We start from the raw sequence: 72,089 nt of genomic DNA on the forward strand, positions 1-72,089 counted from the left end.
TGGGACATATTGAAATGAATTAAAAATATAGGGGTAAATGGTGATTTTACATTATTATTGATTATGATGTTCCAAGCATCGCACACATGTTTTTGCATGGCGTTTCAAATGAGAACAAGCATTTTGTGATATTATAACTTATATGTATCTACATACGAACATGCATAATTCATGATGTGTTGGACATTTGGATGCAATGTGTGATGATGAGTTTTATCCATCTGATTAGAGACCACTTTTTATAATACCCATCCCCCTCTAGACATTAGCTAGCATTTTATAGTATCCTCATGCGCTCACTGAGATAGTTTGTCCTATCGAACGATTGTGATATCCTACTAGGATAGGACGGATGCTTGACAAGCTCCAAGTGGGTATTGGTCGATGTAGGATTTTGACGCCCCAAGGGTAGACCGTGAGCGAGATTATATTTAATACCATATCATGATGCCCCGAGGGTAGACTGTGAGTCGAGTATGGTTATCTAGTGATGATTATACCATCTCGAGAGTAGACTGTTGGTGGTGTAGCTACTTGTCTGTATTTGGGACTGACATGTGAGAGGTATGACTTAGGTCCCTGGGTATTGGTATTGTGGTGGTGATTGTTTTGGGTTTATATGACCTTGGTATGTGGTTCCATAGCATCTGAAAATATCCTATGGTATTTTTGCTTATCTTGTGAATGGTTATGGTCTTGTATGACATGCAATCGGATTTTTACATACATGTTTTCAAAGTGAAATTATTTTCGTATAAAATGTATTATCCACTTACTAGGTTCCCATCTCACTCTTTTATATTTTTCTTCCTCCCAGGATTGTAGACCGGTTTCATATGGAGCACACTCTACGCTCTGGGTTGGCCATTGACGCATGATCATTAGCATATTTTGTACAATCGTAGTACACTTTGATACTATATTTTTTGTATTTGTATTTTGTAACTCTTGTTTTCAAAACATTTATTTTATCTTACTTCAATTAATTAACTTTTTGGACAAAATTATGCTTGAATTTAAAACAAATTGCAGCACACCCAAGCCACCACCCCCACCCCCTCTGTCGTTGCCAACCGCCAACCAAACCATCGTCAGTCGTCGCTGAAAGTCGCCTGGAGTAGCCTACCGTCACCGAGAGGCTCTGATATGGCCGTTTCTAGCCATATTGATGGCCGAAAACACCCATATCGGAGTAGATCTGGCCGTTAATGGCGGGATCTATTCCGGCCATAATAGATCCTGTCGTTAACGGCCAAATCCATGACCGTTAACGGCCATATCTCATCCAAATATGGCCAATAAAAGTCATGGATCTGCCCGTTAACGGTCAGATCCATCGATCTAGCTAAAAATAGCCAGAATAGATCTGTCCATTTCGATAGGAGTGTTTTCGGCCATCAATATGGCCAAAAACAGCCATATCGGAGCCTCCTAGTGATGGTGGGCTACTCACGGCGACTCCAGGTGACTTTTGACAACTTTTGGTGGCAGATGGCAGATGGCGATGGCAGGCAGTGGCTTGGGGTGGTGGGGGTGATTTTGTTATAAATTAAAATTTTATATAAGCGGGGGTGTTTTAGCTAAATCTAAAATGTTGGGGGTTAAAAAATAATTCAAAAATTAATAATAAAAATAATATTATATTAATATTTAAAAGGAGAGTAATTTAGTAATTTAAATAACATACCCACCAATTTATTCCTTCTAATCAAATATATTAATATAACATACCCACTAATTTATTCAAACTAACCAAACATATTTTCCTAAAAAATTTCAGTAATCTTCAAGGTAATCTAATTTTTTAGTGATTAAATATTCTCAATAATTCAATATTTCTTTAACTAAACGCACCCTTAAAGCAATTTGTTCTATTAATATAACATTTCTTATAATTCAACATTTAATGAACAAAAACACACTGATAGATAATGCAAACATTTTCATGCCGTGGATGACGCACTGGAACATATTATTATAAGAGTATCTCAATCATGTATTTGTTTTTCAATTTAGTTTTGTTTTCATATGGGCTTTTTCTTTGGGTTGGTAGTAAAATATATTCTTTTAAATAATTTTTCTTCTTATTTTAGTGTAATTTGTCTTATATGGATCATAATTTGATAGTTAATCATCAAGTGTGCCTGCAACATATTGATATTCGAGCTACCTACTCCGAAAGACACCAGAGATACAGGCGACTTAGCCAGAACCTAATGCTACCAGTTTCATTAATTACTAACCTAATTAATTGTCACTAATCTCTGGTTTATCCACCGGATTCCGTTATTCCTGTGCTCTTCCTTGCGTATTTTTGTGGTTAGTTCTTATGATCTTCAAATAACAACCCAGCAATGTTTTAAAATCCGGGCCAATCTAGTCGGTTTAACTGGTTCAATCGGGACTCAAAAGTTTTAACAGACTAAATTTATATTTTTTCTATTCACTTAAAACCCTGAAATTTAAGAGGATGATCGACGAAAAATTGATAGCTAGAATATTAGGGTTTTTGAAGAGAAAGTGCCGATGAATGCAATAGTGGTGACATAATTGATTTCCGATGAGTAAATCAACCGAAAATCGAACAAAACTGACAGCAACAACAACCGGCTCTTATCGACGATTGATGAGGCTAACAGGGGTAAGGTGAGGTGGGTTTTGGTCGGGAGGAAGATAATAGTAATTTCTGAGTGATGGGGAGGGTTGTCAAAGCCAACGTCGATGAGATCTGGCCTAGAATGTCGACATCGGTATCGGTGAGATCTGATCGAAATTGAACATATTTCGACCAGATTTTGAGTATATTTTAGGGGGAATTAACTCAAGGAACAATTGGGGTTACATCTGGGGTGTTGCTGCCACCAACCAGTCACCGACTGATTTATATTTGAGGTGTGTTTGCTAAATTTTAAACTTTTAGGGACTTAAAAATTTTTAAGAGTGTATTTATTGAATTTTAAAAAATTTTGTCAACCGATTTGACCATCGGTCAAACCGGTTAAACTAGTTAATATGGGACTTGGCAACTTTGTCGAGTTTTACCCTGGTTGCGTTTTAAAACATTGCAATCCAGTTTAAGTTGGAGTTCATTGTTTGTTAGTTGTTATCAAACCAATCACTCAAAGACTAGTTTTTTTCTTTTTTAAAGTAAGAAATACTGTCTTTCTTAAAGTCTCTTTTTTCTACTTTTTTTTTATTAAAAAAGAAAAAGCTAACCCACTATGTCTGCAATCCAACATTGCTTTAGTCAGTTGTAACAGTTTAGTAAAAGATTAAATTATAATATTTCTCAAATGACTCAATGGATTGACTACTTAAAACACAGAAACGTGTTCACATTTTTAGCAAGAACTTTAGTGATGGGCTTGGTCGTTTTGGCTGTCTCTTCTCACAGTTATGATTCCATATACAGTATATTTATAGATTAATTTTTAAAAAGTTTAAAACATGCTAATTTGTCAACCATGGACCATATCAAATGGGCTAGGTACAGGCAGATTCTGTTGTTAATTATTATCTTAAATGCGCAGACTTGAACTCCAATTGGTTTCTGTAATGGTGCTTCACCAAACTCTAGCAGGATTGCAGGGAAAATTGAATATATGATAACCCACAATTGACCACCACCAGTACACACTATAAGAATATCAAGATTTGAAAGAGTATTGTGTAAAATCGTTTTTGGCCATTTTCCACAACTGATTTCAAACACACCCACTTAAGAAAAATAGTGCTCCATTAATTTTTTTTGACAGTGATTTTATTTTGGTTTAGTTCTAAACTGATTCTAAGTCTTGTACATTAGATTTATGAATTAATTAATGGGCATTAATCAAAATCTTCTAATTATTGAGTAATGTTACAGTTATCAAATTTACACACCGAATGACGTGGTTCAATTCTGACCGTCGATTAATTATGAAATTCATAATTATAATTAATCGACGGTTATGATTGAGTCACGTCATTCGGTACATGAATTCGGTGTATTCTTTTTCCTAAATATTTTACTGTACCATTTTACATGTACTTTCTTTTGTGAATCAGGACAGAAAAAGAGAGAGATCTGTTAAAACTGTTAATTTTATCCTTCAACAAATCTTTAAATATAATATTCTTATTCAAATCTTATGAGAAATGCTGAGCTCCAAAAAGAGAAAATGACTTTTTTTTTTTTTTTTTNATTTGTGTGAACTCTTATTATTTAATTAAATTAACATGAGCATCTACAAATATAAGAACTTATGATAGCTAACTACCATTTGATTATCTGACAGTGAAAATCAAATTGACGTTCAATAAATTTTAAAGTTCCAATCCCCCAAACACTAATAGGGCGATTATTGGGGTTCTTATCTGACCAACAGTTCTAAAACCCCGAGAGATTAGTTGATGAGGTAACCACTGAGACTCTTACCAAGTCGACAGTTCTAGAACCTTGGAAGATTAGTTAAAATGCATGCAAGTTGACTCAAATACTCTCGGTGATCAAAAAAAGAAAAAAATTGTAGTAACTTATCTTAAACTAACTATATAAAATATATCTATTTACAATACTGCTTGTAAATTTAAGTGGCTCATGTTATAGAATAAAGATAGGTTGACAAATACTTCTCACAACTTTCTCTCATAAATGTTGATGTGATTACTCGTAATTAATCGGTTTGCATTCAATCAAACGGGACCTATTACAAACTGACTAATTACGAGCTGACACGTCGCGTACTTGTAAAAGAAAATTAATAGGAAGAGTTTGTAAGTGTAGTATTATTGTTATAGAACTTAATCCCTTGCTTAAGAGTTTAATTTTGTTATTGGGACGTAGTGGACATTTCATCTGAAAATGTGTTGTTAATAATCAAAGACTCATTGGAGATACTAATCAGTAATTGAGTTGAGGATAACATTAAATTCATACTATAGCATTACCTTATTTACAATTTTTATTTACTAACCCTCATTTGAACGAATCTGCCATGGCATTTGACTGCGTGAGAAATTTCGATTATCAAAAGTGAAATCTATCATTCAAGAACGTATATAGTTAAATTCTTAATTAAATATATAGAGAAAAGCTAAAGCAACGGATAATTTCTAAATCAAGAAACTACAATGAATAATTTCTAAGTGCAAATCAAATTTGCATTCTCACCTCTGGTATAAGTAACATTACTATCTGTGCCAGTGACATATCAGGTGTTCAAATTAATGCAGGAATGTTACTGCATTTGTTCTTTGTTTGTTTTTTTTCTCTCTCTCCTAGAGATGATAAGAGAAACCGTTTCACAGAGAAAGTTCAATCTGGCATGCTCTCAGAAAGGCAAGTATTATTGATTAGTCGATGTGTTTCTTCAAATTTAAAATTTATTGAAAAGAATTTGTCGGAAGATGAGAAAATAACAGTGAATATGATTGTATCTGGAAGTACGTGGCAATAAATAAAGAAAATTGAGAATAAGAAGCTGAAGCAAATTATATTTTTATATTTCTATGTTATAATTAATGGATTAAAAGTTAAAATGATGAGGACAATAAATTCTTAGGAGACCGCACATTAAAAAAATATATTTTCGACATTAATAGTATACGGATAAAATCACACAGAGATATTATATTTATATGTTTTGATATAATCCTTTTATATTTACGAATAAGGGAAATTTATTATAAATTTATAACAACAATATATAAAATTTCACAATATTATCAAATTTGTTATATAATTAAAACAATAATAGTTTTCAACTAGGCTCAACCTAGTACACTAAAACAAAAACAACCCCAATTTTTAAGATACTCTACCATGGTTTGAAGCATATATGCATGAGACATTCACATTCTATTCCCATTAGAATTTATATTTCAATTTCTAATTGAAATACCATAATTTTATTCATATTTAGAATTGTATTATTTATTAAATAGTTTTCATATAAGAATAAATAAAAATGCGAGTCACAATATCCCAACAATCTCCAACTTGACAAGTTTTCCATTACCGACATTCAAATTGTAGAGTAACCATATCGAATTTTGCCAACCAATATCACTCCACCTACAACTTGAACCTGTTGTAACCAGTCTCTTTTGTGTATTTATCATCTTAAAAGAACTTATTTTCTAAGTTGTAACTTATAACTCCAATACCACTTGGTAGAAGCGAAAAACATACTTTTAAGATTAACAACATATTAATAAAATCATAACATAAAAAAAAAAAAAACATAATATTCAGGTGGTTCGACATAATTCACTTATATCTACGGATGAGATAAATCTATTTTAGTTTTATAAACATGATATATAAAAATATACAATACTATCAACTTAATAGATAATTAACGGAGTAAAAATAATATAAATTTTTAACTATACTCAACTCAACACCTTAAAGAAATCATATTTTTTAACAACTACTACATCAAATATCTTATATCATGATATTCCCTCATAAGTGATAACTCATAAGTCGTGACCTTATTGATAACATACGAGATATTATATTTCTAATAGAATTTATAACTCTATTCTCATTTGTAATTCTATTCTTTATTAAATAATTTTTGCAAAACCTATATGCCAATATATGAATAAAAGTCCCGGAGAAGACGGGGAGAGCAAGGCTGATCTCAAACTCTGTGTCAGTCATTCTCTCTCTCTTATCAGCCGCCAAGGCTGGCTTTGCTTTGTCCTTTAATGGATTGTGCATTTAATGTAAAGATTGTTTTAGTAATCCCCAATTCTAGTTTTCATCATTATTCTGATTTTATTTCCAGAAAAGTAAAAACTTCTCATCAAATCTGTTGCTTATCTCAAAGTGAATCTCCATCCAGCCCTCATTGCCGATTCATATTTCAAGGGTGATTAATAAAATATTATATTAAATTTAACACAAATACAACTATACAAGAATGAAGTAGAAAGTAAATATCTATTTAATTATATAATTCCTATGTATTACTAACACTTACAATGTTAATTTCACAAACTGAACGCATTTGTTTTAGTTGATTAATATCCTTAGCAACACCCCAACTTTCATAGTTCTTCGTTTTCAGCATACTTACTTCCTAAGTGTATGTTAATTTGTTCTCTCTCTAATACTATTATACGCACTGTATCTCATACACACAAAACGTCCGTGTTTTAGCCCAGGCTTTCTTCTGTCCTTCTGCTTCTGTGCAAGTACTGCATATATACAGGTGTTTTCTTTATCTTACAGGTAGTTTTCACAGATTTTTTTCACTCCCTCAGACTCAGAGTAGGACATCGTCTATTTAAACTTCTTCTCTATTTCCACTCAAACATGTGCCAAATACCAGCAATGGCTACTCCCCCACAATCGACAAACCCTAAACCACTGAACCCACTTGCACCTCCCTTCGAACCGCCAAAAATACCTGAAACTCAACCCAACTTGCTTCCAAATTTCTTCGTCTTACCCAATGAGACCTTTCAACAGCCCCTGCAGACTCCGGTAGAACAAGCGATGACGCGTCGGCTTCTACACCTCCCTGTGGTGACTTATCATCCTACACCAGTTTGGTCATCTTATCATTATAAAGTTGAGAGTTATGATGCATACTCGTTTCTGCAACGCGACTTTACACCATATCTCATGACTGGTGTAGACGAAAATGTTAGGTGTAAAACGGGGCCGCCGGAGGTGAATGTTTCTGCAAACGAATATGGTTTTCTGGAGTGTAACGAGAACAGAAACACTGCTCAAATAAAAAAAAGGTTCGTCTCCCGGTGGTGGAGGGGACCAAAAAAGGGTACTTCGACGAAGTGGGCACCTAAGCTTGGTTTGAAGAGTGATGATTGTGATCTACATAGCGTTCGATCTCCACCCAGTGACCACGATTTGCGGCTTGGTGGGAAAACGTCTTTGATGATAAAAAACATTCCTAACCAGTTTCAGTGGGTTCTCTTTTTTCCTTATTATCATGTTTTATTTGTTGAGCTTATATATTTTTTGTTTCTGTTCCCAGTGTGTTTACCTTTAGCTTTTGATGTGGACATTCCTCTGCTTCCATACGGGCCGAAAATTTTCTTCTTTATATTTTATCTTTTATGGTTTTAGATTCAGCAATTCCTTTGTGTGATTGTTTGGTCTGAACCTTTGCATTACACTACTAGCCACGGTGAGGACTTTGTTGGCGCTCAGATTTAGGTTCGAACTTCGAACCTGCTTAGTGTTTTGCAAAGCCTGGCTGTGATGATCACTGTTCTCCTTTTTGGGAAATGACTCATCCTCCGTACAATAGCTTTAACCAGTGGCATGAATTAGGTCTTGAAGACATGAACACGCTTATTATTTTATTTCTGGGTTTTTCATCTGCATAAACTCGTTACATTTTGTGTAGTATGTGTTGATATTCTCATGGTCTTATTTGATTACCTTGTTGTGGTCGATGTGAGTAGGAGGCATGACTTGCTGCGGATATTGGACCTGCATTGCCGGGAAGAAAATTCGCAGGCTAAGTTGCGTTCAGACCCATGTAGGTCCGAGTACGATTTCGTTTATTTACCAATGGATTTCGGGTAAAACCTTCTCAACTTCTCTTTTATAATTTTTTCTTAAATATTGAGGTTAATCAATATCTTCGTTTCGAATGCTTTGTTTCTTGTAATTTTACTTGGATCTTTTTGTATCTCTGAATTGTGAAATAATTTCAATGTTGTTTTCACTCGGGTTCAGGTTTCGCGCCAATCTCGGATATGCTTTCGTCAATTTTACGACTCCTGTTGCTGCAGTAAGGTTCTCTACAGCCTTCCACCAACATGAATGGCTGGGTCAGGTTCCTGGTGTTTCAAGGAAGAAAATATGTGAAATAACCTGTGCTTTCATCCAGGTGGCCATATATCTCTTATCATTACTTTGAAGATTTTGGCATACCTTTGAACCTTTTAGATTATTATTTAACTGATGGTTATTTCAAAATGGATTCTTCGTGATGCAGGGGAAAGGAGCTTTGAAGAATCATTTCGAGCGCTCCAAGTTCCCGTGTCACACCAATGGTTACTTGCCTGTTGTCCTGTCACCTCCACGTGACGGTTCAAATCGTAGCAGGCCAACCCTTGTTGGCAGGCGTACAGGTGTTGCAGCACCGCCGCCTGTCAATCGTAGAAATTTTTTGTTGAGGATGGCGAAAAAAGAACGTTCTGATTAACTAAATGTTTATCTTGGCTTTTTGTTTCCTCTTGCCTTTACTAGCAAACTCAAACTACATAGTTGTGTTGTCTTGGATGTTGGAGCTGGTTGTGTTTTATCCATTGTCAGATAGATTTGCTATGTTTAGGTTTAGGTCGGAATAGTTGTGCTTAGTGTGTTGGGTTTGTATTTTTAACTTAATGGCTCATGTTTTCATTGTCTCCCCGGATAAGTTTTGGTGATTAGCGGAAATGGAATCTGGGGTGAAGTGGAAACATTGGTTTATGTTTACCACTGTAATTAATTGAAGTGCTGTGTTTTATTGAACAGGTTATAATCTCGTTTCTATTGTCTCCCAGGAGTTCACTGATGCTCATGAGCCATGACCCAAAAAGTCCTGAGTTTTTCTCGTCTCTACTATAAGTGTTTAAGGATTGATGGGAATTTTTAGTAATAGTTTTAATGTGTCGTAACTTTCCGTATGGTTTTAATTGCTATGATCACATGAATGAACTTTGATGGAGTGAATTTTCAAGCTTTTCCATGAAGTGTTTTGTGAGTATACAAATATTGAACCGAAAATGAAAAAAAGATAGTTAACTGTACATCTATACTCTATAAATAAACAGTAGTTATGTAATATGTATGCTAGTTTAATAGTTTAAGATTATATCAAATAGAAATGATTGCCTTTACAGGGAACAATTTCTTAACCACCGCAAGGTGTTATATTCTTTACCAGCAGTTATAAATCAGCTTGAAGATTTAAGCTTTTGATTTTCTTGGTTTAAGATTATTTAGGCATTTCAGCTGTGTGGAGATTTAATTCTTGTATAGCTGTTTGCTGATTCCTGTCTATNTAATATGAGAGTATTAGGAGATAAAATTTAAAAATTTAGAAAAAAAATTCTCTAAGTTTGCTAATTTAATAAATACCCTTAATATATAAAATGATAAAAATACCCCTACCACCTGCAGTGCCAGATTCCAGCCACCATCGTTGAAATCTGATCAGAAAATCGCGTTACGACACAGACTGGTCGGATCTGTGTTGTAACGCATCGTTATGGCCTTTTTTGGCCAGATCCATCATGGATCTTGCCAGAAAAGGCAAGATCTACGGCCTGCTGTGGCCATCGACGGTCAGAAAAGGCCAAAATGACAACCATCTTTGGCCTTCAGCGACGGCCAAAGATATGGCCGTTGTTTTCGGTCAACACTGGCCAAGATTTGGCCATCGTTGACCATCAACGACGACCAGATCTAGCCTTTTTCAGCCAGATCCACTGTGGATCTGGCTGTAAAAGGCCAGATTGGTGAATTACTGGCCAATTCTGGTCGGTAATTCACTGTTGTGGTAGATTTCGACTACCACTGACGGTGGTTGCCGGAATCTGGCAAGTATGGGTCACGGGAGTGTTTTTGTTAATTTTTAAACTTTTTTTCAGGGGATATTTAATGAAATTGATAACCGTATGGGGTCTAAAAGTAATTAAAAAAATAGGGTAATATTTCTAGAATAATGTGCCAAACATTATTTGGAGAATAGGATTGAGAATATGGGCAAAAATAATAAGCCAAACATGCCACATAATTTTCAACTGGTTTTTTTTTTTTTTTTTTTTTCTTTTTTCAGATTTCTCCTTGAGAAACCTTGGCTCAATGGTGTCTGAAGTACTTTCAATCACTAGTCTATTGAATCTCAATAACACTACGGACACCGAAATATTTGCACCGGCCGACGTGGAACCCGTTTCTCTATTTCTTTATAATTTTTTTCTAGTGAACGGCCGTCCATCAAATTTGGACGGCCGTTCACTCACATGGACGCCCGTCCATGTTATATGGACGGGTGTCCATATGCAAGGGACGGCCGTCCATATAATATGGACGACCGTCCCTATTAAAATAAAAAAAAGATTTGTAAAAGCTTAGGGATGGCCGTCCATTAATTTTGGACGGTTGTCCATGTTATATGGATGGGCGTCCATATGCTAGGGACGGCCGTCCATATAATATGGATGCCCATCCCTGTTAAAATAAAAAAAAAAAAATTTGACATTTCTGCCTCTTTGGAAGTATGAAGATCGCGTGGAAACTATTCAGGTTGAAGAACCAGAGCCACTGGTAGATCTTAATTTAGGTGCTTCTGGCCCTGATTTTATCAGAGAGAGCTTCATGGTACCTGTTACAGTGGCCTCCAGAGGCCATGACGTTTACTCCCCCTTCAAGCCCTACAGCTTCTGGAAGAGAAAGCGTGACGCAGTCCACAAGCTCATCATGGTTTCAGTGGATAAAAGCTCCTTACCGCCCTAGCTCATCAACAAATCATCAGCTTAAAACGAAAGCTAAGTACCTATTTCACCTTTTTTTCTTCTTTGCGCTTCCTCTCCTCTTCTCTCTGCTTATTCTTCAGCTCCTTCTTGCGAGCACTGAACATGCACACAACCCCACATGAAAAAATCAATAAGCTAAAATNGATTTTGCTTATTAGGCTTAGGTTATAACAATTTTCTTATGAAATATTAACCTTACAGCAATTACGTACAGAAATAGAGATTCTTCCTGGAAAATCCTTTATGTTTGGACTTCAGCTCCAGCATCTTGTACTGTATGATAATCTGTCCTTTTGTCAGTGAATCTCCTAGATGGCTTTTCTTGCATGGATATGAAGCTGAGGCTCTGGCAGTAGTAAGAAAACTTTAATCATCATGTTAATTTTGATAACTTGAATTTGTCCAACACGGCATGGACCGGTCCTCCACCGTACCAGGCCCAAGGGCCGGTCCTTCCTCTAGGGCCCGGCCCTGGGACGGGTCCTAGGGTCGGCAGGCTCGGGCCTACTAATTTTTAAAATCCTCTACCCAATTACATAAACCTCTAACAAATGTTCAAAACGCCCCTTTGATATATTAAATACATAATAAATTTAAGGATTAACATCTAATTTTACATTAAAAAAAAATTTCCCCAAGAAAACTCATGGGCCTAGGACTGGTCCTTGAGGAATTGGGCCCGGTCCCTCAAGGATCAGTCCCAAGGGTCCAGGCGGTCCCGGGCCTTGCCCAGCTCGCCTCCAAAGGAAGAAATGCACAAGTTAAATTTTTACTCGTTTATGAAGGAAATGTCCAAGAGAACATGGGCTTTACGAAGGTTATTATTGTTGGTTATGGGTGTTGCTTTTTGCATAGGCTTAATTTACTATGGCATGTTGTTGTTGGACGTTGGAAATTTAGATTTAAACATATGTTTGTCGCTTACGTTTAATGCTTTATTAGAGATATTTGCATATGTTCTATCATATTTCAAAATAGAAAGATGGAATAGGACAACTTCAATGCTTGCATTTCGTATAGTAAGTGGGATTTGCAATATAATTTGTGGCATAATAAGTGATGGACACTTACAATTTGGTGTGAGCTTGCATCATTTTTCAGTGCATGTGTATCACTCAACGTGGTGCTGATTTATGCAACTGAGTTATTTTCCTATAAAAAGGAGTTAAATCCTAGAAATAGATACAAAATAAAGCAAGATCACAATTAGAGAGTGAGAGCCACCAAAGAGGGGTTTAGTGAGAAAACCAATTTGCGAGGCTTGTGAAAAACTCTTGTAATTTTTCTTCTTCTTTTTCATAGTAAAATTCTGCAACAGCAAAGTGGATATAACTCTTATACGGAGAGTGAACTATTATAAATCTTGTGTTTGTATGTGTGATTAATTATTTGTCATTTGTTCATTTTATTTTCACTTTCATAGGAATTTAAGTTTCGCTAGCATTCATTTAAGTCCCACAACAACTAGTATCAGAGCTCGAACTTGAGAAAGAAAGCTATAGCTAGAGAAAAAAAGATGATTTGTGCTAGAGATCAACAAGTTTGATTAAACAGATTACGCATTCTGGAAGATGCGGATTGAAGATCATTTGCGTGGTTCACCCGAAAAGATGTCAGATGCAGATTGAGTACTCTTTGACAAATAAGTATTATGAGTCATTGGATTGACATTAACCAAGAACATGGCAAGTAACGTGGCAAATAAGACAACCACAAAAAAGTTGATGCATATATTGTCTGATATGTATGAGAAACCTTCTGCAAATAACAAAGTATATCTTATGAAAAAATTATTTAATCAAAAGATGAGAGAAGACGCTTCCGTGATAGAGCATATGAATGATTTTAATACGATCATTAATCAACCATCGTTTGTTAAAATTAATTTAGAAAAAAAGTTCGTGTAATACCCTATATTTATTTGAATCTTATTAAAGTTTATTTTGTTGATTTTGGGGGGTAAAATGTATGTTTTTAAAATTTTTAATGGTGGTAAAAACGAAAGAAATGAGAGATGCCGGGTTGGGATTTCTAAGTCTAATTTGTCTATGTTGGCTCAATAGGAGGAGAAGAGGAAAATTTAGCAAAATGGGAGGTGAGTGGAATAGTATTGCATAAATTGCATGTTTTTCAAGGACTTCATATTCTATTTGAACGAATTTGGATGTTGATGCATATTGCCTTCTTTTAATAATACAATGTGTTTGATTTATGAGGATTTTAAGTTATGTATAGACATGCAAGTGTTCTTGGAGTTAAGGTATGTCAGGAGTATTTTCTTTACCTTTTTCCTTGGTTGTCATGTGAATTACAAGTTGTAGGTTTAATTGCAGCCTGGGTTGTATATTCGGCTTACTTATGGCACTATTTTAAAACCTGGACCGGATCGACCGATCGGACCAGTTCGACAAGGACCCAACAACTTATCCGGTCTGATTCAGGTTTTAGGCAGGTTTTGTAATATTTCAAATTTATGTGGACTAATTTGTGATTTTTAGGGGTGTTTTGGAGATATGTCAAAAGTTTAGGAATTAATTGAATTTTTAGGGCATTTTTGAAATAAATACAGATTTTAAGGACTAATTTAAAAATTTTAAGGGTATTTTTGTAATATATTAAAATTTAATGGATTAATTTGCTATTTTTTAAAAATAAAATTACTGCAGACATCACCGATCCAACTGTTTGGTCCAACCGGTTGAACTAGTCGACTCATGACCCGATCATCTTACCGGGTCTCACAACGGATTGGGTTTTAAAACAATGACATATGGCAGTACATCATAGAAGTTTTTGAAAATCGAGTGGCGTGATTTGTGTTATTAATATGTATTTGGTGAATAAAGATATTAACGGTTTTGCGTAATGAGTTTGATTGATATAATGGATTGGTTAATTTGATTGGTCTACTGGGCTGGTTTACTTGTTTACAATTGGGAGTGTTTGATTTTGTTTGAACTAAATTGGAAGGTTGTGGTTTAGTTAATAAGTCGACTTGATTAGAAGCATAAAAATGGGTTACATTTGGCTAAATGCTGAATGAAATTTGAACGTTTTGTTAAGCCTTGTGAGGTGTTTCCGGCTGAAAAATCTAGGCAATAATGGGCATGGGTTTGCTGGCCGATCATTATGTAAATAGTGAGTGTTTACTGGGCTGAAAATGTTAGAGGTTGGCTGGGATTTTTGGAGAAAATTTGGTATGAAAATGTGAACTGGAAGCTTACTTTTAGTATGTATTAGTGTTGTTAGTGTAATGAGATTGAAGTGTGGATGATTTATAAAAAAAAGATGGGCTCGGCCCAAACACAAGAAATTGTGAGTAATTGGTATATTGGGTTAACCCTTTATTTTGAGAAAATGATATATTATATTGGTTGGGTTTTAATTATTGGGTTGGGCCGGTCTATTTTGACTAGTAAGGCTTAACAAATTGCTTGGGGCTAATTTAAGTTGGTGGATTTAATTGTTTAAGTGGGTTAGCCCATAGAAAATAAGGCCAAATTATTTTGTTTGGGTAGTTAAATTATTAAAGGAGTAATGGGCTAAATGGTGTTAATGAGTTTAATTGAATTAATGGGTTTGATGGTGTTGATGAGTTTAAATTGGTTAAGTGGGCCGGTCTATTGTTAATGAGTCCCAAATTGTGTCAATTAAATTAGTGGGTTAATTGTATTGGAGGGCTTACTTAGCTGGGTGGGCCGGTGTAATATTACTTATGACCTTGTTAATTCTTGAGCTATTGGTTTATTTAAATCAATAAAGCTAGGGACACCGAAAAATCTGCACCGAAATTTTATACCGGCCTACGTGTAACACGCCTCTGATTTTTTTAACAATTTTTTTCTAGTAAATGGCCGTCCATCAAATTTGAACGGCCGTTCACTCACATGGACGCCCGTCCATATTATATGGACGGACGTCCATATACAAGGGACGGGCGTCCCCATTTAAAGGACACCCGTTCATAAATAAAATACAATAAAAATTTTTTATAAATATTTGGGACAGCCATCCATCTGTGATGGACGGCCATCCATTACGTTTGGACGGGCGTCCATTATGAATGGACGCCCGTCCCTTATGTTTGGACGGGCGTCCATACTTTAAAAAAAAAAAAATATTGCTCAACTTCTACACTTTCGCTTCTCTTCTTCTTCTTCTTCTTCTCTGATCATCTAATAACTGCCCACGACTTTTAACTAATCAGACTTTTAAGTAAATGCATGTAGATATGCATATGGACCTGTACATCTCCATACTCAATACTGATTAAGACAAGAATACATTATTATTATCATCATCATTAGCTCGACTTTGCGTTAATCAGCATCCCATCCATTATAGATAGCTCGACTTTGCCGCAGTTGCTGGATCTTTTCTGCATCCTTGGACATGAAAGCATAAGTTTTTTGTGGAGTGGGAGTTCTTGTATCAATGGAAGGTGGCTCGTCCTCATATGAGATCACAAAGTTGTCTTGTACAGGCTAATCAGTTGAGTACTTTTGCTGTTGAGGGTGCTGGTATAGGCTTTGATATTGATGGTTCAGTGGCTTCTTCCTAAAACCTGGAAATATTCCTCTCAAAATTTCCATAGCAGATGATTCAGTGTTGACAAAAAGCTTTGCAAAGGATCCAAATAAGCCTTCTTCTTGCTTCTTCTGTTCATCCTCCGTAGGAATTAAAGGCGGCCTGACTGATTTCAGAGCCACTTATTCCTTCAACTCAGCAGAGTAGACGTCATGGCCTNTGGCTGGGATTTTTGGAGAAAATTTGGTATGAAAATGTGAACTGGAAGCTTACTTTTAGTATGTATTAGTGTTGTTAGTGTAATGAGATTGAAGTGTGGATGATTTATAAAAAAAAGATGGGCTCGGCCCAAACACAAGAAATTGTGAGTAATTGGTATATTGGGTTAACCCTTTATTTTGAGAAAATGATATATTATATTGGTTGGGTTTTAATTATTGGGTTGGGCCGGTCTATTTTGACTAGTAAGGCTTAACAAATTGCTTGGGGCTAATTTAAGTTGGTGGATTTAATTGTTTAAATGGGTTAGCCCATAGATAATAAGGCCAAATTATAATGTTTGGGTAGTTAAATTATTAAAGGAGTATTGGGCTAAATGGTGTTAATGAGTTTAATTGAATTAATGAGTTAAATTGGTTAAGTGGGCCGGTCTATTGTTAATGAGTCCCAAATTGTGTCAATTAAATTAGTGGGTTAATTGTGTTGGAGGGCTTACTTAGCTTGGTGGGCCGGTCTAATGTTACTCACGACCTTGTTAATTCTTGAGCTATTGGGTTATTTAAATAGGTGGATTTAATGGAATTAAAAAGGGCCACAGTTTGTTAGTTCTGCAAATATTGAGTCACAAGCAAGGGATTAACGGTAAGGATTTAGATTATACAAGGTTTTACTTAAGTATTTAAAAGTATAGGCGTTTTACTTGAAGAGTCCAAAGTTTCAAAGGGTTGACTATAATAATTTAAAAGTTTGGGGCATATTGAAATGAATTAAAAATATAGGGGTAAATGGTGATTTTACATTATTATTGATTATGATGTTCCAAGCATCGCACACATGTTTTTGCATGCTGTTTCAAATGAGAACAAGCATTTTGTGATATTATAACTTATATGTATGTGCATACGAACATGCATAATTCATGATGTGTTAGACATTTGGATGCAATGTGTGATGATGAGTTTTATCCATCTGATTAGAGACCACTTTTTATAGTACTCGTCCTCCTCTAGACATTAGCTAGCATTTTATAGTATTCTCATGCGCTCATTGAGACAGTTCGTCTTGTCGAACGATTATGATATCCTATTAGGACAGGACGGACGCTTGACGAGCTCCAAGTGGGTATTGGTCAATGTAGGATTTTGACGTCCCAAGGGCTGACCGTAGGCGGGATTATATTTGATACCATATCATGATGCCCTGAGGGTAGACTGTGAGTCAAGTATGGTTATCTAGTGATGATTATACCATCCCGAGAGTAGGTTGTTGGTGGTGTAGCTACTTGTCTGTATTTGGGACTGACATGTGAGAGGTATGACTTAGGTCCCTAGGTATTGGTATTGTGGTGGCGATTGTTTTGGGTTTATATGACCTTGGTATGTGGTTCCATAGCATCTGAAAATATCCTATGGTATTTTTGCTTATCTTGTGAATGGTTCTGGTCTTGTATGACATGCAATCGGATTTTTACATACATGTTTTCAAAGTGAAAAATGATTTTCGTATAAAATGTATTATCCACTCACTAGGCTCCCCATCTCACTCTTTTATATTTTTCTCCCTCCCAGGATTGTAGACCGGTTTCATGTGGAGCACACTCTACGCTCTAGGTTGGCCATTGACGCATGATCATTAGCATATTTTGTAAAATCGTAGTGCACTTTGATACTATATTTTTTGTATTTGGATTTTGTAACTCTTGTTTTCAAAACATTTATTTTATGTTACTTCAATTAATTAACTTTTTGGACAAAATTACGCTTGAATTTAAAACAAATTGCAGCCCACCCAAGCCACCACCCCCACCCCCCTATCGTTGCCAGCCGCCAACCAAACCATCGTCGGTCGTCGCCAAAAGTCGCCTGGAGTAGCCTATCGTCACCGAGAGGCTTTGATATGGCCGTTTCTAGCCATATTGATGGCCGAAAACATCCATATCGGAGTAGATCTAGCCGTTAATGGCGGGATCTATTCCGGCCATAATAGATCCAGTCATTAACGGCCAAATCCATGACCGTTAATGGCCATATCTCATCCAAATATGGCCAATAAAGGCCATGGATCTGCCTATTAATGGTCAGATCCATCGATCTAGCTAAAAATAGCTAGAATAGATCTATCCATTTCGATAGGAGTGTTTTCGGCCATCAATATGGCCAAAAACAGTCATATCGGAGCCTCCTAGTGACGGTGGGCTACTCACGGCGACTCCAGGTGACTTCCGACGACTTTTGGTGACGAATGGTGGTGGCAGGCAGTGGCTTGGGGTGGTGGGAGTGATTTTGTTATAAATTCAAGTTTTATATAAGCGGTGGTGTTTTAGCTAAATCTAAAATGTTGGGAGTTAAAAAAATTATTCAAAAATTAATAATAAAAATAATATTATATTAATATTTAAAAAAGAGTAATTTAGTAATTTAAATAACATACCTACCAATTTATTCCTTCTAATCAAACATATTAATATAACATACCCACTAATTTATTCCAACTAACCAAACATATTTTCCTAAAGATTTTCTTATTCCTTCTAATCAAACATATTAATATAACATACCCACTAATTTATTCCAACTAACCAAACATATTTTCCTAAAGATTTTCTTATTCCTTCTAATCAAACATATTAATATAACATACCCACTAATTTATTCCAACTAACCAAACATATTTTCCTAAAGATTTTCTTATTCCTTCTAATCAAACATATTAATATAACATACCCACTAATTTATTCCAACTAACCAAACATATTTTCCTAAAGATTTTTAATAATCTTCAAGATAATCTAACTTTTCAGTGATCTAACATTTTTAATAATTCAATAATCCTTTAACTAAACATACCCTTAAAGTAATTGGTTCTATTAATATAATATTTCTTATAATACAACATTTAAGGGATAAAAACACACTGATAGATAATGCAAACATTTTCATGCCGTGGATGACGCACTGGAACATATTATTATAAAAGTATCTCAATCATGTATTTGTTTTTAAATTTAGTTTTGTTTTCATATGGGCTTTTTCTTTGGGTTGGCAGTAAAATATATTCTTTTAAATAATTTTTCTTCATATTTTGGTGTAATTTGTCTTATATGGATCATAATTTGATAGTTAATCATCAAGTGTGCCTGCAACATATTGATATTCGAGCTACCAACTCCGAAAAGACACCAGAGATACAGGCGACTTAGCCAGAACCTAATGCCACCAGTTTCATTAATTACTCACCCAATTAATTGTCACTAATCTCTAGTTTATCCACCGGATTCCGTTATTCCTGTGCTCTTCCTAGCGTATTTTTGTGGTTAGCTCTTATGAGCTTCAAATAACAATCTAACAATGTTTTAAAACCCAGTCCCGCCCAGTTGATTTAACCGGTTTAACTGAGATCCGGAATTTTTAAGAGACCAAGTTTATATTTTTCCTATTCAACTAAAACCCTAAAATTTGAGAGGATGATCAACAAACAATTAATGGTAAAAATGTTGGGGCTTTTGAAGAGAAAATGTCGATGAATGTAATGGTGGTGACAGAATTGATTTTCGGTTAGTAAATCGACTGAAAATCGAATAAAACTGACAACGACAACAACTGGCTTTTACCGACGATTGGTGAGGCTAACGGGGGTGGGGTGAGATGGGTTTTGGTCGGGAGGAAGAGGAGAGTAATTTTTAGGTGATGGGGAGGGTTTTTGAAGCCGGTGTCGATCAGATCTGGCCTACAATGTCAACGCTGGCGTCGGTAAGATCTGGTCAAAATTGAACCTATTTCGGCCAGATCTTAGGTATATTTTAAGGGGAATGGGCTCAATGGACGATTGAAATTGCATCTGGGGTGTCACCACTGTCAATCAGTCGCCGATCGATTCGTATTTGAGGTGTGTTTGCTAAATTTCAAACTTTTAGGGACTTAATGTAATTTTTTAGAGTATATTTACTGAATTTTAAAAGTTTTTGTTAATCGATTTGACCGTCGGTCAAACTGGTTAAACCAGTCAACTTGGGACTTGGAAACTTTGTCAGGTTTTACCGCGGGTTGGATTTTAAAACATTGCAATCTAGTTTAAGTTGGAGTTCATTGTTTGTTAGTTGTTACCAAACCAATCACTCAAAGACTAGTTTTTTTCTTTTTTAAAGTAATAAATACTTTGGCTCCGTTTGGTTCACATTTTTACGTTTTTGGGAAATTTTTTTTTAAAAAAGTTAAAAAAAAAAAAAGTTGAATTGGGTGGGTATTACGATGTAGGATTTATAAATTAATAAAATACCCCATATGTTTGTTTTTTACAAAACACCCTATAATAAAACATTATAAGTTAACAAAAACACCCCCAACCCACCCATCAAATACGGACAGCTGACCACCACCACCGGAGGATAGCCAGAGTCACCGTATTGACGCATGACCGACTGGATCTTGCCGGTCGTGCGCCGATATAGCCGGCAAAGGCCAGATCTACGGCTAGATCTAGCCATTGACGGCCAGATCTGGCTGCATTTGCTCGTCAACGACGGCCAAAGATACGGCCGTCGTTGATGGTCAACGACGACTATATGTTGGCCGTCGTTGACGTCTCGTTACGGCTAAAGATCTGGCCGTCAATGGCCAGATCTTTGGCCTTAGATCTAGCCTTTTTCGGCCAAATCCACCGTGGATCTGGTCGAAAAAGGCTAGATCGGCGCACTACCGGCAAGATCTAGCTGGTAGTGTGCCATCCTACCAGATTCCGATCAACTTTTGATAGTGGTGGCTGGAATCTGGTATAATGTGGGTTTAGAGGTGTTTTTACAATTTTGAAAAAAAATATTTAGGGGTATTTAATAAAATTAACAAATTTAGAGGTTTTAAAAAAAGTTGAATAATATTGGATAATATTATGAGTTTTTAGATATTTTACTGTTTAACTTTTTTGAGTATACTAATAATAGTATTCCCAAAAACCAACCAAATGGAGCTTTTGTCTTTTTAAAGTCTCTTTTTTCTACTTTTTTTTATTAAAAAAGAAAAAGTTAACCCACTTTTAGTCAGTTGTGCAGTTTCATAACAGTTGCTACAAATTATAATATTTCTCAAATGACTCAATGGATTGACTACTTAAAACACAGAAACGTGTTCACATATTTAGCTTGAACTTATGGGCTTGGTCGTTTTGGCTGTCTCTTCTCACAGTTATGATTCCATATACAGTACATTTATAGATTAATTTTTAAAAAGTTTAAAACATGCTAATTTGTCAACCATGGACCATATCAAATGGCCTACAGGCAGATTCTGTTGTTCATCATTATCTTAAATGCGCAGACTTGAACTCCAATTGGTTTCTGTAATGGTGCTTCACCAAACTCTAGCAGGATTGCAGGGAAAATTGAATATATGATAACCCACAATTGACCACCACCAGTACACTATAAGAATATCAAGATTTGAAAGAGCATGTGTAAAATCATTTTTGGCCACTTCCACAACTGATTTCAAACACACCCACTTAAGAAAAATAGTGCTCCATTAATTTTTTTTGACAGTGATTTTATTTTGGTTTAGTTCTAAACTGATTCTAAGTTTTGTACATTAGATTTATGAATTAATTAATGGGCATTAATCAAAATCTTCTAAAGTTCATTTTATCAGTTGTTACATCATTTCATTAAATATTGAGTAATGTTACAGTTACTGAAATGAGTGTACCAAATTCATGCACCGAATGACGTGGTTTAATCTTGACTGTCGATTAATTATAAAATTTATAATTAATCGACGATCAGGATTGAATCACGTCATTCGGTGTATTCTTTTTTATAACTGTATTATTTTTCCTAAATATTTGAGTGTACCAATTTGAACGTACTTTCTTTTGTGAATCAGGGACAGGAAAAGAGAGAGATCTGTTACAACTGTTAATTTTATCCTTCAACAAATCTTTAAATATAATATTCTTATTCAAATCTTATGAGAAATGCTGAGCTCCAAAAAGAGAAAATGACATTTTTTTTTTTCTATTTAATTAACAGAACAAAGTCTAATACAAATTAAGTAGGAAGAAGGCCTGTAGTGCACTAACGTCTCATCCATCTCTAGCCTTTCAGCGATAGAACCGTAGAGGAGGAATACTCTGTTCATGCCTGAAGAAATTTTCAGGATCAAATACGGTTTTTACTCTCACTAATCTGTTGAAATTATCCTTGAAATACTTCTCGCCCCAAACCTTCGCCTGACTGTAACTCGTGCTTCGCTTCTTGTTCATGCCCAACTCAAGATCCCTGTAATTCACATACGCTTCTCTGGGAGACTGCGAAACATAAGGCGCCATGTATTTATAAAGCTTCCTCATCCAATTTATATGCTTTTTCTCGCTCTTTTCTCCATCTACCCAAGCTGTCACGTACTGGATTTTGAATAAAGTCCCCTTTCTATGAGGAAACGGAGTTGCAGATTCTGAAATCCTGCTCATCATTCCCCCGTACGGGGTCCATATTGTTAACGGAATATCTTCTTGTAAAAAGCTTTTCCATATCCCCTCAAGTGCAGCTTCAGGAATCGGTTCTTTAACAAAGTCTGATTTGGCTTTGAAATAGACCTTGGGTAATAAAGGCTTGCCCTGAAGAAGGAATTCAGCCGTTATGTTGCTCGGATACCCGGCGATATAAAGCACTGAATTGATCCAGCTCGTTTCGATGCAATCTTTTCGCGATAATCCCAATTCCGGGAAGCTCTTCTTCATTACCCTGAGGAGTCTATTAGCACCGCCGAGAAACAGGGCGTTGTATGAAGTTGTTACAGTTCTGGTTCCGTTTTGGTCTGCACTTGTTTGAATGATAACTCTAATAAAGAGATTTTCATCAAGTTTATCCGCAACTTGTTGCCATCTATACAGGATTTTAGCGGCGCCTTGCTCCAGGGACTTAGTAACTGTAAAAACTGTTACGGTTTCTGGTACAGGAACCAATTTTATCTTCCAGGCGAGAATGACTCCGAAGCTTGCTCCTCCGCCCCCTCTGATCGCCCAAAAGAGGTCTTCTCCCATGGCTGCCCGGTCAAGAATTCTGCCATTGGCGTCGACAATTCGGGCGTCAAGAACATTGTCAACTCCAAGGCCGTATTTTCTCATCATGGAACCGTAAGCTCCTCCTGTAATGTGCCCACCAATGCCTAAACTTGTGCAAAGGCCGGCAGGAAAGCCGTGAACTTTGCTTTTCTGTGCAATTCTGTAATAGACTTCGCCGACTGTGGCACCCGCCTGAACCCAGGCGTTGTTTTGTTGAATATTAACGGTAATGGATCGAAGCTTGGCGAGGTCAACGATTACAAAAGGGGTTTCGATTCCGGAGACATAGGAGAGACCCTCATAGTCATGTCCTCCGCTCCGAACTCTGAGATGAATTCCGAGAATTTTGCAGCAGATAACAGCTGCCTGGACTTGGGGTTCAGACAAAGGCGTGAAAATAAACTCAGGCTTAGGCTTTGAAGGCTCCAAATACCTTAGATTTTGGGCAGTGGAATTTAGGATTCGAGAAAATGATGAAGGATTATATGGGGTGTAAAAACTAGAGGAAGGAACAGAAATCCTGGAATTGAAAGAGAGGCATTGTTTGAAGCTTTGTAGAGTTGCAGTTGGAGTTGAAGTTGCCAATGAAACTGACAACAAAAAAACCGAAACTAGAACAATAAAATTGCTTGAAAACCTCATATGATTATCTGAGATTTCCAGCTTCTGCATAATGAGTTAAGGAATTTAGGCTTCAGAGTTGTGTTATATATAGGCTATGAATTGGATGATCCTAACGTGTAATTGACATAATCCTAACGTCACATCATATTGAGTTTTAATTTTCTATCGATAATTTCTGCAAATTGCAGCAATGACTTGAGCTTCTAAGATTGACCCATCATTTATTTGTTTCAATAATATTATTAAAATATCATAATCAATTCTAAACAGGGCAGTTGACATCTTCTTCTTTTTTGATATAGTGGCACTAGTAATGATAACATAGCGCAACAGCTTACTCTATATGCCATATCCAGACGAGAATTTAGAAAAAATTATGGGACTAATTACTTAAAATTGATCTATATTTCCAAATCATCCATCAACTGAATTCAACAATTGCAGAGCAGAGAGTTGAAATTGTGTTAGGTTTGCATTTAAAAATGTCATATTCAAGTTTTGTTTTTTTTTTTTGTTGATTAATTTGGATGTTACTTGTAACTTCACAGTGACTCAGTAGAACAGGGTTCAAATCACAAACAAAAACTTATGGATCTCCAACTCAGGAGTGATAACTCTTTTAAGTTCTTTTTTTTAATAAGACAATGATACAATGGGGGAGAATACAATTATTTTATTTTTGAATTAGTCAAATAAGAGCAGAAATTGGTTGATTAGCTTATTGCTTACCCAGTCTTTAGCTTTTACTAATTTTTTGCTTTTAGATCTATATAAAAAGCATCGGTCTAGTCTTTCATAAGCAAGCAAAGTAATAAAAGTTCTGCCTGTTTGTTTAACTTTTTCGACCCTATTATATTCTATTTTCTTATCATAAAAAATGAAAAGCATATTTGTTTTAATGTTGTTTAAAATCCAATCATATTCTATTCGGCTCAAAATATTTAACAATTATCTTTTTCAATAAAAGTTTATAAATTAACAAAAATATCCCGATCCACCCAAGCAATAGTCGCCCGCCAGCAACCACTGTCTGCTGCTAGCTTCGGAACAACGCATGATTTGCTGGATCTGATCGATTGTACGCCGCTCTATCTGCTTCTGGCCAAATCCACCATCGATCTGGCCATTGACGATGATCATATCTTGGCTGTCGTTGACGGCCAAACGACAACCATTTTTACCATTAACAACCATATCTTTGGTCATAGATCTGGTCGTTTCTATCCAAATTCAGGTGGATTTGGTCAGAAACGACCAAATCGGCACATGACTGACCAGATCCAGTCGGTCATACGCCATTCTAACGACTTTTGGCCACCGTCCGGTGGTAGTGGCCAGCTGTCGACAATCAGTTGAATGAGTGAATGTATTTTTTGTTAATTTATAAACTTTTATTGAGGGGTATTTGGCTAAATTAATAATATATGGGACTAAAAAAATTTAAATGTTCTTAGAAATTTTTTTCAAAAAATGTACTAAACGCATTTTCATAATTCTATCATATTTGATTAAATAATATCCTATTATTTAAAAAAGTGCATCAAACGGAGCCATGTAGTTGTTCTTAGTTTTTTGTCTTCCTCATTTCTCAAAATTTAAATATTTTATCATTAGTAACATTTATGATAGATTAACCTATATGGAAAAAGGAAAATAAATAAATAATAATAATCCTAAAGAAAATTAATTATGTCAAGGAAAATGAGTGATTAATTTGAACACTTCTTCTGACTTGATAATCAGAATCTATAACAAGAACAATTTTCAAAGGATCAATAGGTTTTAAGAAAGTCGGCTAAGTATAATATTACATTTATTTTTTTTCGATGTTGAGATTTGTTAAAATAATTAAAAAAGGAAAATACTATCTTATGTGTACCTTAAAATAACTATTAAAATATTGATTCTACAGCTGAATTTCCCACCAACCAACCACACGTGTTTTTTTTTTTATAAAGGTCTTTTTTTATCTTTTTCTTTCCATCAGTCTTTTAGACTTTTAGTTTTAGGTCACAGCCAAGTTGAATGTCGGCCAGTTACCGTTGATTGCGGTAAAAGCCAAGTAGTTGACGTTGACTACAAACGACCATGGCTGCCCGTTTGTTTTATGAGTGTATAATGTCCTAATAAATATGGGTTTAATTCCATTTGCGAGATATTAAATTTCAGGTGTCCAATTATTTACTAAAGTATCTAAAGTTTTTTTAATTTAAATTATATAGAGGATTTTTTATATTTTATAAGAAGTTTTCAATAATTTTAGAGGCAGGTTTAATTTTTTCTAAAAATTGCTAGAACGTTTTAGACTTAATTATATATCTCTCAAATCCATATAATATCAACATTTTAATATAATTATCAATAATCGTTAAAATTCTTATATAATATAACAGCATAAATAGATAATGTTAATTACGCAAAACAAATACAAAACTTACCTATTTTGCCCTTAATTTAGGGGCTTAAATATTTTAATGTGGTATTATGGAAGGTTTTTTCTTTTTCTTTTTTTTAATTGATATTGTGAAAGTGAGCAATTAAACTTCAAAAATCCTCTAATTCTAATCATCATTTGGTTGCGACCCTTAGGAACAATCTCTAAATGGTCAATTGTTTTTTTTTATTTTTTTTAATAACTCATAATTAACTCTCCGTAAATATTATTTGACAATTTAAAACAGATTTTTCAATGGAAAATGCAAATATTTCTCTTGAGGTTGAAGATTAAAATAAGTTATTATTATTATTATTATTATAACTATATTTTGTCTATTGCAGATTGTTAGTTTTGTGAATTAGGAGGTTCAATTTTAGTGTTTAGTAATCCGTTTGACAAAACAAAAATTAAATAGAGTAGAAAAGATGATTATTAATGGGTGTTAATTTAGTCTTCTAACTATTAACACCCATTAAATAAGAGAAATAACAATAAGACATGGGCAGTGGAGATTTATCTAATTGTCAATATAAACCAATAGTGTATTGGATGTCATTTGAGGAATGAAATTTGTGGACTTCACTGATTTTTGTCTTTCTTTTTGCAGGCACCAGTCAGTTGTGATTTTGGGCCTGGGCATACGGGATTTTGTATTCTTTATAAAATTACTATTTATCCCAAAAAAAAAAAAAAAAATGACATATTATATTTGTACATTTGGTCGTGAATTCCAATAAAACGTCAATCTTTTTATCTAAAAATTACAGCAAGTATTTCCAACGTTTTCACCTTCTAATCTCATATTCTCATGCAGGCGGTGATGGAATGGAAGAAAAAGAGCAAATTTGGTTAGACATCTTTATTCATTATAATCAAACCAAGCAATACAATCAAAATTACAGTTTAACTATGAATATATTAGTCCAATCAAACCTTAGAATACTCGGCCTGCGCCTCCCAGTCGCGTGGAAGAGGTGGAATGCTCTGTTCATGCCTGAAGAAATTATCAGGATCAACTTCTGTCTTCACTTTCACCAATCTGATGAAGTTATCCTTGAAATACTTGGTTCCCCAAACACTAGCCTCAATGAAACTTGTGTTTTTATCCTTGTTCTTTCCCAAATCAAGATCCCTGTAATTCACATATGCAGTTCGCGGAAGCATTGAAACATAAGGACCCATGTAATCGTATAACCTCCTTATCCAGTCAAAATGCTGCGTCGTGTTCTTTTCTCCGTTTTGCCATGTACTCAAGTACTGGATTTTGAATATTGTTCCCTTTCTGTGCGGGAAAGGAATTTCAGATTCTGAAATCTTGCTCATCATTCCTCCGTAAGGGGTCCATATTAACAGTGGAATATCTTCTTCCAGGATTCTTTTCCAGAGCCCCTCAAGTGCTGTTTCTGGAATTGGTTCTTTAACAAAGTCTGACTTGGCTTTGAAAAAGTTCTTGAACAAAGACTTCCCTTGAAGTAGAACTTCAGGAGGTGTGTTACTTGGGTATCCGGCAATGTAAAGCACTGATTTGATCCAGCTTGTTTCAGTACAATCTTTTCTTGTCAAACCCAGTTCAGGGAAGCTCTCTTCCATTACCTGGAGGAGTCTGGTGGCGCCGCCGAGAAACAAAGCATTGTATGAGGTTGTTATAGTTCTCTTGCCTTGTTGCTCTGTGCTTGCTGCAGGTGAAATGATAACTCTGATGAAGAGATCCTCATCCAGCTTATCTACAACTTGTTGCCATCTATAGAGGAGCTTTGTGGCGCCTTGTTCCAGGGTCTTGGTCACTGTAAAAACTGTCACAGTTGCTGGTACAGGAACCAATTTTAGCTTCCAGGCGAGAATAATTCCAAAGCTTGCTCCTCCTCCTCCTCTTATCGCCCAAAAGAGGTCTTCACCCATGGCTGCGCGGTCAAGAACTCTGCCATTAGCATCTACAATTCGGGCGTCTGCAACATTGTCAGCACCGAGGCCATATTTCCTCATCATGGAACCATAAGCACCTCCTGTGATGTGCCCGCCAATGCCTAAGCTTGTACAGAGACCAGCTGGAAAGCCATGAACCTTGCTTTTCTCTGCAATTCTGTAATAGGCTTCACCAATGGTGGCACCGGCTTGAACCCAAGCACTGTTGTCATCTATATTAACACTGACAGAACGGAGCTTGGCGAGGTCCAAAATGAAGAAAGGCGATTCGATTTCAGATACATAAGAAAGGCCCTCATAGTCATGGCCTCCACTCCGAACTCGTAGATGAATTCCAAGTTCTTTGGAGCAAATAACAGCCGCCTGAACATGGGATTCATACAAAGGCGTGAAGATGAGCTCGGGCTTGGGCGCAGACGGCACAAGGTACCTGAGGTTTTGAGCAGAAGATTGTAGGATTGTAAAAAATGAGGAGTTGTTTGGTGTGTAGAAAGTGGACATCGGAGAAATAATCTCAGAATGTGCAGAGATGCATTGGATAAAGTTCTCTAGAATTGAAGTTGAAGTGGTCCATGAAGCGCATAACAAAAGGACTGTAACTATTGAAAGAAAGTAATTTTTTGAGAACATCATTGTTCAAGTTCTCCTGCTTTTGTGTTTGTATTGTACCAGAACAGAGGGTATTACTATTATAGACGGGCTATGGCTTTGATGAAACGTGCATCAAATTCAAAGATAATCCTAACTTCAAGTTAAGGAGTCCCCACCTTTTTCTGTCTTGGGTATATTATTTTATTTAAGTTCTCGTACGGTAATAATAGCATAAACAGTGCATGATCATGTTGTACTTGTACCTGGACATGAACAGAGTACACGCTCAAGGGAAAGTGACCCACCCTTCGCTTAGAATGCAATCCCAATAATTATTCTGGAGCTTTGGATAGGGATGTACAAGAAGAAAAAAAAAAAAAGACCTTAGATGCTCAAATAAATTTAGGCCCTATATTAAGAAAGCAAAGATTGTGTGCACTCCAATTAAACCTTCCAATATTATCCATTCCTAAGTCTTGGTTGCCGGATAAGAGAAACAACAAAACCCAACTACACCGAAAATTTACAGTCCAAAATATCATTATTAACGAAAGAAATAGAGAATGAATGCTAAGTTGAGAAGATAATGGGTTTGGTAGGTGCTGAGAGTACCCTGTACAACTAGAAAACATAGATATGTAACAACAAAACTACTCTTGAAAAATAGGACAAAACTTGTAGAAACGAGAGATCTTAAGCTTGAGGTTGGGGCAAAGTATCAGTCAATTTTTGCAAACCAACAAACTGCTAAAGTTTCCCAGACTAGAAGAAAAGTCAATATCAAAATGCTCTCCCGGGTTTCCTCAGTGCAACAGAAAACTGTTGATTTCACGATTGTGCATCAGAGAACCAACAGAACTCTCAGATTTCATGAAGTGATGTAAGTTTGGCAATGCTCTAGTGGTGGAATATGGTATGCTATGGGGTAGTAGCAAATTTCAACAAGTTTGCCTCCATAGCAAATCAGACTTTCCCTTTAAAACATCCTCACGTCTAAATTGAAGCTTCCGTATGGCGGTGCTCAAGGTTACGGAGTACAATTTTAGCAAATATTTTGGCTTCAATAGGAGCGGCTAATGCTGCTGCAGCACCACGCAGAACTCTTAATGCTCCCACATTTTGCAAGAGGCTTGTGTGGTGTATTGCATGCCGTCCTCCGGGCATGGTAAACTGCGATTGAAAACTTTTATGAGGATAAAGTTCACTATTCCATCAAACATGTATTCTTAATAAAACCAATTACAGATTTTGACATCATAAACCTATAGAGGGTTTCCATTGCATGTGATATACAATAATTACACCACCTAATGACATTTTTGTAAATAACGTGTTTATCCAAATCAGCGTTGAATTGAATTAATTATTCAACCATAAACATCATGAATATCATATTTTAAACAGATAGGAAATCAAGAATTATTCTATAAATGAATCTACGAGTAAAAGTATAAGAGCATGTTTGGTTGCACTTATCTACTAGCCTAAAGAGCTTATTAAAACCATAATCACTTTTGAAATTTCTTTAGCTTGGTTGGTAACATTTCAAAAGCATTTATAGGATTTAAAATAAGCTATTTTACGGCTTATAGGAGAAGCTCAAAATTTGAGCTTATTTAAAGTGTTGAAATTTCAAAAATATCCTTATTCTATTTAAAAATTTGACTTGATTTACTCTTATATATTCAAGCCCTTTCTAGTAAATTAACACGAGAAAGCTCTTTTATATCTTTCTAACAAACAACTAACAAGTTTCATAAAAGCTATATTTTCATAAGCTCTTCATCAAAACATTTTTCTTCTATAAGCTCTACTCGAATAAACCGTACCAAACAGGCCCTAATTTAATGATCTCGTCATCTGGACTAAATGGTATGAATATAAAGTAATTTGGAATTTCACTCTATATATGTATATAACTACAAAATTAGATCTAATAATTATTACTAGATGGTACAAGAATTGTCATTTCTATAACTTGTGTGTATATATACCTGGAGAAGAGCAAATGCAGCACAGGTCTTAAGTATAGATGATGGATTCCTTAACATAGTGACAAATCTTCCAATCTCAGCTGCACTGTAGAGGAAAAAAGTGAAAGAAAATATATGAACTACAATCAATCCAGAAAGAAAGCACAATAAGAAGTGTTTGACCAATATATAAACAAACGGATGGGCATGCAAAATCAACATAAGGGAATGCCAAGAAAAGTATACCTGCATCTCAAATGCCCCGCTTCTGATATGCATGCTCCTTCTGTTATTTGTGTTAGAGCTGTTGGGGCTGATGATGCAACAGCGGTAGCAAAGGTTTGGGGATCAGAAAATGAGAGCACAAATTCTTCAATATGCTTCAAGGCCACTATTCTAACGGCATCTACATTCACAGTCTTTGAAGTGCCCTCTGATGAAGACCCCACTGATGCAATGGCATCCATTCTATATGAATTATACACAAAAATTACATCTCCGAAGGTTCTCAAATATTTGCAATGCCAGCAACCAAGAGAAGCATAAATATGATTCCTTTCTTCATTGCAATATTAAGTGCTCCATCTTAGTGTAGTCCTTAAATGACAGATATTCAGGCAAAAGGAGAAAACCATTTATTGATTGAATTATTATTTAAGAAGAAATTTTTTAGCTCACAGCAGGTTTTAAGAGGAGTAGTTGATTGGAAACTGGCTCCGAACAAGTTTTAAAAAATTCCAGGACATGAAGAAGTTTTGGTATTTACAAACCCTGGTTGATAACTTGATATTATATCAAAGTTCCAGAGAAAGGATGGCATTTTTTTATCTTTGTCCAATCAATAGAAAGATAATTTCACTGAAGAGACAAACACATCATGGTAATTAGCATGATATATTTTACATTCCAAAACGAAAGAAGCACATTTTCTTCTTCCAACTAAGACAATGGTGAGACAAGCAAGAACACATTTCTCAACATCTGACTCTTCCAAGCTATATTTCTAGGTCAATGAGGAATCGAACACACTTGGTTGCATGAACAGTGATAGAAGGTTTAAGAAGACAGGGTATCATTCCTTCACACAATCAACATGTCTTTCACCCTTAATACCCTCTTAATCTCCATCTATGATGTTTGACACAGAAAGCAGGTTTCCTTATGTGTGTGCTAACATCATAACATTTAGAAAAAAGATAGTTTGATGTTCTACCTCCCATCAAACATGTACGCCAATGCCAATGCAGACATAAAACGCGCCATTTTTGACTGTGATGTTGAACAGAGATGCACAAGTGCTGGCACACCCCCATCCTCCACTATACGAAGAGCATTACCAGGATTGAATGCCAGATTCCAAAGAGCTCCTGCTGCAGTCTCATGGACATCCTGAATAGAGCACAAATATCCAAAATTTATTTCATGTTTAAGTTTGACTATTTCAGAAGAGCTTCTTAAGAGACCACAGGAATGCATAGAACACAATTTATATAAATGCTGTATTAAACCTTCAAATAAGAAGTGCAGATAAATTAAGGTCCCACCTTCAAGTAAGACACACCTTCTAATAAGTTTTTATCCAATGGATTCAATTCAGTCTCAGTGATCTTAGCATTAAACATTGAGATGGACTGGCTTATGTCATACAGATGACAGCAATGCAGAAATCTCAATGCAGTTTCCTTTAATTACTAATCCAAAAGAAAGGATTCCAGAGTACTCATGTCAAAATCTACTTAAGAACACAGCGATGGATACCATCATTGTTGCAGTACATAATTTTTATGATAAATGAAGATGATAAGACAAGGAAAGGAATTGATTGGCTTGTCAAGGCTAGATCCTAATACTCAATGTCAACGATAGCAGCAGATGATCTTTTCTTGTCCTCGATGAACATTGCTTCCATTAATATTCTGGTCATGATTCATCTAACTGTGCAGAAAATGCAAACTTACTTCAACACCTGAGCGTGCTAATGCAATAAGAGGAGCTACACCGCCTTCTTGTCCAATAGCAATGCTAGAATAATAGAGAGCAGACATAACAGGTAAAAAAAAAAAAACTAGAATTAGATCTCAGGGACATAACCCTAAATATGAAGAATATTTGAATATACTGAGAAGAATCCATCAGATGAAAAACTATAACAATATTATCAGGAAAAAAAAGGTGATATGAGTTTGAGTCTTTGCCATAGAGTGCAAATTCTTAGCCACAGATTGACATTGTAAAGCACGTCCAATTTCACGTTACAGTTGTATTTCTTTACTTAAGTTTTTTCCTACTGAGTTTTTTCTTGAATAAGGTTAAATACAATTATCTGTAAGCGGTGGATGTCCAAGGGGGAGTATTGTAAAATGTGTCCATCCACCACCTTAACATGAGGCGGTAGGGGCAGTCAAAAGGAGGTGGGGGTTTTTCTATAAATACCCCCCTCCCCTTCATTCATACAACATGCAAAATTTAAGAAGTTTAATAACATATCAATTAGGTCCCCCAATTCTCTGGCTTTACTCATTCTCTCTTTTATTTGTTAGCTTATTTCCTTATCTGAGTTAATTATTATACAACGCAGTGAGTGGCCCCTAAGTTTATGTAATAAGCAACTTCCATCTTTTTACGGACATATACCAAATTAAGGCCACAATCACTTAAATCATACTTTAACATAATCAAATTCTTAGAGTAGCCATGCATTATATAAATAAAAACCTACCATATGCTTATCAATTCAGGTAGGACATAGGAAATATATAGAACCACTCGGTATAACCACCAGCACAAAGCAAAGATATATTTTGCAGATGGCAAATGAACAAAACAGAGAGTTCATAGAACCTGAGAAAATTGCTCAATTACATTCTGCAAATTTTGCAATCTTAATCAATGATTTTATTCTGTTTCTATTGCTGATGCAAACCATAAATTTATTGCTTATATAATAGATGCTGAAGTGCTTCTAAAATATTGCAAAAATTGGAAACTGGAAGATGGAACAGAAAGACAGACTACACTGCTGCAAATCGTAAAGCACAAAGGCATTGTTACACGCATTTGGCTTATGGAAAAAATGATCCTTGGCAACGACATGTTAAGACAAAATATGTAAAAGACAACCAAAACTGAGAATCAGCAAAACTATAACAGACAAAACTCACAAAGTCTACTAAATACCTGTTAGTTTCTGACACTGACAACCCCCAGAGAGCACCTGCAGCCCTTTCTTGAAGACCTTGGGAGGAAACTAAGCATGATTGAGCAAGAGCAACCTAGAAAACCAAATTGGGACCCAAATTTGAAACTGCTTGAGATAGTATACCACATCATCCCAACAAACGATAACCATAGTAACATTGTTATATGGCTAAGCAAAACATCAGCATCACTAATTAGATAATTCATGACTTTGGAGATCATAACAAAATTTCCCTCTACCACTTCAGTGCTTTCCCTAGCTTGGTTCTCATTCAACAATTTGGATACAAAAGTGGTTCATCACAGTGTTACAAATGAATCATTCTTTGCTCCACATAACTTATCTATTTTTTTCTTTAAAACTTCATAATCCTGAGTTTTGCTTCCTTTCCTTAATCATGTAAATTGGTTTAAAACTTCTTTTTCAACTTCCGAGTCCTTTACCTGCTCCACAAAGCAAGCCACAAGCGGCAATCCAAACAAGGATTTAAACTAGGGCTTCTCCTCATTAAATTAGTTTTTTCCATAATTTCTTTTGGTTGATTGATAGAAGAAACCGTAAACCAATCCTGATGCAACCTAGCCTTCTCTTCGTTCACTGGTAGGAAAAATGTTGTGATCTCTCATCGGATAGAAAGAGGATATGTCTTAGGCTTATAAGGGTGGGTAGGTAGGCGTCATCTAATAAAATAGTCTTCTAGGGAAATGTTGGGGGTGAGTTGAACCCGCCAGGTAGGCATCCTAAAACCAATTAAGGAGTAAGTTAAACCAGTCAATGATAGTGTTGAACATGACAAGGGTGTCATGTAATTGAGTTGGGAGAATGTTGTAATCCCAAATTGGTTAGAAATGGTTTCGGTCTTAGGCTTATAAAGGTCTTAAGCTTATAAGGAAAGATAAGAAGCATCACCGAACATATTAGTTTTTTGGATAGTTGGCAAGCACCCAACCCTTGAAAATTGGCATTTTAGTAGGTGGCATCAAAATTCTTTTCAGCAGGTGGCATCAAAATTTTAAACAAACTTCATGAGCTTTCTAAACCTAAGCAACGAGTGTCTAAATGACAAAAATCTTATCAACCTTCACAAATTAGTTCATGGTATCAGTGTATCAGTAAAGTGCACCCACATAAGAATTATCCAAGGCAAGTTGGTTATCAAGGAGTTGATTAATTTAATTATGAATTATAATTTAACCAAGAACCGTTTTGTACAAAAGAATATTGTGGGAACTTTTAATATTTTTGAAGTTTATGTAGCCACAGCAAAAACCCAAAACTTGCAAATATGAAAGAAGATTAGTTTGCAATTGAAATGCCATACCAAGGCCTCAACACCACCACCATCAGCAATTGCTTCTCGATTTTTGTCATCAAATGATAAATTCCACAAAGCACCAGCAGCTTCTTGCCTGTGGTAAATATAAAAATTTACTACAGTCAAAGTGTGTGAAGTTAAGCACATTCAATGGCAGTCTAGGGTCAACTCGGAATTTAACTGAATCTCATTTAAACAGCTAGATTTAAGTTGATTTTACACTTTTAGTAACATTCACAAATGCAGAAGAGTGACTACAAGAAGGAACCCAAATAGATTACTAAATTCATATCTTCAGCTATCTAAATTTATGGGATATCCAGTTATTTGTGAGGATTCTACTATTTGAGCAACTTCTATATTTATGCTGCAGGCTATTAAGAAGAAAAATTTAATACCTCACTCCTTCATGTTGAGAACAAGTAAGTTGCACCAATGCTTCCAGCGCACCTGGCTCTCGCCCAACAGCAGCATTATCGCTATTGTTATCTCCCTGAGCAGCCAAATTAGCCAAGGCACGAGCAGCCTGCTCAAAGCAGAAACACCAGTTTGTTAGCATATTACCGCTAATACAGCATAGTATTTATGTGCAGTTCACTTCCTTTTACAATGAAAAAATAAGGTCTGGAACTTCCATGCGGTAAACCCATCACATATGAACATTAAATACTTTCCAACTTATATACACAACTATCTTGCACATAATGAACATGTGGAACGTTAAATAAATTGCAACTGACACCAAAAAGAAACATCAAACATCAACTCCCTTCAAGTGCTGGAAAACAAAGAGTTTTAAGCAAATTGCAACTGACACCAAATAGAAATGCTTTAACTTGGAGTTCCACTACAACGAGGCCTGCAATCTGCAGTTCCACTAGATATTAAAAGACACAGAGCCTTCGCAACCAGACAATTTGATCCTCCCTGGTTCTTACAATCATAAACGATTTGACAGAAGCAAACTACAAATCAAAATGATTCAAGTCAGTCTGCTATTAAACATCATTATTGGCTGGCACACAGACCGTGCTAGAATTTGTGTGCTTGGACATGTTACTGAGGCTTGTAGATTTGTAGTGCAGAGCTAAGCCTGTATCTGGAGGCCCATTCAATTTTCTGGCCAAGCTTGAGCATAACAACAACCTCCAGACAGCTCAATATCTCTTCTTTCTGATCTCCTCTCTTCTCTGTCTTTCTCTTACTTATCTCCTTCTCCTGCATCTCTCTCTCTCTCTCTCTCTCTCTCTCGATTGCAATAAGATCCCTCCCCATTTTTCAGAGATTAGCATTCGAACTGTAAAGGATCTTCATTTCACCTTCCATTTCCAAGGCTTCATGATAGACCAATATATAAGTGGCCAAAATGTGAACAAAATAATAATTTTCAAAGGAGATGCAATCAGAAATACGATCCAGAGCATGCAGAATGAAATAAAACCTTTAACATGTAAATGATCATTGCTTCTTTTAAACAAAAGGTATACTAGAAGTAAACCAAAAATACCTGCTCCTGAACCCCTTCAAACTTGCAGGATCGAACAAGCATGACCAAAGCATAAACACCACCTGCCTCTGCCACCTCCACACAACATTTATCATCAGCAGCCAAATTTGCTAGGGCCCCGGCAGCACGTTCCTGATATTAACCAATTGCGAAGACCACCACACAATTACTTCACATATTACAATACCATGAGGGAAGCGAAAAAGTGAAATAATTGGCTTTAAAGCAAGATACATACAAGAACCCCATCACTGCTAGCAGACCATTTGAAAATTAGGTCAACTAAAGCTTTTACACCACCTGCCTTTGCAATAGCACCCTGAAAAGACTATTCATCAATAAAGGACAGAAATTTTGTGGACAGTATATAGTCAAACTGCTTCATTTTAACAACCTTATGCTCTTCTCCAACAGAGAGATTCCATAGCCCTCCAGCGGCCTCTTCAGCAACTGATCTGTTCATTGACCTCGCTAAATTGGAAAGGATGTCAATTCCCCCACTTTCAGCAACAGCTTTTGCAACTTTTGTATCGACAGATAAATTTGCTATAGCCTGCAAACCACAACTATATGATGGAGAACTTTTCTAATTACCAAAAGAAAAATAAAATTAAAGGGCTGGAGATCACCTAAGAAGTAAAGCAAAACACAAGAAAATTACTAAAGATTTAACATCTGATTTCAATTAGGAACCATTCTTAATGCTTATAATTCAGAATTCCAGCTTTAAGAAATAAAATTTTGACAAAATTTTGCACAAAAAAGGAAGTCATATCTAAGGGTCAACAATTATTGGAATTCATATTTTAACAAAGATTAGCTTACTTTTGCTGCCTCAGATTGAAGTCCTTCTTGACAAGATTTTGCAAGGTCCAAAAGCAACTGTATCCCACCATGCTGCAAAATCACCTCAGCCCTTCGACAATCAACAGTGGCATTTTCATCATCAATGACAACAAAAGTTGCAACTGCTGTGGCTGCTCTTTCCTGAACTTCCTCTTGTGAGCTTTGCATTAAACTGAGCAATAACACTGCCCCTTGTCTGAGCCAGAAATCATCAAACTCCTTTGGGTTTTTCTCCGCAATACGCAATAGTGTATGGGAAAGAACCCACTCAATCCACTTTATAATCTCATATGAACTTCTATCTCTTTTCTTTAATATCATCCAGTAATGGAACACATCCTTGTCACTTTCAGTAATGTCACCAAATAATGAGGCTATTCCCTTGAAAATTTCACTGAAAAGGGAAACTATAATTTTACCCTTCTGATTATACATCATGTTATTATCAACTTCAGCTTCAAAAACTGGACAATTCAAAGCAAACAAAACTTTCAAGTTTCGGCAAGATGACAACAATCTCATAACAGCACTTAAACTTATATCAGTTCTTGAGACATCTAACCCCACCAAGCTTGGCAATCTACTCCAAACTTGAGCAGCAGAACTCCATTTCAAATTTCTTGATCCAGCTATTGACAAAAATCGTACAGAATTTAAGTTTCCCAATGCCACTTCATTGATAACTTCTGACTCAATGAATCCAACCTGTACCAACTGCCCACAATGCTTAGCCAAAGCATTTATGGCATCTCCATTTACTTCCCGAACTCCTGATAGCCAAAGCCTTCTCAACTTGGGGCAGCAATATGCAATAGCTTTGATTGCATCACTGCTGATTTTCTCACATGCATCCGGCCCAAGATAAAGACTCTCGAGCATCTCATGCCTAGCTGCTATCACCGAAAGTGCAGCATCTGTGATGTCTCGACAAAGATCGCCACTAATTTCACAAAGCCCCTTGGCTTGTAGACTAATTACAGCATGAGCTGATTCTGCCCCACGAAACCAAAGTCTTTGAAGATTAGTGCACCGAGAGGCAAGCCACTCTGCAGCTGATTTATCAAACTTGTGGGACCGAAGATCTAATGACCGCCATAAACAAGGGGACGAACCTAATAGCCTAAATGTTTGACATGTTGAGGACAAGCTTACACGGTCTCGATAATTTAAATATGAAAAGAGTTGAATGACTGTATCATCAGGCAATGTTATCCAATCAACCTCAAAATTCGCTTGCGAACTTGAGCACCCAGAATCCAACTCTGAACTACTTCCTATAATTCCGTTACTACTTTTGTCCTCAGAGTGGCACACTTTCTGCCTCACCCTTCGAGTCATATCTCAATGAAACAAGCTCCAAATTTTCGAACACTACAAAACAAACAGTTAAAACAGTCTTTTAGTTTGATCAGAATCCAAACAATCAACTTCCTTCTTAATCTTCAGCCAAAACTAAATCATCACACAATTAAAGCAAAAATCCCCCCAAAATCCACAAACTTCACATTCATTAAAAATTCAACAAGGTTGAATTTTTTGAGCACTGCAGATCCAGTACTGAACAGCCTCCCGTATTCTCATAGATAAACAATCTTAAGATTGAAGAAAGAAAACCAACAGACCATGCATACATTAAACAAGTTCCCAATTGCTCAAACAACTGCAGATTACTTGAAAACAATCTTCAATTCAAGAAACATTTGTTATTGAGTAAAACAAGCTACAGACTTTTTTTCAGAATGACAAAGCCAATGAACAAACATCAACTTTAACAAGCATTCAAGCATCCAATCAAATAATATCAATTTAGAAAACTGCAAACACCCAGAAAGTGAAAAGTCCATCAAATTCAAGAAACATCACATACTCAAGCATAACGCAATGAATAAATAAACACATAAACGAAAATTTCACATTATGCAAAGCATTACAAGATAAAATAATAAAAGCAAAAACAAGAAATGGGTGTACCTTTATGCTGGAGAACAGATTTTGATTCCTTAGGGATAGGTATTTAAGAGTAAAACTGACGCTGAAAATAGAGTTAAAAGACAATGGCAGTTAGAGTAGAAAGTAATGCGAAAAAACAAAAACACTCTTCGGAATCATCTGCTTCTTCTCTACATGTGTTCACTTTTATAATTATCTGATGGTTAAAAAAAAAAAAATTAAAAAAAAAATAATAAGGTAAGACACAACACAAGTGAGAACTGGGAAGCAGATGTGCGGTGTTGGTAAGTATTTTCTTACATTGTAATTGTAAGAATTTGGAGGGTTAAAATGAAATGAGTCAATTTCAGTCAACAAATGACTTCACTCCATTTTCAAAAGACTTAGGTGTAAATGCCTAATCAAGATTCAAGAGTTGACAAATGCATATTGCTAATAAAACAGGTTATTGATTCCAAGCCCCATGGTGATAGTATTATTATCTTTCTTCTTTTCTTTTTTCCTCTTTTATTTTTTTTTTATTTGGGAGTACCTCACCAGTTTGTGTGTATCTCAAAAAGTCTTTTGAGACCTTGAAATTAAGGTTAAAGAAAGCCTTTAGTGACTATCCTTTATTAATAGTCGTAAAAATTCAAATTCAAGAATCTCTTAAATAATACATCAAAGAGTTTTAAGAAACTACGTAGAGGTAATTTAGTATTATTATCACCTAGTGATTTTTATTACTTAGGTTTTGACTTCATTCATCCGTATCACTTCGCTTTTTTCATTCATCTAAAAGGATTAATATTGTTTTGAGTGGAAGTCTTTAATATATAGAAAAAAACAAATATTTCGGCATATAATTGTCAATTAATTAAGTTGGTATTCGATACTATACATTTATATTGAAAAATTGCGTTACATCAACATAATCGTAACACAAGTTTTAACTATGAAAGCATTATAATTCAATAGTTGTAAACACGAGTATAATTTCATATCACAAATTTAAATTGATATAACCTTAAACCTGGATTGTTTGGGAGGCTGTGTTTGGATTATAAAAATCTCTTAAACATAAACATAAAGAATAGTGCTACTATTTTCTAACTTGGTGTGTTTCCCGAAGAAGTATGTAATTGGTGAATATTGAGATGGGTGGGAAAAGCTTGACCTTGAGGCTTCAGCACATTTTTCAAACTCTACTTCGAAATAAGTAACCCAACTACTTCAATTCTTTTTTAATCATCATAAGGTCAGCATTTCATACTTAACAAGATTTGATTGTATTTATGTACTTATACATTCTGACAGGCATGCCGACACTTCAATTTCTGCTTCGACTCTTTCAAAGTTAGGCAAAAACTGGGTAGATACAATACAAGATACTTATGTCGAGTGCCTTAAATGTCAACTGCACCAGACTCTTTCACAGAACGAACATGTTGGCCCCAATCCCACCAAGAACTTGTCTGTTGGCAGGGCAACAAGCATTGAAGAATTTTCAATAGGAAATGCACAGAAGCTATGACTATTTTCCAAGTCTATTGAACCACCTATTTCAGGTCAAATGTCCAGGAGAGGCCAGAAGCAGAAAGAGTGAAAAACAAATGAGTCATGGAATCAGATTCCCCATGTAGCAAATCTTTGAGATTGTCCTGCATAAAAGAGACATTTAGCAATATGTAGGTATTGTCTCCCCAGAAATGTAATTCTACCTTTCCACTTTCCTTACCAACTATACATAGAAACTAAATGGAGAAAAAAGCGTCCCTAGACAAGGTAATGTTACAACACAACAGAGCCGTCGCTATAATCTGGACTACAATGGGGTAACGGGAAACGAAGAGTCACAATTGCTTACATTCTTTCCAATAGTTGCATGTCATCCAGGTTATGGCATGAAATATTGCTTTAATCATCTGAGCTATAGTCACTAGATTCTGGCAGCACATCAACAGCAGCACAGCAGAATGACTCTTTGTCTTTGAGGAGAAGACAACTTCCATTTGAGTTCCATTTCAGATCAGTTATGTTAAACTGTGGTAGCGGATTACTCACACAGTAGGCACCAGAGGGGGTCCACATATACAAGTGAGAGCTTCCAGTGCAAAGAACAAGACGCACGCATGTTGGGTCCCATACTGCTGCTCGAATAGGGTCCTTCTGCATCAAGATGGCAGCAAGTTCAAGACGACGTATGTCCCAAATCCAAAGAGCAGTTGGCATGCTATCATTACGAGTGCAAATATATTGACTATCGCTGCTCCATGACATAAGACCTGAAATTAAAATTAATTTCTTTAGTTGATCAAATGAAAAGAATTTAAAATTTTTGAAATTGATTGGCTCTGTTTTTATCAGTTTGTTAAGCAAGCACTGGAACCTTCAAGCTGAGTACCGAGTACAATACACAGTACACCAGCCTTACCTTCTAATTCAAAAGTTGATGCTATTGCCTTCAACAGGAACCAAATACTGCATTTATTCACATTTTATTTGTAAAAAGAGAAACAGGGCTCACCAATTCCTTGCTTAGGGTTTGGTTTGTCTACAGGAGGCTTCTGAAAAGGCAAAGTAATTGGTACTTCCATAACCTCGTACCTAACTCTGAAGTGTCCATCTGGAGCATCTTCTTGGAGGGAAAAAGAAAACCAATCAAATGATTGAAAACCAAAATTTACATATACAAACAGTTATAAAGGGGCATTACTGTGAAAGACCATACAGTGGCAGTATCAGTGAGAAGCAAATAATCTCACTTCACAATTATGAACTTCTTTCTTTTCTTTTTCCTTTTTTTATTTAATCTCATAAACTACATGAGAAATTTACCTAAGAAGAACTATAATATATTACATGAAATCAGGAACTGACTTTTGGATTCTTATTTGCCAAAACAAGATAAAGAGGCAGTGCCCTCAAATAATTCAAAATTTTACATCCACTAGACATCTTGCTTGCTTATGGAACTCATTAATAAAATAAGAATATTGCTTAGAATTTATAGAATGCAGCTAAGATCAAATCAATACTGCAAACATGAAAAACTTTCAAACAGACTAAAATAGCATATACAAGCGGAAAGTAAGAAGTTAAGAAGGTAAGTAGGAACAGGAGAGCTTCAAATTGATTTTCTAAATAAATCATTTTAGATATAGAGAAAGATGTGAGTGTAACTTGTTAATGAAACATTTGAAAATTGTGCTTACCAGAACTGCCTTGCATAAAATCATCACTCAAACATAATTCAGACATATCAAGCTGCAATGGTTCATCTACCTCCTGCCGGTTTAAGAAACAAGAGGTAAAATACACTTCTAACGAATTAAATCATCTTTTTCAATTCTGTCAACCTAGAACATGAAAACCAACTACCTTGAAAACAGCAGCAAAACAAGGAGCACGAACAGTTGATAGGTGAATAAATTCAGCAAATGTTTTCCAAGTCAAGTGACTCAATACCCGCAACATCTGGTCATAACTACCCACAGCCAGAAACTGGCCACACGGAGACCATGAAACACTTTTTACTCCAAGTCCACTTTCATATGCTTGATACTTAAATAGACACCTTCCATCCGGAGAGTAAATAAGAACCTGTACACAACACATTAGTTTTTCACGGTTCAGAAAAGTGTAGCCTGAAGAAAAACCATGCCACAAGAAAATTAACAGACATCCATGTCCTTTAACAGAAAAAACCAAAACTTAGATAATGAGGCGGGGTGGTAGTGGTCTAGTGGACATGCAGTTAGTCATTAACATATATGCCAGACCCTTTTTTCAGGCTTATTCTCTTCATATAAAATCTGTAGACATTCTTTTTGGTGATCATTGTTTGATGCTACAATCAAGAATAGCATGGGCCACGGAATCAACAGTCTCAAATGAAAAATCCCCATTTTACACATTCAAGGTCTTGTCAATGTTCATCATCTTCATATATGAATACAAATGTTGGAACACATGATGCTCTCTAGGTACATAGAGAGCAGGTTTCATTTACTAAGAAATTCAAAGGTGCATAGGTTGGAACCTAGAAGTTTACATGGAAAAAAAGAGGCCAATCAGAATCGTCTCACATATTTGTATATTATTATCATTGAGAAAGTATATAAATTGAAAGATGTAGTAGTTACTAGTTTTAAAGCAATGAAAAGCGCAGCGTTAACTACCTTATATTCCATAGGTGAATCCCACATCACGATGGAGCTATCATCAGGCGACCATTCAATATCAGCCAAATCCAATGTATCAACAGCAAAAACACCCATTATCTCCCAAGAATGGCATGAGAGCAGATTTATATAGTCCTTGCAATCACGTCTAGTACAAATGGCAGCAAATTTCCCATCTTGGGTGAAAGAGACCCCCTTGGAAGCATGCTTGGGCCATTGCACATGAACACACGCTGTGTTCAGTAGAGACCAAACTGTTAATCGCAGCTGAAAATCTGATGTAGTAAGTATGTGACGGCTATCTGGACTCCACCGAGCATAAGCAATGCCAGCAGGCCCTTCATCTATTTTGCATGTCCATTCAGGTTGGGTCAGTGACCATGCCTGTATCATTGGTCTTTTATAAAGACCACAAAGAATGTATTCAGAATCAAGTGCCCATTCGATATAGCTTATCTTATCCAAGCATGAAAACAACTGCACAACCTGCATCATAAAGATAAAATACATTAAAGCTTCCCTCTGAAGACCATGCTTCCTTGACCAGCACCAAGTAATAACCTTATATATAAATCAGTGCAAATTTCCATTCATCTTAGCCTACTAAAAGACTAAATATATTGATAAACCCTACTCACATAAAGATTACTGATAGATTTTATTAAAAAAAAAAAAGTGTGTTAAACGAGGTTCCTGAAAAATTCTGATACACGGGTTTTTCTTTTTGCTTATATTTCAGGCAAAATCAGGCGATGTCAATAAAATTTTCCCTATAAACTAATAAATTGACTACAAATCAGAAGCAAGAATATGATTTTAAATTTTTAATCTCACCATTTTAACTCAATGAAGGAATTTAATTATATATTTGAATCAGTCCCAAAAAGTTTGGATTTTACTTATTGTACCTGAGTTATATCATAATGTTAAAAAACTCAGCCGAATGAAGCCGGCATTATAAATCATTGTGAAATAAGCTCAGGATCTAATTAAGTTGCAACAATTACCAGAACGAGATCATTACCAATTTTAAGTCTTACATTACACAACAGATTTACAAATTACAACCCAATTAAAAAAAAAAAAAAAAAAAAATACCTTGAACGAGTGAGTGTCCCGGATGACGAGACGATAATCGACAGCCACAGCTATGTAACGTGAGTTAGGTGAAAAACAACACGGCCCGGTCTGTTTATAAGCTTCAGTGAACTCCATTTACAGCCACGACAGAAACAATAAACCAAAAACAGTCATAGAATTTGCAAATTCATGTCGCCAATGGTGCCCTATTAGCCCCGAGATCATGAAAGAAGAATGTGAAGCAGTAGATGCTTAGATCTGTCACGGTACTTGTTGAAGGTGAGTGCGGTTGAGACTTGAGAGTCGAGCGAGTTTCAAATTTTTGAAAGTGGATAGTGAAGTGAAGATCGAAATTCCAGAAAGACACCAACTGAAAACGAAATATAAAAATCGTTTAACGGTGTTTTTTCTATCATAGACTGCGTATGTGGGCCGGTTCGGGTTTTGCGGTTCTGATTAATTGGACATTACTTCTAGGCCCTAATTTGCCCGAACCCGCAATAGCAATAACGCTGGAAAATATATTTATTTAATTTAATAATAAATAATATAAAGTAGCAAGATTGAAAGATTATACAAAAGAACAATAAAAGAATTTGCTAGAAATTAGATGGAAGAAGAGGCTTTAATCACTGGTGAAAAAAATTTACTTCTTAACAATTGAAGGAATAAGAAAATAAAATAAATTTTTTATTAAAACTTAAAATAAAATAATTTTTTTATTAAAACTTAAAATAAAACAAATAAATTTTTTTACTGAAACTCTTACCAGGCCCGAAAAAATCAAGGGTATTCAACTTTCAATATCAATTTTGATTATAAAAAGGGTCAAAACTCAAAAGCACGATGGCTTTAGGTTTGTTTTAAGGGACAATAACAATTTATCGCTCAAGTTTGGCAAGTAACTTTTAGTTTGATAGAATTTTTTTAGTAATGTTCTGATTTTTTTTAATGATATTTTATTCATTATTGTTGATGCTTGATTTTGACACCAACTATTCACACGTGAGAAATACTAAGCGAACTTAGAAGTCACACGTGATATGAGAATATTTAGTTAAATAAAGAGTGAGAAGCAATGTTTAAAGTTGTTCGGATGCTCAAAAGCGAATTCTACGTCTACTGTATTGTATTAATGAATAAGGTCAGGTCGCATTAAGCAAGCTGAGTTACGGCTTAGAGAATACAAGGGGGAGAGAGAGAGAGTAAGCTATTCTAGAGTGAAATTAGCTAATCCCGCAAATAAATAGAGAAGGCCTCTATTTATAGTGGGATAAACCAAGGTAATGATTATTAATTCTGCAAGTGAGTGAATATCGTGCAAATCTTTCTCTGCGTCCCATTGCTCACTTGCCCGAGTGATTTTCTCGACTTATGCAGGGATTGGACACGTGGACAATTTCCAACCATTCGCTAACCTGGCACGCACCCACTACACCAACAGGGGCATGCCACTTACGTCATTATGAATCGTGGGTGCGTGTGAACAGTCGCAAAATCTTTCCCAAGTTCTGAGCATCCCATGCTACAAGACTCCGCGTCAACCCTACTTTTTCAGGCATAACAGAAGTCCCCTAGTTTTTAAGGTTTGAGAATCGAACCTTGAGAACTTCACAATTATGCCTTGATTTAATATGTCCCGAATGACGCTTGGTCGATCCGACCTGGCTACAATGAGGTCGCAAAACATTTTCCTACAAACGACTTGATATGGTCCCCTTCCATAAGACTGATGACCTGGATCAAACCCTATTCAGTGCTGTATCGATGCGCTTTTTATCTTAACCAAGGTCCGCGACCTAGTTATACTTAGCATATTCTGCTGAAGGAATCACATCGCTCCTCAATTGACATGCGACGAAGAGTGTTCTGTCCCAACGACCTCTTCAGATGTTATCCATTGCGCTTGACAGCTAATCCATTAATGAGGTGTCCTTTATTCTGACAAATGTGTCCTGTACGGAATAAATGCCAGCCATGCGCATTAAATACAAGTCATGCTGAAACGACATTCCTTATCAGGGCATTAAATGCAGATGGGAGTGCATTTAATGTGGAGGAGAGAATCGAGTCGTCGCTCGATTATTTCAACAGAGCGATGTGATGATTGAATTTCTTGAAGCGTGGCGGTTACTCTTTCTTGCTGATTCGTGACACGTGGTCGCGATCAACGGCCAGAGATGCATTCTGTCCAAATGTCGCTCAGCTTCGGAAATCCTAATTGCCATTTCTCCCACTATAAAACCCCAGGCTCCCTTTAAGCAATGTCACAACACTTACATTTTCAAAAAAAAGCAAGAAGCTCTCACGAGACCAGACTTCCAATTTTTTAAGTTGGTGTGCATCTTTTGTTTACAGGGAGAAGTTCGACCCCAATAGCCAAAAGAAAAAGGTAAGGAAGGTCGTTCCATTGCTTTTATTTTTTCTGTTTCGAGTGTAGTTAACCAGTCGATAATGGCGGGTTTCTGTAAGGAATAGGTTTTTAGGATCCAAGCCATTGGGGGTGGTCCCCAAGGGTTTTACTCTTCCAAGTCGTCGTACAAAAATTTTGTACGAAGACTGAGTAATCTCCACATGTCCCCCTTTTTTAGACTGTAGACGATATGGACCTTACAGCGACCAGATCAGATGAGGGGACAAGCTTGTAGATGTAGGACACCCTAGTGGGTCTTGTGCAAGAGATTCTATCGGTAGCTACTTGAGACGAAGTACAGAAGGCAGTAGACCAATACGCAATTAGTGTGGACGTCTACCGTTACCAGAAGCATACATCTCAGAATCCGCTAGAGGGAATGGTTGTGATCTCTAAAGCTATATTCAAGTGTGAAGCACTGATTCCCTTCCATCCCTTTATCAGGTCGATCCTTGATCACTTCGGGGTCGCACCTTTACAACTGAAGTCTAACGTGTATATAATAGTCGTGGCTATGTATATCATGTATGCCGAGTACGGCCTCGACCAACTGACTACGCTAGAGCTCGCCTACACGTACTATCTAAAAAAGAGCAAGGACAAAAACTCTTACTACCTCTCGAGGCGACCCACAATCAAGGGAGGCATTCACAATTACCCCAGAAATGTTTGGGCATACGAGACCAAGTTTTTCTTTTTTCATTATAATGGCTTCTGCCACTTTAGAGAGCCGAATAGGTTTTCCCTTGATTATACTTGGTGAATTTTTCCTTTCTTTTTGGCTTTGCTTTCTAACGATCTCTCTTGTCTCTTCGTAGGGAACAAGTCAACCAGGTTGACAAACCTTTCTGACCTCAGCTGAATAGTTTCATTCAGTATCCTGCCAGATTACTGTCGCGATGTAAAACGACTAGTGACAACCACGAACTTGAGGAAGTACTGCTTCTTCAACTTTAAAGCGACATTGGAACCCCTATTTCATAAGTGTCCGCAATCCCTTTAGATTTTACCTCTGCGTGCAACGAACCTTTAACTAACAGTACCTATATGCAGCGAACATGCCGCCCAAAGTGCTAAAATTGTTGAGGGAGAGAGTGTTCGTTTTTCCTCGGATCGGCGCCATAGGACCAGCCAAGATGAGCCCCAACGACATCTCCGCTGAAGGAACGCAGCCACCCACCGAACAACCAGCCGAAACTGCCCAACCCTCGGCTGCTCGCCCAAAGCAAAAAACCATGGGCCAGAAGGCCAAGAAAAGAAAGGTGATGTAGCCCAAAGAGTCAGAGTCTAAGCCGGAGGTCTTGCGGGTACAGCCTGAAAGGTCGTAGCCTTATCAAGCCCTTCACGCTAGAGGGAGCTCGAGGCGCACGACCGGGGTTACAATTCTCCCGAGCTATTCGCGCAGAGGACAGATCGTAGCCTTTGGGAGGAAAGAAGGCAAGGGGTCGGTTGGCGAGGTACCCTCGGCTACAGAAGTTGACACCCCAGTGTTGGACTCCATCGGTCAGCTTCCGGAGTACCTTCAATCGGTGGTGTTCACCCTTTTGGAGTGCCAGCTTGCCAAAGTTTTTGACGAGCTCGTGGCCTCCAACCCTGCAGACCTGATGATCAGGGTGGTCCAACTGCAAAATCAGGTAAAACGGTTTATCCTCGTCGAGGACTTTCCAATACTTACTCTTTTTCAAGGGAGCAACCTAACACTTGCTTATTACTTGCGTAGTCTTTGCTCGCCTTCACCTGGCTCAACAGAAGACCCAACTGGAAGATGCTGGGGGACTCTCCGAGCTGAGGGGAGAGAATGCGCAACTAAAGCAGGATTTGGCAGCTGCGAAAGAAGGGTTGGACCTGAACATCATCCAGACAAATCAATACATGTCGGAGAGGAACTCTACCTTCAATACGGTAGAGTTCCAGAAAATCAAACTGGAAAAGAGGGGGGAAGAGCTCAAACAGCTTCAAAGGACAGTGGCCAAGCTCACTAAGGAGGCTGGCGAGAAAGAAGCGGAGCTACGAGCAAGCTCTAAGCGAGCCTTGCGGGCGAAGGAAGAGAGAGCTTGGTTGTGGGAGACTTTCGAGAAGCAAAAGAAAGCTCTTGAAGCGGACCTGGAAATGTCCCAAGGGCGAGTCGCTCCTTTAATTGAAGAGATGAAGCGACAAGAGTTGGAGATCAAGAGAAAAGCTGCTGACTGGTCGATCCAATCAATTTATGCCCTCAGGCCAAAGAACCCAACCATAGACCTTACCGACCTCCTAGATGATTACCAGAGGATCCTTGCCTCTATGGCGTAAGCCGATGATGAGGCAGATCAAATACTTTATCCGAAAGACAATCATCTAGAGGGACATGTTTCGGAGGACCTAACAGCTGACCAGGAGGTTGGCGACCAGCCTAGGGATACCGAGGTTGCACCGGAAGGGCCTAGGGACGAAGACTAATGATCGCTTCTGCCTCTACTTTTCCCACAACTTTGCTTATCTGTCTTTGCATAGTCCTCTACGCTAAATGATTAATGAATGAATTTGACCACTTTTCAAATTATTTGTGAGTACTTATAATTTTTTGCACTTCACAAACATTACACAAAACATTACGCATGCGAGTAGGAGGACGCGCACCAACTATTTGCGATATTAAATTATTTGTGAGTACTTATAATTTTTCGCACCTCACAAACATTACACATGTGAACAGAAAAATAAGAATGATGCAAATAAGAAATTCACATTTATACAAGATGAATTTTACTTGACAGCGATCTTAATTACAAAAGCTTTACAAGAGAATCTTTACAAAGAAAAAGCGAGCTCGGAATTACTAATAATAAGGGCGAAGATGTTCAGCATTCCAAGCTTGCGGTACTTCTGAACTGTTGAGTCTTTTGAGGTGATAAGTCCTCGGGCGTATCACCTTAGCGACGCGGTAGGGGTCTTCCCAGTTTGGTCCCAATACTCCCGCTCTTGGTTCCCTTGTACCTAGAAAAACTTCTTTCATAACCAGGTCACCGACCTGAAAGTCTCTTCTCTTGACTTTAGAGTCGAAGAATCTTTTTGCGTGCTACTGGTAGGTTGCTATCCTTAGCTGAGCCTTGCCACGATGTTCTTCAACTAAATCCAAACTTGCACGCATGAGCACTTCATTGTCAGTTTCATTGAATAGGTCTCTCCGAAGTGAGCCAGTCCCTACTTCCATAGGGATCATTGCCTCGGAGCCATACGCTAGCGAGAAAGGTGTTTTTGAAGTAGAGGTCTTCAGAGTTGTCCTGTATGCCCATAAGACTTCTGGGAGGTCGTCGACCTAATTTCCCTTAGCAATGCCAAGTTTAGGTTTCAAAGTATGCTTAATGGTCTTATTGACAGCTTCAACCTGACCATTTGCTTGCGGTCTTACGACTGAGACGAACTTTTTTGTGGATCTCCAGCTCATCACAAAACTGGTTGAATTTCTCATTATCGAACTGCTTCCCATTACCAGAGATGAGTGTATGAGGAATTTTGTAGTGGCACATTATGTTTTTTAAGACGAAGTCCTTGAGCTTTTTGGTAGTGATCGCGGCTAAGGGTTCGGCCTCAGCCCACTTGGTGAAATAATCCACCGTGACCACCGCATACTTGACCCCTCCCTTTCTAGCTGGCATGGGTCTAATAAGATCAATTCTCCACTTGGAGAATGGTCAGGGGCTGGTCATGGTCGTCAGCTGGTGGGAAGGAGCTTGCGGTATGTTCGCAAACCGCTGGCATTTGTCACACTTTTTTACAAAGTTGAAGGTGTCTTCTTGGAGTAGGGGCCAATAGTACCCTTGACGAACAACTTTGTTAGCGAGGGATCGCGCAGCAATGTGGTTACCGCAGATCCCTTCATGTATCTCCCTCATGATATAGTCTGCTTCCTCATCGGTTATACATCGGAGGAGAGGGGCGCTAAACCCTCACTTATACAATTGATCTCCTATAAGTGTGTAACAAGCAGCTCTAGTCCGCATGGTTCTTGCCTCGATCTTTTCGTTGGGCAAGGTCCTATCTCTGAGATATTGAATCATTGGGGTCATCCAGGAAATTGATTCTACTACATTCATGGCCTGTTCGGGCGAGCTGATACTAGGGATCTTTATGAATCGAACAAGAATACTTTGTGGTGCATTTGAGTCTAGTGACGAGGCTATTTTTGCCAAGGTATCTGCGACAGAATTACTGTCTCTAGGAATCTGTGTGATCGTGAAGTGCTTGAATGGCTCGAGTGCGACCTTAGCTTTCTTCAGATAACTGATCATGTTTTCTTCCTTGGTTTGATATTCCCCCAATATCTGGTTAACAACTAGCATGGAGTCGTTGTGAATACTGATCGTGGTCGACCCCATGTCTTTTGTCAATAGTAGACTAGCGAGTAATGCTTCATACTCAACTTCGTTGTTGGTTGCTTTGAACCCAAACTGAAGAATACTGTGGATGCGAGTCCCTTCGGGACTAAGAAGGAAAAGGTCTGCCCTGGCCCTTTTCCTATTTACGGATCCATCGACATAGAGGCTCCAGGTTGATAGATTTTGAATGGTTTCCTAGGTGACTTCGTTGGCCTATTGCTCGGATTCCTTAATCGGTTGGTATGAAAACTCTGAAATGAAATCGGCAACAGCCTGCCCTTTAATGGTTGCTTTCGGTCTATACTGTAGATCGAACTGACTTAGTTTCATCGCCCACTTGAGCAACTTGCTTGAAGCCTCTAGTTTCTAGAGGACTTGCTTGAGCAGTTAGTTGGTCAATACATGGATTGTGTGGGCGTGAAAATAAGGTCGCAACTTCCTAGAAACGATCCGCAGGGCATAAGCTAATCGCTCTATTTCTGGATACTACATTTCGACGTCCAGTAGACGTCTCCTCGCATAATATACCAGCCATTGGACCCTGTCTTCTTCCCAAAGTAGAGCTGCACTGATTGCATGCTGAGAGATGGACAGATACAGAAGAAGAATTTCCTGAGGGAGAGGCTTGGATAAAAAAAGTGGCTTTCCGAGTGCTCTTTAATGCTCTGGAAAGCCTGTTCGCATTCGGGAGTCCATTCGAACTTCTTGTTGGCCCTGAGTATATTAAAAAATGGTAAGCAACGATCTATTGCCCTTGATATGAAGTGACTAAGAGCCGCTATTCGCCCATTGAGACTCTGAACTTGTTTCCGATTAGTCGGGCTTCTCATATCAAGGAGAGCTTGGATCTTTTCGGGGTTGATTTCTATTCCCTTCTGGTTAACCATATACCCAAGGAATTTTCTCGAGGATACTCCGAACGAACACTTGATAGGGTTGGCTTCATTCTGTATCTCCAAAGTATACCGAACATCTCAACGAGATGCGCTATGTGATCTGAAGCAACATGCGATTTGACCAGCATGTCATCAACATAGACTTCCATTGATTTTCTGATCTACTTGGAAAACATTCGATTAACCAGTCGTTGGTTAGTCGCTCCAGTGTTCTTTAGGCCAAAGGGTATAAACTTATAGCAGTACAGCCCCCAATCCATAACAAATGAGGTATGCTCTTTATCTAACGCTTACATCGGGATCTGAATATATCCCGAATAGGCGTCCATAAAACTCAGCAGCTCGTACCCGGAGGTGGCATCAATGAGCTGGTCGATTCATTGCAAGGGAAAGCTGTCATTCGGACAAGCTTTGTTGAGGTCGATGAAGTCAACACAGGTCTGCCATTTGCTGTTAGGCTTCTTTACCAAGACTGGGTTGGCAACCCAGCTCGGGTAGAGTGCCTCTCGGATGGATCCATTTAAGAGGAAATTATCTACCTCAACTTTCAAGGTAGCATACCGCTCGGGATCCATTGTTCTTCTCTTCTGGCGGACCAGCCTGACCTTAACATCTATATTCAAGGCATGGCATATAATATTCAGGCTGATCCCGACCATGTCAACATGGGTCTATGCGAAGACATCGATATTTTCCTAAGGAAGCTGGTCAAGTCGTTAGCGAGCTGGGGGTTGAGGTTACTTTCGATTCTCAATACTTGGCTCGGCTCGCTTTGATCGATCGATACCTTAGATAGGTCCTCGACTGGCCCACTACAAGGGCATTCCTGGATGCAAGGATCCATATTATCCTCAATTGGGCTAGGCTGTGGCTCGATCCTGCTGATCGTCATTGCTTGCTCAAGGATACCGATTAGAGTTCCTTTTCCCTTGCACGCCATTTGTACTGCCCTTACATAATAGTCGTGAGATGCACGTTGAGATCCACTTACTTCCCCTGTCCCCGTCGAGGTGGGGAACTTCATCTTCAGATGGTAGATTGAAGTGACTGCTTTGAAGCTTCGTAGTAGAGGTCGTCCCAAGATGCCATTGAAAGCGGATGGACAGTCCATTACTAAGAACTCGGTCATTTTGGTCATCTCCTTGGTCTCTCCCAACATGACCTGGAGCGAGATCATCCCTTTGGGAATCAAATGATCCCGAGTGAAACCATACAAAGGGATAGAGGCAGGCTTCAAATCTACCTCATCCAATTTCATCTTCTTAAAGGCTCGTTGGAACAAGATGTTCACGGCACTTCCATTGTCCACCAACATTTTATGAACCTCGCACCGACCTATTTCAGGTGCGATGACGAGAGCATCGTCTTGGGGATGATACAATCGCATCGCATCTTTCTTAGGGAAGGTGATTTCCTCATTCCTACAAACCTTGGTGGGTCGCGGCGTCGTACTCATCACCCCTATAGGGTCATGACGGGCTGCTTGAGCATACCTTTCCTAGGCACCTCGAGAATTCCCTACAAGGTGCGGTCCTCCAAAGATGATCCCTACATAGTAGAGACCTTTGCGCAACCATGACGTTTCTTTCCCTGTTCCTCTTAATTTTTCTCCTGAATGGGAGCAGAGTCATCGACATACTCTTTGAAGTGACTTTGCTTAATGAGGTCCTCAATTGCTTGCTTGAGAGCCTGACATTCATCGGTGTGGTGCCCATTATCCCGATGATAGCGACAGTGTTTTTTATTGTTTCTAGCTAAATAGGGGTTTTTCATGGGCTCGGGCTCTCCAAGCAAATCGGCCTCCTCTGATTTATCGGAATAGCTGATACCGAGGAAGAATATATTGACTCTTGTCGCGATCGGGATGAGGAATTGAGGCATAAGATTTCTTGGGCTCGTGGCACTGCTTCTTTTCTTTTCGCTGATCATCATTGGCCCATCTGTGATCAGCCTGCCGATTTTCTCCCTGGTTGGGAGCACTGCTCGAAGGACATGGGTCATAGCGATTGAGAGCGGCCACATAACTTTCAATGCGGGGGTACTTTTCGATAAGGTTGTAGAAGCGAGTGAGGGAAACATCATCCTCAGATTGCAATTCCTTCCACAAGTGTGTATGCGGGCGAACTCCCGCAATGATGAGAGTCCGAACAGACTTTTTGGGAGTGTGAACCACTTTGTGGAGCTCCCTATGGAACCTATCTATATAAGATTGGAGGGATTCATCCATCTCTTGCCTTATATTGCTCAGGTAGCTTAGAAGCATTGGGAACTTCCTGTTCACCTGGAAGTGCCTCAGAAATGTCGAGCTCATTTGAGGCCACGAGCTAACTGATCTTGCTGGGAGTGACCTAAACCATCGTTTGACATGGGAGGTAAGGGTTACCGCCAAGCAACGACATTTTGTCAAGTCAGAGACTTGGTGGAGTTCCATGAGATCGTTGAACTCGTACAAATGATCCTGTGGATCGGAATTCCCATTGAATGCTCGCATGTAGGGCATTCTGAATCTTGATGGGAGGGGAGTAACTAACACTACTGGAGAAAAGGGAGACGCATCTGTGACCTGCCTTTACTTATTTTATTGAGCCTTAAGCTGATCCAAAGCTCGATGTAGCTCCTCAATCTGAGGCAACGGAGCTACTTGGGGATCACTTTCCGCAACACGGGTTCGGTCCTCACGGTCATGGTTAAGGAAAGACCGTAAATCAGACTCTTTCTCACCCCGGTCGGAAGCTTCAGCCAATCTCGGCACATGCTGGCTAGAGCTGTGTGACTACATCGAGTTGTTCGAGGAATCTTTTCGACCTCCTCCGTGGTGGTACGAATCGACCTGCGAACGATAGAAATCCCCTGCACAACAACGATCGAAGTCGTCCTTTTTGTGATATTAGGAATCTCCCTGCCTTGAACTTTTGTGGGAGTGCCCATGCGACGTGGCGTGGGACGGCTCATGCTGCGACATATCGCCAAGTCGTAATGCCACAGGTAAACTATACGGGGCACGATCGGTGTTCGCTAGTCCCTCAGAGCCCTTAGGTCCACTATGCGCCACTTGCTTTCCTTTTCTCTGATGTGCTATTGTGCGTGCGACATGGGCTTCCGCCCTTTTCTACGCTTTCGCACGACCTGCAAGCGTTTTTGGCAGTAGCACCGCCTAATTGGATTCAGGTGGCATGACCCGATCCAATTGGTCCAGCCTTTGATTGACCGTTTGAAGAGTATTATTGAACCTCTCCGAGTAATTCATGATGGCTAGGTTGGGCTTTGAGCTTGAAGGAATATCCCTCATGATATTCTGCTAGACTGGTGGCACTTCGGGAAAAGTGTCATGTACTTGGGGGATTGCTTCATTACCATGACTGGTTCGCTCAAATTTAAAGTCACGGGCCATTTGCTGTTATGGGACCGATTAGTCAGAGATTTCTTTGATGAAGAGTATGTACTAAATCAAGCCCTCCTTCTAGCACCAAACTGTTGATGCTTGATTTTGACACTAACTATTCGCATGTGGGAAATGCTAAACGGACTTAGAAGTCACACGTGATACGAGAATATTTAGTTAAATAAAGGGTGAGAAGCTGTTGATGCTTGACTTTGACACCAACTATTCGCACATGGGAAATGCTAAGCGGACTTAGAAGTCACACGTGATATGAGAATATTTAGTTAAATAAAGGGTGAGAAGCAATGTTTAAAGTGGTTCGGATGCTCAAAAGCGAATCCTACGTCTACTGATATTGTATTAATGAATAAGATCAGGCCGCATTAAACGAGTTGACTTATGGCTTAGATAATACAAGGGAGAGAGAGAGAGAGAGAGAGAGAGAGAGAGTAAGCTATTCTAGAGTGAAATTAGCTAATCTTGCAAATAAATAGAGAAGGCCTATATTTATAGTGGGATAAACCAAGGTAATAATTACTAATTTTGCAAGTGGGTGGATACCGTGCAAATCCCTCTCTGCGTCCCATTGCTCACCTGCCCGAGTGATTTCCTTAACTTATGTAGGGATTGGACACGTGGACGATTTCCAACCATTCGCTAGCCTGGCACTCACCCATTGCACTGATAGTGGCATGCCACTTACGTCATTATGCGACGTGGGTGCGTGTGAACGGTCACAGAACTTTCCTAAGTTCTGGCCATCCCATGCTGACAAGACTCCACGTTAGCCCTACTTTTTTAGGCATAACAATTATCATTAACAAACTTTATAAACTGCAATGTCACGATATGGATCACTATTTGATTGAAAAATTACATCATACTAAAATGTTACTTAAGCCAAATCTTAGGGATGAAATTTTTGTTTTCCCTTTGTTTTAGAGACATATAAGTATACCCCAGGTTGGGAAACAATAGTATAATGTCTTCTGACACATTAACAAGATATAACAATTTATTATTCTATAATTAATTTTAAAAAATAACCCATATTAAGTTATGAATATTGAAGTTTTAAAAGTGACCCCCAAATCTAAGTTAGGAATAATCAAATTTTAAAAATAATACGAAATTGTTAATGGGGCTTAGAGGTGGGAATTAGGCCTGGGCCCAAAGGACCCACCAAAAAAACTTGGTCCTAGGACCAGACTAGGCCCAAGGGAGGAGGGACCAGGCAAGGCTGGTCCCTCCTCCAAGGCCTGGGCCTAGGATCGATCCTAGACTCAGGCCCAAACCCCTTCCCTAATTACATTTAACCCCCTATAAAATAGCCAAAACCCCTTATTTAATATGAAATTGACAGTAAATATAAAGGCTAGAATAATTTTATAAAATAAATTTTTAAAAAATAAATAGGACCGATCAGGGCCCTAAGAAATCTCATGGGCCTAGGACAGTCCTTAAAAAATTGGACCTAGATTGAGACTGATCCTTGAGGGCCTAGGCTTGGGACCGCTTAAGCCTAGGTCTTGCCCACCTCTAATGGGGCTTGTTGGGTTGGATATTTGACTTTCATGCCCATATCAATCTACTCTATAAATACCCAAATTTACATTATTATCCATTATTAAAAAAATGGACAGGTTTGGATTTGAATTATTATTATTATTAATATTATTTTTGGTTGAAAAACAAGTTTCTCGATGATTTACCCATTGTTTTATAATATTACACTTACAAAAACAATCAACTATCATGACATCCTAATATTTTCTTTAATCAGGACATTGAATTTGAGACATTATACTTTTTTAATGGTTGAGAATTATTCATATTAAAATTAGTTTTCATACAAAATTCATGGGAGACAGAAAGTGAAAGAGATAAGGTAGAAAAAAATTAATTTTATTTTTGTTGAAATATATTCACATTAAAATTAGTTACCGTACAAAATCCACGAGAGATATAAAATGAAAGAGATAAGGTTAAGAAAGTTAAAATTTTGTTCAATTGTAATATCAAGTGGCTTTTTAATTTTAATAAATCTCAACCATCAACAAAATCCCATATCTCAGAGTTAATGACATTAATACCACTGAGGTATAATATAATAACAAAAATTCTTCTATCGTTAAGTTTGAGATGTTAAAATAAACGATATGAGGGCAATTTGATGATATTTACTAACTCATAATAATGTAAATTTAACAGCTTTAACAGTTTATTAATGGCAAGGGGATTTTTATTATTTCGAAAACCTTAGAGGGATCTTGTGTTATATCATACTTCGGGACGATTTTTTTCATTACCTCGAACAATTAAGAAAAAAGTTTTTTACCATAGAAATATCTAAACAAAATAAATATAATCAAAAGTTCAAAGTCTAAAATTCACATTACTTTAAACATTAAGCACTACAAGAGTAAACATCTTCCTTGAAGGGAAAAAAAATTAATTATGTTATATTTATTATGATATTAATTCACATTAAAAAAAAAAAAAAAAAAAAAAAACACTTTAAACTTTCTTCATATCTTTATATTCTCAATAAAATCAATGATTTGGGACCCGGACCGGACTGGTCGGTTTGATTGGTCCGACCATTGATCAGCCCTTTCTCCGTTTTGGGGACACCCTAAACCCGATTTCAGTCATTAGCCCAAATTGACTCGCGATTGAACCAATGGAATATTGTCGAACAACCTTTTCAACTGGCCTAGTGATAAAACTGAGTCATTAAAATCTATAAAATTAAAATCGTGTTGGTATCGCCACCGGCCATTTTCGATGATTTTGGTGCTGTTGCACCAATCTAACACCACCATCGGCATCGCCTTCACCTCCACGACAAAACCCCTACCATCTTAGGCCAAGTGCACCCGTCGGTCGTCGGCTGTCGTTCACCTATTGGTTCACGCAACTAGGGGTGTTCAAAAGAACCAGTTGAAACCGAAACCGACGGATACCCTGGGTTTAGTTCCGGTTCCTACCCAGAACCAGTCATCAATGGGTAGGTTTCGGTTCCAAATTTTTGGAACCGTTACTGTGCGGTTCCGGTTTCGATTCCTATAGTTAGGAATCGGAACCAGAACCAGGAACCAGGAACTAAGACTAATATAAAATAAAATTAAAGATTAGGGGGGTTAATAAAAACTTTTGTAGAAAAAGTAATGTGAATACATTTATATTTATATTTCATAACATTTAAAGTAAGTTGGTTTGACTTTTGAGAATCTACCTTTACAAAGTAATGGAGTTTGTAATTTTGAATTTATAATTTGTAATTTTATTTTTGTTAACAAGTGCCAGGTGGGAGGGTATTTGTAAGTTTTTAAGGGTTTTTTTGCCATTTTAAAAACTTTTGGGGGGTCATGTAATTTTACAGGGTACCCAGAACTGGAACCAGAACCGTTGTTACAGGTTCTAGTTCTGGGTACCTAGGAACTGGAACCGTCTATTCCGGTTCTGGTTCCAAATTTCAAGGAATCGTCAGTTCCGGTTCCGGTTCCTTCAAAAAGTGCAGGGTACCCGGAACCGAACACCCCTACGCGCAACTGCCTATCTTCAAACTTGTTCTGATTTTGAAGTGTAGTTTTGTTTCGCACGCAAGGGTGTATTTGCTGGATTTCAAACTTATATGGACTGATGATAATTTCCTAGGGATATGTATGTCAAGTTTCATACTAGGTTTTATGTTGACGACACTGGTTTGACCTGCCGATTGGACTAGTTGGACTGCCTAACCCAGAAACTGGCTCCTTGACTGGGTCAAGGCCCAGGTCGAGTTTAAAAACATTGAATAAAATGTGTCACAAGCGATAAAGATGGCAAAAAAATAATTTCAAGTAAGTCAATGGAGATATAAATAGTGGTTAGGGTTTTCTTTTGTTTGAAAAAAAAAAAAAAAAAGTCCATAGTATAATTTTTTATAAAAAATATTTATAATTTTAATATTAGATAAAATATATGATTATTCATTTGTAATTCTATGTTTTTAGGACAAAATGGGACGGTTCAAGCTAAAAGTTAAAAGTTAGCATTCTCATCCCTGCACCATAATAATTTGGAACAAAATATTAAAACGAAAATCTACTTTGCCCAACATTTTTCATGACCCAATTCTAATTTATTAGGGTAGGGTTTCATGGACCCAAACTTATACGTCATTTTAACATCCCTATCATGTTAAAATTTAACAAGTTAAAATGTGAGGAATTAAACTTATAGTTATTGTTTATTTTTATCATGAAATTTATAAACTTTTATAATTAATATCAATGTTCTGAAAACTAGACCGTCCGGTCGAACCGGTTCGACCGGTAGCCGGTGGCATATTCGGTCTGGTATCCTTTGAAAACCACTATTTTCAATCAAATCGGATTGAGCCGCGGTTGGACAGCCAAAATAGTGCCGAATCGCGGTCCAATCGCAACTCAATCCCGCCAGAATTCAGCATCGTTCGACGGAGAAAACACCACCATTAGACTTGACAGTATATCCACGACAAAACCCAGCCATTTTCAGTGGCCGTCGTCTAGCCTTCATCGCTCGCCGTCCACCTAAAGTTCACGCGACCGTCAGACTTCTTTCTTGATTCCGGCGAGTTCCAGTGCCGATGAAACTCCTTAGCACCACCATCAGATTCGCTAGCACCTATACATCAAAAGCCCTATGATTCCAAACTTCAATTGGCCATCGATCGTCGCTGCCGCCACCATCACCAGTCTCTTCTCGCGACAGGGGTGTTTTGGACATATTTCAAACCTTAAGGGAGTGTTATAGGGGTGTTTTTGATGAATTTCAAACATTTAGGGACTGAAAGAATTTTACAGAATACGGTCCAACTGACCGATCCAACCTGTCAAACCGAAAATCGGACCCTTGAACGGGTCATAGTCCAGTCCGGTTTTCGAAATATTGATTAATATTTTAATAATTTAATCCTAACATATTAGATAAATTTTGTATTAAAAAGTATGGTCAGTAAAATAGTATTATCCGAAAAATATTATCACGATTTATTTCTTATATAATTTATTAAAAAGTAGAGAGTTTTGTTAATTTAGAAACCCTTAGATGCCTTTGTGATTTTCACTAAACCCGAAAGAGGTTTTTGTCATTCACTGAGCATTTAACATTTTTTCATCTTGTAATAAACCCAAGCAAACATAAGCTTACATCCCTTATTTACCATTAAAATATTTGTAAAAAAGCTGTGTTAGCAATAGTTGTGTTGGGATTATTTGTACTCCAAACGAATGGTAGTGGAATTTCTTGATTTAGAGAATTAAAAATTAAAAACAGAGAACGATTAGAGATTATAGCTTTGAAGTTTTTCCCCAAATGGTTTTCCTACGTTACTACGTATCCTCTGAATCGGAAAATGACATGTGGCCATCACTCAGGTATCCCAAAACATTGACGGCTTTCGCATAACTCACTTTCTCAGTTTTTAATTGATTTTGGGAGAATAATTTTCCAGGATTAAGAAACCCTTTTACATATTAATTAGGATTCTAAATCCTAAGAATTATTTAAAACCTTTTACACCATCTGATGAAATTTATGACCTAGTGGAAAATTTGGGTCCACCAAAATTGAACTATTTAATTAAATACTCTATTAAGAAAGCTTTAATAAATTAATCTGATTAATTTTGCATAAAAGCCCTATCCATATGGCAATTAATTAAGGATGCGTTTGGTTCACGGAATATTGGATTACTGAAATCTTATATTACCTTGAAGATTAGTAGGAATCTTTAGGAAAATGTGTTTGGTTAGTTGGAATAAATGGATGGGTATGTTATATTAATGTGTTTGGTTAGTTGGAATAAATGGATGGGTATGTTATATTAATATGTTTGGTTAGGAGGAATAAATTGGTGGATATGTTATTTAAATTACTAAATTGTCCTCTTTTTAAATATTAATATAATATTATTTTATTATTAATTTTTAAATAATTTTTTAACCCCTAAATTTCAAATTTAGCTAAAACACCCCCGCTTATATGAAACTTTAATTTATAACAAAATCACCTCATCACCCTGCCACCAGCCAAATAACCGCCAACCGCCTCGGGAAGTTGCCAGAAGTCACCTGGAGTCACCGAGAGTAGCCCACCATCATCGGGAGGCTCTGATATGACCGTTTCTGGCCATATTGATGGTCGAAAAGGCCATATCGGGAGCAGATCTAGCCGGGTGATGGTGGGCTACTCTCAGCGACTCCAGGTGACTTCCGACGACTTCTCATAGCAGCCAACGATTGTTTGGCTGGAGGTTGGTGGCGGCAGGTGGGTAGGGGTGGTAGCTTGGGTAAGCTGAAATTTGTTTTGATTTCAAGGGTAATTTCATCCAAAAAGTTAATTAATTGGGGAGAAATGGTAAAAGCAAGATTCATGTAAATAAATTTAAAAATAAGGGCATTATTGTTCTAAAATTTTATTAATAAGGGATATAATTGTAACAAAAAAAAGATTATCCTGGTAATCTTACAATATCTAAGAAAATGGAGGTAATCAGATTATCTCCAATATTACTAATAGTAATTACTATTGGTATTGGAAGATTACTGGAATCTTATATTACTTGACAACCAAACATGGTAATCAAAGTAATATAAGATGACATAACCCTAGTAATCTGATATTACCCACAACCAAACACTCCCTAAATATCATGTGAATGTATCCTAAGAGAAAATTATGATTTTTACCCTTTTAATTATTTCTTAATCCATTAAGACCATTTTTCATCTAATGGATAATTAAAACGGTCATAATTTATACGAAAATAAATATAATCAAAATTTGATTATTATTTGAGTCCTTGAAAAATCCTTAAGGTGATATTCTTATCTCACTTAGGAGTCATGAATTATATATCTATGGATTAAAGTTCTTAATGCTTATAAATACATTTTCCCAACTCGCCAGGATATTAAGCATGTGCATGTGATCTCGCCTTTCATTCTAATCAAAGAAAATATACCATAAACATGAGTCACACTATCCACCCAGAACATAAGATAAACACGCCCTTAATTGCTAAGAGTGTGAATTTAATATTCTAATATTAAATTCACACAGTCCATTCAGTGTATTCCAAATACGCAAGTGTCTTTATTCCAAAGTCTCTCCTTTAATGACCTTAGACTCGTCATTCCCCATTAGGCAAACAACACAGTAACCTTGACTAAATAAAGTGTCCAATTCTATTTAAGATTGTGAACAATAATCTGAACTTAAATTAAGAACTATGTCTTCCATATATGACTAACTCATATACATGGTTCAATATTAATAATAAGTTTATGGATTCTTGGATGTTGACTTGAATTAATAAATATCGAATGAAAATTAATTAAGTTTTATTTAATAATAAAATATTTATTACAGGAAATTTATCTACCTTATAGGGCACATCCTTACAAGTCGCGTGTATGACAATCGTTGCATTACCATATTTGATTGTTAAGTAATATAAGATTTTGGTAATCTTTTAAAATAAATAGTAATTGTTATTGCTTATATAGGTGATAATCTGAATACCATCATTTTCTTAAGGTAACGTTTGGTTCAGATAATGTTTTATTACTTGAGAATATTATATTAATGGAAAGGTAGATTACCGGGTATAAAATATTTTTGTGTGTGGATTGCAGCGGATTTATAATTGATAATATTGTTTGGTTGACAGTAATTTAATATTACATAAGGGTATGTTACAAAAATACCCTTACTAGTTCTGATGTATGGGAATCAATGATGGCTTTGTTTGGTTGAAGAGGTATAATTTTGCCCATTTGCAATTAGTTTCTATACTTGTCCCTTCAAAGTTTAAGAGTTGGGCGAATCTTTTCTAAGTTTTTGCCTGAATTATGTAACAAAATTAACCATTGCAAACAATTTTCATTTTTTATTCTAGGTAACTGGTTCTTTTACAAAGCAATATCATCTTGTGGGAAATTACCAATAAGCATTTTTAGGTGCGCCGCACAAAGAAATTTGAAACATAAAATAACAAACACAACAGCAACAATGTACACTACAGTATTGGCATTCATCACCCTAAACACACCATTACAAACCTGCACAAGCATCCACCTCAAGCCCACCAGCAACACCCACCAACTGCTAAACCAACATACACAACTTGCAGCTCAAACATGCAGTGTAGCCTCTCAACACCCCTACCCAGTCGCCATACGATCATGTCCCATTCCTCCATAACATTGTCACCCAATGCATCAAACATGCAAAACATATCTTGTAGCAAAAAACTTGCTACACAACTAAAAATTACAACCAAAGAGAAAACTCAAAACAACAACCCACAAACAATAGAAAACCCATTCCTCTCACAACAACATACCAGACATTCAAATGCACCCAGCCCCACCAAAAATCTCCAAACATAGAAGCATAATCCATAATCCAAACCCCCCTTCAACCCATACTGAAACACATCCCACTATCCACACATATGATGAAACTATTGCAATTTAGCAGTTTGAAACAAACATTTGTATGTAATAGATATTTCAATAGAATAGAAACATGAAGTAGTAACATTTATTTTACAATTGTGCCTTATCACAATGTTGGATTGTTTTCGGACTTTATTTTGTAACACATGAACTACTTTTCATCCAACATTTATAGAAACACACAAATTACAATAAAACAATGTGGCCGAATTGACGTTACTCATAGCTTTAACCTTTTGTGGTGTTTTGACAGTCCTGTACAAGTCAGGAAATCATACTTGTTAGTGATGTAAATACAATTCATGACCATGAGATGGTAGGTCATGATCAATGGTCACATAGTCCATATTATATTAAATAGCCAATTACAACAGCAAATGTTTACCACTGCCTCACTCTATGCGACGTCCAACAACAGTTTGTCATGGAAAGATTTGACTTCATCCTTCCCAAACCAATCCTCTTTCATTTGTGGTAAGGCACAATTTACACAATGACATCATAAATAAGTAGTTGTATCTTCATAGAAAAGGATGTAAAAAATTATGAGTGGAAGTGGAACAATGCAACACTTACAAAGTACGGGTAACCTTTGGTTAGGGAAAATTTCGCTGGTGCACATTCGAGGAACTTCTATATATAATAAAGCACAAAATAGCCGCAATCAGTTTGGTTCCTTTGCTGGGGAACTTAGACACACATAACATTCAGTAAGTCAATGAGCATACGCACATATGACAGCAAAAATCCAAAATGTGACCCTTGTGGGGTCAAACAGTACACACATCAGGCACCATGAGAGGTATATCAGTGACTCAGTTACTCTTTCTTGCCATTGTTTTAGTAGCAGTGATATCAAGGGCAAACCTGTGGAACAAGTTGTGGAATTAAAATTAGCCGCATTATTGGCCACACACTTTAGCATAAGTGAAAATTCTAGAGCAGGATCTTGAAAATTGTTTGAAGACCTTACTTTCTTATCAGAGGCTCAAACCTCTTTGGGTCAGCAAACCGAAGTGAGTCCAACAATAACATGCAACTTATGTTGGGTTCTGATTGCGCTACTTCCCCAAAGTTACATAAGATCAACAAACTCCAGTGACCCCTGCATATACAGAAACGTAAAATATTAGCACCCCCATCAATAGAATTGAAAATGACCTTGCATTTATAAAAATCAGCAAACATTAACTAACCATAATACAATGGGAAAGAACACATATTTTGAAGAGAATATGTCTTCTTTTTTAATCCATTTCACAACCTTCTGCCTACTAGCTCGTATGGAATACAGGTAAAACCATATGGAATCGAGACACTTGAAATCCGATATGTCAACATGTGCAGATCTTGTCCACAATTTCCTGTCATGACTGAAATTATCAACATTACCAAAAAATTTTCCATTTAAAAATTACATGGATGTAGATGAGAAGCATACCCTAAGTGCCGGTCGAACATATTGCTGGTCAACATTCCATGATGTCTATTGGTGGCAATGCGGTTGCTTGCCCATCGTGGAAGTTTCTTACCTATAAAGCAAATTGTCCTCAATATGTTTTGAACCGTCGTTATATTCCCCAAAGAACAAATATATGAAACCATATTCCTTACCTTCAAATTTCCTCTCACTACAGACCGTCCATATAACGTCTGAATCACCATGGCAGCCATGGTCGACACTAGTTGGTTGGTTAAACTGTACATGTTCCACTCCCCTTGAAAATGCATAATATGTGCAAATCAACTTCATCAAATACTGATCAATCCTCCATGAAAAAAGTAACAATTTATGAAATCACATTACTGACCTTCATCTTTGTCCTCCCTATACACTGGTCGTGTGGCATGTGACTGTCCATGGCACCCAATCTGGGCATTATTTCCTTTATGCCTTTGTGTCGATGTCATTCCCCCTGAACATGTGTAAAAAATATAGATGACAGTCAAATTGAAAAATATGTAAAAAAGAATGAGGAAGTAAAAACCAAAGGTAATTATGTTATATCTGCACTCAAGATAACTGTTGCAACACATGATAATTAGATATCATAATAATAGCAACAACATAAATGGCAGTACACAACACCATTTCATATTGTGATTTCCATTTAATTAACAACATTTACAATCCTTAACAAAAACCAGGGTATTACACAGCAAAAGACATCCACAGTGGGATATGGTTAAGTGTTGACACAATGTACTATCACACCTAACAAAAAAGTACTTAACATCCACGGTTTATACAATGCAGATACTACCCCATGGTGTTTCATAGTAAAAAATACCCCATACCCATGCAACTGACAGACTTCTACTGAGCTAACACATTCATCTAAACAAACACATCAGTGCACAAAAAAGTTAAATGCTAGCATAAATATATTACGAATCATCAAACATTGGAAGGTACACATTACTTGTGACCTGCTTCCTCACAAACTCCCACCTAATATGAAACGGTAACGCAAAGAAGAACTCAATTTTGTGAGGTTCCTTGCATATCACCTCCCCTACCTCTAGTAGCTCATCAATTGTGAACCCATCTAACTCAGCTATTGCATTGAACAATGAATTCCTCCTGTCCTTCTCTTCAGACTCTCTTTTGAAAAACGATGCAATGTCTTTAATTTCTTTGCGGGTTCCTTCAAAAGCTTTGCTAAACGAGCCGATTTGATCCATTAATTCAGAAAAACCTTCATCGCTTACCTTCCTCTTGCTGCTGCTGACAACCCTCCTACTAGGGCCACCTATGGCTGTCTGACATGTAGAACCAGCCACCTCTTCCTTCACCTGAACAGTGCTTTGGCCCTCCACCTCAAGATTGACATCGACGTCCATTTTTGTCTCAGTAATCGCCTCCTACTCTATCTCAAAAGCCTCCACTGCATTAGCAGGGGTCTCTACAGCCCCTCTGGTTGCTTGATCTTTACCAAACATTGTGACTAACGAGTCATAGTGGGGGAATGGTCTATGCCGCAACCCTTTCGCGGTAGAATGACTCTAAAAAAAATAAATAAAAAAAAAAAAAAGAGGAATGAAAGTTTTAAAAAAATTAACCATGTAAACAATTTCAGCCAATGAAGAGCACTTACTTTATCCCATTCATCAAAGACATCTTTGGTTGTGGTAACACATTTCTTTGCATCATTCCATCCGAATCCGTTACCATTTTCTATCATCTCATTGATCGCATGGTACTAGCGCTTCAACAACTTATACCTCGAATCAATGTGAGGAATTGCCTTAAGCCCATGTCCATGAAGCCTCTCCTCCAACATTTTTTCTAGTTGGGACAGAAACCCAACTTTAAATGTGCCATTATCTGCACCCCAGTGATTGCTTTGTTTCAGTATTACAAGACATTCAACTAGATGAGCATCTTTTGCCTTTGTCCATTGTCTTTTGGTCGAGGTACTCTTGGCTTTACCCTTTCCTTTTCTATTGATGTTTGGTACATCCAAACTCAAACTCTTTTCGCCACTTTCGTTTTTTGAATCTGAGTTGTCCATTCTGTAAAGAAACTTTAGCAGCACATTAGACAAAAACACAGCAAAGTAGCTACAAATTTTAATGATTTATACTACAAGAAACGGAACAAACTAATAGAGAAATTGTAAAAGGTAGGGGTGTTCGGTTCCGGGTACCCTGCACTTTTAGAAGGAACCGGAACCGACAGTTCCTTGAAATTTGGAACTAGAACCGGAACCGACGGTTCCGGTTCCTAGGTACCCAGAACCAGAACCTGTAACAAAGGTTTCGGTTCCGGTTCTGGGTACCCTGTGAAATTACATGACCCGCCAAAAGTTTTTAAAATGGCAAAAAAAACCCTTAAAAACTTACAAATACCCCCCCACCTGGCACTTGTTAACAAAAATAAAATTACAAATTATAAATTACAAACTCCATTACTTTGTAAAGGTAGATTCTCAAAAGTCAAACCAACTTACTTTAAATGTTATGAAATATAAATATAAATGTATTCACATTGCTTATTTTATAAAAGTTTTTATTAACACCCCTAATCTTTAATTTCATTTTATATTAGTCTCGGTTCCTAACTATAGGAACCAGAACTAGAACCGCACAATAACGGTTTCAAAAATTTGGAACCGGAATCTACCCATTGACGACTGGTTTTGGGTAGGAACCGGAACCAAATCCAGGGTACCTGCCGGTTCTGATTCCAACCGGTTCTTTTGAACACCCCTAGTAAAAGGTTTTGCACTGAAAAAATATATGCACGCCACAAAATGAAAGATAATAACTAAAGAACTCAAATTTAACATACAACAAAGCATCAACAACTAAAACATAACAAAAGAGAAAAACCAGGTGCTACAAGTGTTTAAAGTATAATCACAACTAAAACAAAGTAAACCGATCAAATTGTTTGCAACAGAAGACATCAACATGGACACACACTTTCAATACAAACCCTAATAACTTGACACTACGTATTTTGTGAAGACATCCAACTGTTGAACATTTCTTGAGCCAAATTATCGCTCCACGCAGTCCACGCGACACTCGTCTCCACATGCCTTATTACTTCACCACTGTCCTCCTCGTCGTCCTAGACATTGCACACTTCACCGACCTCACTCTCGATTGGGTCTATTGGCAATTCATTTCTAATGAAGTTATGTAAAAGGAAACATGCCAAAATAATGTGACATTGGGTTTTCACCGGGTACAAGGATGTTTCTCGCAAAATACCCTATCTTTTCTTTAGTATACTGAAACACCTCTCAATACAATTTCTTGCTTGAGAGTGCTTCATGTTAAAATGTTCTTGCGGTGTCGCTAGTTGACGACCTTGCCTCCACTCATTCCAATGATATCTTTGCCCTTTATATGGTGCCAAGAACCCTTCCCCATTAGTGTGTCTAGCATCACATAAGTAATAAAACCCTACCATGAAATTAAACATGTTAGAATAAAAATAAACATTGACTATATTACTGTATACAGCTATAGAAAGCAGAAATTGATTAAGGATTTACCTTGGGGGATCTTTAACCCATGTCCCCTACTGATGGCATCCCTCAGCACCCTACCATCTGCAGCTGAACCTTCCCACCCCGACATGACATAAATAAATTGCATGTCTGCTATGCAAACACCAAGCACATTCATTGCAATTTCATTCTTTCGGGTGCGATACTTGGGTTTGTCAACCGAGTCCACGTGAACCCGTATATATGTTCCATCTAAAGCACCCAAACAATTCTAACATGACATCAAAAACAAGGAAAGATTAAATTAATTTATGGATAATGTCATAAGCAAACAAATATGAAAATGATAAACTGAATGTGTATAATGTCTACCTTGAACCATTTCCATCTATCATCAGTTGAATTCTCCAGGATGGGATCTGGTTTTTTCAGCAGAATTCCATGTAGTCTCAACACAGCTTGCAACACTTTATGGAAATTTCGTGAAATTATCTCACCAGATATTTTTGTTTGTCTTTTAAGAACTCTATTCTTCACATGGTGTGCAATTATGCGAAGAAAACTAGCTACCATCTCTTTTATAGTTGTATTTCTAGTTGATGCTAACCCGCTAATACTTTTTAGTAAATGACATAACTTGTCAAACGATTTGACATCCATTATACAATTCTCAAGACACTGTGTATCACTATCGAAAACCATGTTCTATAAATTGAGTGATCTAACATTATGTCTATCAATTCGATCAATCGCATATCTTATAGGACGCCTACCCATTGCTCTTAGAGAATGCCTACCTATTGCTTTCAGAGAACGCCTACCTGTGTAAGTTATAAAACCCTTAGGGGGCGTTTGGTTGGGGGTTAAGTGGGATTACTGGAGTAATGTTATCTTATATTACTTGATTACCATATTTGGTTGTCAAGTAATATAAGATACCGGTAATCTTCAAATACCAATAGTGGTTACTATTGGTAATATCAGAGGTAATCTGATTACCTTCATTTTCTTAGGTATTCTGAGATTATCAGGATTATCTTTTTTTGTTACAATTTTATCCCTTATTAATAAAAGTTTTGGACAATAATACCCCTATTTTAAAACAAATTTACATTAATATCCTATTTCAATTTTACCCTTGTTTAATTAAAATTTTGGACAATAATACCCTTATATTTAAAATCATTTATAGACCACCACTGCCACCCAGTCACCACCACAACTGCCACCCAGCCACCACCGTCGTCAGCGGGCCAACCACCACGGACCACCGCCGGGAAATCGCCAGAGTCCCTATAAAAGAAGAAAATTTTGTGGGAGGCTTCGATATGGCCATTTCCGGCCAAATCTGGCCTGATATGGCCGTTTTCGGCCATCAACATAGCCAGAAACAGTCCTATCGGAGCGTCTTCTTCATGGTGACGTACTCACGGGGACTTTCGGAGACATCCGACGGTGGTTCGTGGTGGCGAAAGGAGGCGGCAGGAGGTGGGGGTGATTTCATCATAAATTAAAGTTTTATATAAGCAGGGGTGTTTTAGCTAAATTTGAAATATTGGGGGTTAAAAAAAATTATTCAAAAAATAAATAATAAAAATAATATTATATTAATATTTAAAAGGGGGACAATTTAGTAATTTAAACAGCATACCCACAAATTTATTCCCCATAACCAAACATATTAATATACCATACCCACCAACTAACCAAACATAATTTCCTAAAGATTCCCAGTAATCTTCCAAGGTAATCTATTTTTCCAGTAATCCAATATTCCCAGTAATCTAACATTCCTGAACCAAACGCCCCCTTAGTATTCCTATTCCTATGCAGCATATCAAACCCAACAATTAGAAGCATGGCGAACATGATTTCCATCATGTGCAATTGCAAAAGTAAGATTGTGACCAAACGCATCTTCCGCCTTACGGGTAAACGAGCCATGATTGTTTCACCTAATCCATGTACCAAGAAGCATAATATTACTCACAAACACCTATACCATTGCAGTTCACAATTTAAAGTACATCAGCAGCAAAGCCAGTGCACTAGACAGTTAAGACAAACTGTGGAATAGCAACCACCCAAACCCAAACAACAAAATGTAAAAGCCAAAGGCTACGAATGTGTACACTTTAGGAAGCTACAGACGGCCATTTCAAACAACACATCACAGAAAAAGAACATCCACACAATCACTGTATCACACATGCATGCCGCCTTAACAAGCCCAAATTGAAACAACAGAATTTGAAACAAAACAGGGAAGCATAACCCAGAATTTAAACCAACATGCTCCATTCTCTACGGTGACCATATCATATTAAAAACTAAAGACCATCAAACCATGCCCAAACACTGACACTTCAAACCAAGATAATCATGCCAACAACAAGCACCTTTTCATTCGAAGACAACATCAATATATTTGATTACAAGTTGCATGTATGAATGGACAAATTATTTTTTACCCTTTTCGTCGAAGTTGTTTGATTAGTGAAAATGGACAATTGAATCACACAAAATACCGTAATAAATAACTCACCTAACTTGATTAAAATGACAGAGATTGACAGAGACAAATTGCTAGACTTCAGGACTGGAACTGCTCGATGACGAACAAAACTCAACGCATCAGCGTACGATTTAATAAACAACAACACAGAATATTACTGAATGTTCAGTGAAAGGAA

At 37.2% G+C, this 72,089-nt stretch overlaps 5 protein-coding genes across 7 annotated transcripts; 1 reads left to right on the forward strand and 4 right to left on the reverse strand.

Moving 5' to 3' along the window:
* Positions 1 to 4,153: 4,153 nt before the first annotated feature.
* On the reverse strand, positions 4,154 to 24,022 carry LOC116133631 (berberine bridge enzyme-like 13). Of its 2 annotated transcripts, XR_004128591.1 has the most exons (2): positions 22,228 to 24,022; positions 4,154 to 4,172 (listed from the first exon to the last, which is right to left on the reverse strand). XR_004128591.1 is itself a non-coding variant. In XM_031419311.1 (1 exon), exon 1 carries the CDS (start codon positions 23,956 to 23,958, stop codon positions 22,324 to 22,326), a length of 1,635 nt encoding a protein of 544 aa, XP_031275171.1. In that variant the 5' UTR covers positions 23,959 to 24,022; the 3' UTR covers positions 22,227 to 22,323. The 2 variants fall into 2 exon arrangements, 1 of the variants encoding a protein (XP_031275171.1); XM_031419311.1 differs by lacking the exon at positions 4,154 to 4,172 and having other exon boundaries at positions 22,227 to 24,022.
* Positions 7,325 to 9,173, forward strand: LOC116133612 (protein terminal ear1-like). Its single transcript, XM_031419286.1, has 3 exons — positions 7,325 to 7,920; positions 8,702 to 8,855; positions 8,964 to 9,173. Exons 1-3 carry the CDS (start codon positions 7,325 to 7,327, stop codon positions 9,171 to 9,173), a joined length of 960 nt encoding a protein of 319 aa, XP_031275146.1.
* A 3,161-nt stretch (positions 24,023 to 27,183) lies between the features above and the next one.
* LOC116133635 (berberine bridge enzyme-like 15) lies at positions 27,184 to 29,000 on the reverse strand. Its single transcript, XM_031419318.1, has one exon. It carries the CDS (start codon positions 28,901 to 28,903, stop codon positions 27,275 to 27,277), a length of 1,629 nt encoding a protein of 542 aa, XP_031275178.1. The 5' UTR covers positions 28,904 to 29,000; the 3' UTR covers positions 27,184 to 27,274.
* Positions 29,001 to 29,372: 372 nt separating this feature from the next.
* Positions 29,373 to 39,884, reverse strand: LOC116133630 (protein ARABIDILLO 1-like). The gene is made up of 13 exons (XM_031419310.1): positions 39,673 to 39,884; positions 37,681 to 39,072; positions 37,250 to 37,408; positions 37,094 to 37,174; positions 36,856 to 36,987; positions 35,747 to 35,874; positions 35,355 to 35,442; positions 34,012 to 34,106; positions 32,793 to 32,856; positions 32,048 to 32,223; positions 31,081 to 31,302; positions 30,856 to 30,940; positions 29,373 to 30,031 (listed from the first exon to the last, which is right to left on the reverse strand). The coding sequence occupies exons 2-13, from the start codon at positions 39,037 to 39,039 to the stop codon at positions 29,855 to 29,857; spliced, it is 2,766 nt and encodes a 921-aa protein (XP_031275170.1). The 5' UTR covers positions 39,040 to 39,072; positions 39,673 to 39,884; the 3' UTR covers positions 29,373 to 29,854.
* An 817-nt stretch (positions 39,885 to 40,701) lies between these two features.
* Positions 40,702 to 45,271, reverse strand: LOC116133605 (WD repeat-containing protein WRAP73). 2 transcript variants are annotated; one of them, XR_004128585.1, is made up of 7 exons: positions 44,913 to 45,271; positions 43,812 to 44,300; positions 43,012 to 43,233; positions 42,846 to 42,918; positions 42,158 to 42,265; positions 41,498 to 41,915; positions 40,702 to 41,291 (listed from the first exon to the last, which is right to left on the reverse strand). XR_004128585.1 is itself a non-coding variant. In XM_031419279.1 (6 exons), exons 1-6 carry the CDS (start codon positions 45,027 to 45,029, stop codon positions 41,548 to 41,550), a joined length of 1,377 nt encoding a protein of 458 aa, XP_031275139.1. In that variant the 5' UTR covers positions 45,030 to 45,271; the 3' UTR covers positions 41,298 to 41,547. The 2 variants fall into 2 exon arrangements, 1 of the variants encoding a protein (XP_031275139.1); XM_031419279.1 differs by lacking the exon at positions 40,702 to 41,291 and having other exon boundaries at positions 41,298 to 41,915.
* Between the last annotated feature and the right edge of the window lie 26,818 nt (positions 45,272 to 72,089).

This window comes from Pistacia vera, unplaced genomic scaffold (genome assembly GCF_008641045.1).
Source record: "Pistacia vera cultivar Batoury unplaced genomic scaffold, PisVer_v2 Contig271, whole genome shotgun sequence".
In the NCBI taxonomy this organism is placed as follows: Eukaryota; Viridiplantae; Streptophyta; class Magnoliopsida; order Sapindales; family Anacardiaceae; genus Pistacia; species Pistacia vera.

What these genes read in the sequence shown, in the direction of transcription:
- LOC116133605 (XM_031419279.1), bottom strand. Translation starts at nt 45,029, where the DNA reads ATGGAGTTCACTGAAGCTTATAAACAGACCGGGCCGTGTTGTTTTTCA. An exon ending in TTTTATGCAAGGCAGTTCTG is followed by an intron (nt 42,266 to 42,845) that starts GTAAGCACAATT and finishes CCCTCCAAGAAG; the next exon opens with ATGCTCCAGATGGACACTTC. An exon ending in AAACCCTAAGCAAGGAATTG is followed by an intron (nt 41,916 to 42,157) that starts GTGAGCCCTGTT and finishes TTTTAATTTCAG; the next exon opens with GTCTTATGTCATGGAGCAGC.
- LOC116133612 (XM_031419286.1), top strand. Translation starts at nt 7,325, where the DNA reads ATGGCTACTCCCCCACAATCGACAAACCCTAAACCACTGAACCCACTT. An exon ending in AACATTCCTAACCAGTTTCA is followed by an intron (nt 7,921 to 8,701) that starts GTGGGTTCTCTT and finishes ACTCGGGTTCAG; the next exon opens with GTTTCGCGCCAATCTCGGAT. An exon ending in TAACCTGTGCTTTCATCCAG is followed by an intron (nt 8,856 to 8,963) that starts GTGGCCATATAT and finishes TTCGTGATGCAG; the next exon opens with GGGAAAGGAGCTTTGAAGAA.
- LOC116133631 (XM_031419311.1), bottom strand. Translation starts at nt 23,958, where the DNA reads ATGCAGAAGCTGGAAATCTCAGATAATCATATGAGGTTTTCAAGCAAT.
- LOC116133630 (XM_031419310.1), bottom strand. Translation starts at nt 39,039, where the DNA reads ATGACTCGAAGGGTGAGGCAGAAAGTGTGCCACTCTGAGGACAAAAGT. An exon ending in CTAGCAGTGATGGGGTTCTT is followed by an intron (nt 36,988 to 37,093) that starts GTATGTATCTTG and finishes GGTTAATATCAG; the next exon opens with GAACGTGCTGCCGGGGCCCT. An exon ending in GTGGTGGTGTTGAGGCCTTG is followed by an intron (nt 34,107 to 35,354) that starts GTATGGCATTTC and finishes TTGGTTTTCTAG; the next exon opens with GTTGCTCTTGCTCAATCATG.
- LOC116133635 (XM_031419318.1), bottom strand. Translation starts at nt 28,903, where the DNA reads ATGATGTTCTCAAAAAATTACTTTCTTTCAATAGTTACAGTCCTTTTG.